At 38.9% G+C, this 72,089-nt stretch overlaps 1 protein-coding gene, 1 long non-coding RNA gene, 1 other non-coding gene and 1 pseudogene across 14 annotated transcripts; 2 read left to right on the top strand and 2 right to left on the bottom strand.

Annotated features, from left to right (window-relative positions):
- The first annotated feature begins 14,757 nt into the window (after positions 1 to 14,757).
- On the top strand, positions 14,758 to 20,620 carry LOC121997195. Of its 12 annotated transcripts, none has more exons than XR_006116242.1 (10): positions 14,758 to 15,210; positions 15,318 to 16,364; positions 16,515 to 16,630; positions 17,521 to 17,600; positions 17,733 to 18,582; positions 18,662 to 18,769; positions 18,850 to 18,922; positions 19,001 to 19,108; positions 19,221 to 19,307; positions 20,292 to 20,620. It is a non-coding gene; the product is annotated as an uncharacterized LOC121997195 (long non-coding RNA). The 12 variants fall into 12 exon arrangements; XR_006116248.1 differs by having other exon boundaries at positions 16,515 to 16,608; XR_006116240.1 differs by lacking the exon at positions 16,515 to 16,630 and having other exon boundaries at positions 14,759 to 15,210; positions 17,733 to 17,851; positions 17,994 to 18,582.
- Positions 20,621 to 31,233: 10,613 nt separating this feature from the next.
- On the bottom strand, positions 31,234 to 31,339 carry LOC121998856. Its single transcript, XR_006116646.1, has one exon. It is a non-coding gene; the product is annotated as a small nucleolar RNA R71 (small nucleolar RNA).
- An 18,921-nt stretch (positions 31,340 to 50,260) lies between these two features.
- LOC121994255 (VQ motif-containing protein 4-like) lies at positions 50,261 to 51,186 on the bottom strand. Its single transcript, XM_042548354.1, has one exon. The coding sequence runs from the start codon at positions 51,059 to 51,061 to the stop codon at positions 50,492 to 50,494; it is 570 nt and encodes a 189-aa protein (XP_042404288.1). The 5' UTR covers positions 51,062 to 51,186; the 3' UTR covers positions 50,261 to 50,491.
- A 646-nt stretch (positions 51,187 to 51,832) lies between these two features.
- LOC121998932 lies at positions 51,833 to 52,012 on the top strand (annotated as a pseudogene).
- The last annotated feature ends 20,077 nt before the right edge of the window (positions 52,013 to 72,089 follow it).

The raw sequence follows: 72,089 nt of genomic DNA on the forward strand, positions 1-72,089 counted from the left end.
GTCTGGTAGATCAGGAAATATTGAGAAGACATTACCGGAACACCTCCGACAATCGAGATACTCAAAGAAGGATAAGAAATTGAAATCAAGAGTCCGCTTAGCAACTCTTGTTTTATAACCTGCTTCATTAGGAATCTTATGAAGGTTGTTATAAAACTCAGAGACCAAGTCAAAGTTGATATCCCGTTCTAAATAGACAAGTGAGTCAAGTTTGTAGTAGGAAATAGTTTCAGACACCGTTGGGCAAAACTCGTCCATGAATTTACGATCTACAGACCTACACGGGAGTAATTTGAAGGTTCTTAGTCTAAAGGCTTCCTCAAAATTTTGGTTCGGGAATCTGCCGGAGACAGCTGGTTGAGGACGGGAAGGAGCCTTAGACTTTGACTTAGCTGGTGACTTAGAGGTACCCTCACCCTCACCCACTGGTTTCTTTCTACGGTGTAACAATGTGAACCAATAGGGGAAATAAGTGAGCACCAGAGCCCCCGAAACAACAAAACCACAGTTATGGTGAGAAATGAAACAAATGAAGTACTAACGAGAAATAGAGCTGATTAAGTTACCTTGGAGCCATTTCTCTGGTTTACGGAGAAAGAAAGAAGTGCTGAGGCAGGAGGAAGTCGTCTAGGGTTCGGCGATTAAGGAGAAGAAGAAACGGGAAAAGAGAGTCGGCTAGGGCTTCGTATGTAAAGGGAAAGGAGGGAGTCGGGAGGAGTTAAAACCAGGGATCGAACTATTCCCTGATCGGACGGCTGTTCGATCAGGAGAAATCCTGATCGATCAGATCCACCCGAGTGAATCAGCGACACCTGATCGGTCAGTGGACCGATCAGGAATCATCCTGATCGGTGCCCGGACCGATCAGGGGGCTTCCTTCGTGCGCTAATCGGTCACTGGACCGATCAGATACCAAACAGAGAGTTTGGCTTCGTTCTGGATCGGTCGACAGACCGATCCAGACTTTCCTGATCGGTCGGTGGACCGATCAGTGTTTGATAACCCGATTTCAGTAATTTGATCAGTAACTGAAATACTGAGCCATGAAGTCTGAAGAATCCGGAACTCAAGAATTCAGAACTTCCCTAAGACATACCCTAGAACTTAGGAATCACCAAACACTAATATATTCGAAATATGGTTTCTTATGGCCTGAACTTGTTCATAATCCAAAAGTTTCAGACTCTTATCAAACAAAACCTCACACTAACTCCAACCATATGGAGTTCTGTCTTCTTGGTCCTGAAGAGTTCAAAACATATTTTTGCTAAACTCATCTCTATGATCAGGTTCAAATTTGTCAAAATATAAACAACTTGTCCTAATTTTCAATCAAGGCATGTTAAGTATCAATCAAAAATATCAATCAACAAATCACCCATAGTTAGACACTCTTTAGACAAAGGTCCAACCAAGATTCCTTGATTAGAATATATGAGTAAGATCAAGGAACCAATTACACATGAATTATGTAATGGTGTTCCCCATACTCAATTAATGTCTCTTCAACCTAATTATTCAAGGGATGCATGATACATTTTGAATAATTTGGTTGTTCCTAGCATCTCACCCCATTTCTAGCAAACAAAAATATTTTGTTAAACCTTATAGTTTGTGTGAGATGTTCCCAAGTTGCCCAAATTATTGTCCCAATTACTCTTGTCATTTTACTAGTCCTTATTGATCATGGTGAAGTTCTAATGACCTAAGGAGCCAAACACATTCCCAACTCCCTCCTTAAATGACTAAATTCATTCTCCGGAAGGGGTTTGGTGAAAATATCAGCTAGGTTTGACTTTGACTCAACATATGTGAGTGCAATGTCTCCCCTAGCTACGTGATCTCTTATGAAGTGATGACACACTTCAATGTGTTTGGTCCTCGAATGATGGACTGGATTTTTAGTTAGGTTGATCATGCTAATGTTGTCACATAGCACTTGTACACCCTTATAAGAAAGTCCATAATCCTCTAGGGTGTGTGTCATCCACAACAACTGTGATACACTCTCTCCCATGGCAATATATTCGGCCTCGGTCGTGGAGAGAGCAACACAATGTTGCTTCCGACTTAACCAACTAACTAAAGATGAACCTAAAAATTGGCAGCCCCCACTAGTACTTTTCCGATCCAATTTGCACCCAGCATAATCGGAGTCGGTATAACCTATCAAGTCAAAAGACTCAGTACGTGGGTACCAAAGACCTACTCTAATTGTGCCTTTAAGGTATCTCAGAATTCTTTTAACTGCAATTAAGTGAGATTCCTTGGCACAGACTTGATACCTAGTGCACATGCCCACAGCAAAGAGTATATCCGGTCGACTAGCTGTGAGATATAGAAGACTACCAATCATGCTTCTATATTGCGTTAGATCAATTGGTTTTCCACTCTCATCATTGTCAAGGCGAGTGTTTGTCGCCATAGGAGTGGACACTTCCTTAGAATCACTCATATTGAATTTTCTAAGCATCTCTTGAGTGTATTTTGTCTGATGGACATAAATTCCATCTCGAGTTTGTTTGATTTCAAGTCCGAGGAAGAATGTCAACTCTCCTACTAGACTCATCTCAAACTCACTTTCCATGTGAGAAATGAATTCATTCAAATAGCCCTTGTTATTTGAGCCACAAATTATGTCATCGACATATACTTGGGCTACAAAAATGTTTTCACCATCTCTACGTAGAAATAGTGTTGGGTCTATTTGACCTCTTACAAATCCCTTCTCTAGTAAATAAGTTGACAGCCTTTCGTACCAAGCTCGAGGTGCTTGTTTAAGCCCATAAAGAGCTTTCTTGAGCTTGTATACGTGATTTGGAGCTTCGGTACTCACAAACCCCGGTGGTTGCTCAACATAGACTTCTTCTTCGATGAGACCGTTTAAGAAAGCCGATTTAACGTCCATTTGATAGAGCTTGAAACCTCTATGTGCAGCAAAAGCTAGCATCAGGCGAATGGACTCTAATCGGGCCACGGGAACATATGTCTCATCATAATCAAGACCTTCGACTTGGCTATAGCCTTTGGCTACAAGTCTTGCCTTGTTTCTTACAACTTCACCCTTTTGATTTAATTTATTTTTGAAGACCCATTTGGTTCCAATAATGGTGGTCTTCCTAGGTCTAGGAACTAAATCCCATACTTGGCTCCTTTCAAATTGACCTAATTCGTCTTGCATAGCTATGATCCAATCAGGATCGTGCAATGCTTCATCAACTAGTCTTGGTTCAATCTCTGAGATTAAGGCAACCTCATTGGACTCATTTCTAAAGAATGATATAGTCCTAACCCCTTGTTGGATGTCTCCCACAATCTGGTCTTGGGGATGACTAGAGGCTAACCTAGACTGCCTTGGTGTTGGCGGTGCCTCATGAGTGGTCTCACTCGGCACAGGCAGGACTCAGTATCAGTCTGCCTGAGTTCTTTGTTGCCCTTGCTCATCATCATCAGAGTCAATTTCGACTCTTTCTATGTTTGGATCATTCAAACCTAGCCTTCTAAGTTCGAATTGAATTTCTTCTACATTCCTTGATTGATTATCAGGGATTTCTTCGAAAGCTACATCCGAGGACTCTTCAATCAATTTAGTCCTCTCATTGTAGACTCGATAGGCTTTGCTGGTAAGAGAGTACCCGACCAGTATCCCTTGATCAGCCTTAGCCGTGAACTTCCCAAGATGATCCTTGGTGTTCAAGATAAACACCTTACAACCAAACACCCTAAGATGTTTAATTGTAGGCGGTTTCCCAAACCAAAGTTCATGGGGAGTCTTTCCTAAAAACCTATGTATTAAAACTCGATTTTGCACATAGCAAGCTGTATTCACAGCTTCAGCTCATAGTGAGTACTCATTGAGCATGCTTCGTGCAGCCTTTTGTAGGACTCGGTTCTTTCTCTCCACAACCCCATTTTGCTGTGGGGTCCTTGGAGTAGAGAACTCATGCCTATATCCCTTTTCTTGACAAAACTCTAAAAACCTATGATTTTAAAATTCCCCACCATGATCACTTCTAATGGTTTTAATTGTTGTCGATTTTTCATTTTCAGTTCTTCTACAAAAAGAAATAAAAATATCTATAGTTTGGTCCTTATGTTTCAAGAAGAAAGTCCATATGTATCTAGTAAAATCATCAACGATTACCAAACAATATCTACTTCCATTCAATGATATTACACTACTGCAATCAAATAGATCCATGTGCAATAAATCTAAAGCAGTAGATGTACTTACAGTGCTTTTACCTTTATGAACAACTTTTGTTTGCTTACCCTTTTGACATGCATCACATAGTTTGGTCTTGTGGTACTTGATGCTGGGTAAGTCTCGCACTAATCCTTGGTTGGCCAACTTCCGGATGTTCTTCATGTTTACATGTGCCAACCTTCTATGCCATAGCCAAGACTCTTCTTCTTTCGACATGAAACACTTAATCAAAGCATTAGTAGCACTTTTAAATGATACTTGATAAATATTATCAACCCTTGTGCCTACTAGTACTGTGTCAAGTGTGTCAATGTGTTTAACCAAACATTGACTTGAATGAAATTCAATTGTGTAACCCGTATCACACAATTGACTGACACTTAGGAGATTAATAGTCATCCCCTTGACTAGAAGGACATTCTTGATATGGAGACATTCGGATATATGAATGTCTCCAACTCCTACAACCTTAAGGCTACCATTATTACCAAAAGACACATTACCTCTACTTTTGTTTTGAATGGTTGTAAACAGTGATTTGTCCCCGGTCATGTGCTTGGAGCATCCACTATCAACAAACCAAGTTGATAGATGCTCCCCCTCGACCAATGCCTACAAGACACGGAAGATAGAGGTTTTAGGTACCCAAATCTTGGGACCTAATGCTTCTACAACGAAAGACCTAGGAACCCATGCCGTCATACCTTTCCTAGTTCCATGAGCCCTAGAAACATGTGATCTACTATTTTGAGTTCTAGACATTAGAGAAATGAAACTCGACTCCTTGGGTTGATACCCTAGCCCGACCTTATTGTAGACTGCCCTTTGGGCATTTAGAATCATGTCTAGAGTCTTAGAGCTAGTTGAGAACTTCTCAAGCATTTTCTTGAGTTTCTCAACCTCACCCTTTAAAGCTTTGTTCTCATCCTCAAGGACTTCTAGATGTAGGTCATCGACCTCATCTTCCCTAAGGGTCCTTAAGGTTTTTACTTCTTCTTTTAACAATTTATTTTCTGTTTTTGACTTTTTAAGCAATGTAGATAAGTGAGTGATAGTCTTATAACACTTTTCTATATGAGAAGGGGTTACCTCTTCATCATCCGACGATGATGAAGCCGCGATTGAAGCGTCGCTCGAATCTCCCTCACTTCCAGAGTCCGAAACCTCCCTTGCCATGAGTGATAATTGTCGTGTGCTCTTTTCTATCTTCTCTTCTTCCTCCGATGAGCTTGATGAGGACTCATCCCAAGTGGCCTTGAGAGCCTTCTTATTCTTGACTCTTTCCTCCTTCTTTTTGCCTCGTTCCTCCTTCCTCTTTAATTTCGGACCCTCGCTCCGAATGTGTCCTTTCTTGCTACACTCATAACATATAACATTAGATTTATCAAAATTTTGATCATTAGTTTTACCTTTTCCTTTGTATCTTCGGCTTCTTCTCATAATCCTTCTTACGAAGTTCGTCATCTCACTTGATGATGATCCACTTTCATCATCGGATTCGGAGGAAGAGGTGGATGAGGAAATCTCCTTTTCCTTCTTATTTTCCTTCTTCCTTCTTCCATCCTTGCTCTTTGGTCCTGCAAATAAAGCAATACCCTTCTCTTTTTGACCTTTGTTAGCAAGCTCATGAAGTTCCATCTCACAGAAAAATTCATCTAGTTTAACAATGGAAAGATCCTTGGATACCTTGTAGGCATCTACCATAGATGACCACAAGGCATTCCTGGGAAAAGATTTAAGAGCATACCTTACTAGATCGCGATTCTCCACTCGTTCGTCCACAGAGTGTAGACCGTTGATGATCTCCTTGAATCTCCCATGAAGTTCACTTACCGTTTCATTGTCCTTCATGGTTAGATTTTGGAGTTGATTCAAGAATAGGTCCCTCTTGGCAATCCGAGAATCTCGAGTTCCCTCTTGGAGCTCGATGAGTTTGTTCCATAGGTCTCTTGCACTCGAGAACGGACCTACCTTGACGAGTTGGTCCTTGGCGATTCCACATTGCAAGGTGACCATAGCCTTGGCATCGGCTTGTGCTTTGCGGAGTTGTTCGGTAGATCACCTTGACGAATCGAGTTCCTTACCTTCTTCATCCTTTGGTGGTGTGAAACCTTCCTTGACTGAGAACCACATGGCAATGTCAGTCTTGAGGTAATACTCCATGCGGCCCTTCCAATATTGAAAATCTGCCCCTTCGAAGTAGGGTGGTCGATTTGTGCTAAAGCCTTCCTTCATAGCCATCCTTGTTTGCTCTTTTGGGTGTTAATCCGAATCAAAGAGCCCCTTGCTCTGATACCACTTGTTGGGATCTTAGATGGCTAGAGGGGGGGTGAATAGCCTCTTTGAAAACTTAAACACAATCTTTCTTAAAGAAAAACTTGTTAGCTCAGCGGAAATAGGAAACTAAAACGAAGGAAGAAAAACACACACAGCAGACACAAGGATATACGAGGTTCGGGGATAACTTGCCCCTACTCCTCGGCGTGTCCGTAAGGAGGACGACTCCTTGATCTTTCGGTAGATCACACCCCGGACAAAATCCGGCTAAAGATGTCTCCTTCTCGGTGGAGCAACCTCTCAACAGAGTCTCAGTTGATTATAAAATTAAGCACAAGACTTACAGTGGCTGAGAAGAATAATCAGATGAGCTTACAGCCACGCGGAGAAAAAAACAGAGCAGAGAGCGCACAACGACCTTCTCAGCAAGGAGCTCACAGCTTCACCAACTTGCTTTCTCAAAGGATTGATCGAAAAGAAAACCAGAGAATGCTTGTTCTTTTCTGAGCCTCTCTTCTTCCTTCTTATGTCTCTCTGCTTCACTGGCTCGAATCACCGCCGCCTGCAGAATCGCTGCTGCCAACAAGGCGTAGCCAATCACCTCTCCTCCTCATCTGGTTCTCTGAACCCACGCCAATGGAAATCACTGGCGTCTCTGGATACGAACCAATAAGTAGAGGTCAAACTGAGCACAGCCCAATCAGCCCAATCGCAATCAGATTCGCCAGTGAACGTTGATGCCTCAGATGCATCTGTTGCAGCAAATCACAGTGTAAAGAGCACTTGTCTTCTTCTCTTAATGAAGCTTAATTTGAATTCAACCATGAGAGTGTGACCTGCAACCTGCAAGCTAAAAAGACTCACAGCAGATGGTTAAAAACAGATGGGTGAAAACAAATATGGCAATCAGAAAAAGTGCATGCAAAATAAGTAATACCGTGGGTCGGTCTGCAGACCGATCCACGCTTTCTGGATCATCGCTGATCGGTCTGTCGACCGATCAGGAACTAATCTGATCGGTCCCCAGACCGATCAGATGTCGCTTTTTCCAAATGCGCACAGACCGATCAGTAAAATCACAGTAGACTACTGATCGATTTCTGATCGGTCTGCAGACCGATCAGTAATCGATCAGTAGCCACTGATCGATTCCTGATCGATTCCTGATCGGTCGCCAGACCGATCAGGTGTCCAAGGTTTCAGTCTGCCGACCGATCAGGTGTCCAAGGTTTCACTGGATCGGTCTGCCGACCGATCCAGCTTCTTGACTCAGTCCGGGTCGAGCCCTCTCTGACCTAGTCCGGAGAAACGAGCTCCCTAGCCCTCTCCGACTTCATCTGGTCCTAGAGAACGAGCTACCGAGCCCTCTCTGACTTCGCATGCCAAGCTTCCTTCTTGGACTTCTCAACACCAGATGTCCGATCACCCTTGATCCATCTGGATTTCCCCTTGCCTGGCTTCACTCACCAGGACTTGCGTTCTGCCTGGCTTCACTCATCACGACTTTCCAACTGCCTAACATCCCAGTTAGGACTTTCTCAATCAGGTCAACCACGTTAACCTAGATTAGTAATTAATCTGAGTTAAATATCTGATACAAACTTAAATCAGTGTCAACAGCAAAACAACATCCAGGTCAGACTGTATCAACAACACCTTCTAAGCGCATGGAAGCAGTTCGGACGCTTGGACTCGTTAAACTCGATCTACTCTAGCAACGACCCGCTAACGACACTGAATGACTTATCACATTCCGGGCACTTGAAATTGATTCGGCCGCCTGGAGTCTGTTGATGTGGGCGCTGTCCTGATCCATTTCAGTAATGTCTCCTATTGACGTGGTCACGACATTTGAGCACCTGGATTTGTTCTGAGTGCTTGAAATGCTCAACTTGTAGAGTTGACAATTTTCTTCTTCAATGGTCTGAGTAATTGCATCTTGGAATTGAGCTCACCCCAACTCAATTTCGTTATTTTTCTCGAGCAGACTTCCTTCCGACTTCTCATCCCTCGGGTGCATCCCATGCATCTTTCTCGCTCCACCGACGTACTCTTCTACAGTTACTCGTCTCTCGGATGCACTAAGATCATCGGCTCCTTCCCATGAAATCCTTCATGATCACTTGCATCTTCTGTCATCTTGGATGCTTGTGTGTTTTTATAAGTCCCTATATATTTAGACACACAGATTAAATCTATAAGGTCTAACTTAATCTATGATGAACTCACATTAGAACTATGGCTCAACCACTTGGGGGTACTTACACATACAAAGTGCTTGATAGAATTCAATCAACTAAAATTGTATTTAGTCAACTAATGATTGAATAGAGGTTAAGACTTGCTTTTAGTCAACTTCATGGTTAATTGAAATCCATCAAATACTTCTGCACTAAAAAGCTTGATGATCCTAAACACCTCACATTCGACATCCATAAGCACCAAGTGTTTAGAATGCTTTTTATAATTTGTACATGGTCTTGGGTGTCCAAGGTGAAGTGTTTAGGTATATTAAATGTTTTTGTCCAGAAGTTCTTGATGGTCCTAAACACTTTACCTCAGACATCCAACAACGTTGCAAAAATAACAACGTAAAAAAAATATGAAAAAGTGACTATTGAATTAAACTTGAATACATGCACCTTAATAAATATTTGATGTACATAAATCAAGTAAAATATAAATCTTGTAATTCATATATCTAGATAGAATAAGTTTATGTATCTAATTAATGATGTGCAGTCTAGAGATTTTTATTGAGTAATATAAATAGTCATGTAATGTAAAATTTGCAAGACAAAATATTTTTATAATACAAGTCTTTATACTACAACTTCTCTTCTCTTCCTAAAAAGCTATTTGAGAGTCCACTACCTTCCAATAAAGTGGTATCAGAGCCAATAACATCCAAATCCTTTTCTTTCCAATACCCCCAATTTATGAAACTCAACTATGAGAATTGGTTACTTAAAATAAAGGTTATTCTTAGACCCTAAGGAGTGTGAGATATTGTTAAAAATGATTTTGAAGAGCCTTTTGATGTGACAACTCTACATAAAAAAATCAAAAGATGTTTTGGAGAAAGAAAGAAAGAAAGAAAGATCAATGTGCTCTTACCATCATCCATCAAGGTTTGGATGAAGATAGACATGTTTAGAAAAATAGTCAATGAGACAACATCAAAGAAATCATGGAAGATACTTCACAACTCTATTATAGGAGTGGACAAGGTAAAGAAGGTGCGACTTCAAACTCTAAGAGTTGAGTTTGAATCACTCTTTATAAAGGAGAGTCAATATATCTTCGACTATTTTATAACAGTTGTGACTATTATCAATCAAATGAAGAGATTTGGATAAGCCATGTCTAACATTTGGATAATTGAGAAGGTACTATGCTCTCTTAGCACAAAGTTTAATCATATTGGTGTTGCAATTGAAGAGTCCAAAGATGTTGAACATCATGACCATTGATGAATTAAACAGATCATTGAGGACTCATGAAGAAAGGATGAATTGTGGAAAGCAAGAACAATTAAAACATGTATTACAAGCAATGATCAATTTGAAGACCAAAAGTGATGTTTCTAGTAGATGTCAAGACCAAGGACAAGGCATGGGCCAATGTTCGATACATTAACATGGTAAAGGGAGAGATGAACAACCCTCTCAGTTTGATAAATGAAATTAATATTTACAAGAGGTTATGGAAGAGCAAGAAGAAGAGGTAATTATGTGAGGTATGATAATAGAAGAAATAAATCTCAAATTGAATATTATTCTTGTCACAAGGAAGATGAAGAGACAAATCTAATAGAGAACAAGGAAGATGATACAGAGCAATCTTTGTTTCTTGCACTTAAGGAGGACTCTATTTGAACAGCAAAGACATGATACCTTAATAATGGAGCTAGTAATCATATGACAGGTGATAAAAGTAATTAAATTTGTAGAACTTGATACACACAAGAAAGACTTTGTATGCTTTGGAGACAACACAAAATGAAAATTGAAGGCAAAGATACAATTCTTCTTAAAACAAATAATGGTGATCATAAAGTACTTTGTGATATTTATTTTGTTTCAAAATTGACTAGTAATATCTCAAGTATTGGTCAACTTTTGGAAAGAAATTATAAGATTCATATGAAAGATTGTATGCTTTGGCTATGAGATTAAGATTCTAACCTTGTTGCTAAAGTGTCTATGACTAACAATATGATGATGTTTTTATTAGACTTGAAGAAATGTGGACCTATGTGCTTGGAGATTTGTATCTAGGATCCATCGTGAATTTAGCATATGAGGTTTGGTCATTTGAATTTTGATGAACTCAAAATTTTAGGAGATCATAAGATGGTGAAAGGGATTCTAAAAATTGATCACTCTGATCAATTATGTGAAACATGCTTATTAGGCAAGCATCCAAGAAAGAGCTTTCCAAAGCAATTCATTTTGAGAGCAATCAAATTACTTCAACTTGTCCATGCTGATGTTTGTGGTTCTACTAAGGCTCAATTTCTAGATAAAAGTTGTGCTCTTTATTGATGATTTTAGTAAAAAGACATGAGTTTATTTTTTGAAGCAAAAATTTGAGGGTTTCGGTGCATTCATAAAATTCATAGCTCTTATTAAAAAAGAAAATAGATATTAAATTCAAGCATTAAGAACTAATAGAGGTGGTGAATTTATATTTGATGAATTTAAAAGTTTTTATGAGTTACATGAAATTCGTCGTCTTTTGACAGTTCCTAGATCACCCCAGCAGAATGGAATTGTTGAAAGTAAGAACATGATAATAATTAATAAGACAAGGAGTATGTTAAAGTCTAAAGACATTCCTAAGGAGTTTTAGGCTGAAGCAGTGGCATGTGTTGTGTATCATTCAAATCGAACTATAACAAAGAGCTTGAAGAATGAACACCTCAAGAAACATGGAGTGGGTAGAAACCAACTATGTCACATCTGTGAGTATTTAGATCCATTGCATTTGCACATGTCCTTAAACAAGAAAGATCCAAGTTTGATGACAGAAGCCAGAAACTTATTGTCGTTGATGAAAATTTCAAAGGATACAAATTATACAATCTACATAAAGGAAGAGTTGTGATTAGCAGAGATATAGAATTTAATGAAGATGCATCATGGGATTGGAGCTCTAAGAAAGAATAAGGATCTCATAATTTCCTTTCTTACTTTGATATGGAACAAGAAGTCCAAGAGGAATTTACTCCACCAGTAACTTCACAAGCACCTGAGTTATCAATCACATCGATTGGGATCATCTTCTCGAGAAAAGAAACTAAAATATCAAAGTCTTAATGATATTTATAATGGAACTCATACTATTGATGAAATAAGTTTATTTTGTTTACTTGCAGATATTGAACCTTTGAGTTTTGAAGATGCAAAAGATACTATAAGAAAAAAGTTCATACACAGCACTTAAAAGACAACGTTTCAGTTCCCACATTTGTTGTTCTTTTTACTTTCTAAAGATACTATGCTTCATTTAATTAAAGAGTCTGATATGTTTTCCCCCAATTTTGATGATCCATTTAGTTTTTGTAGCTTAGAGACAATATATCTTGCGAAGTAATCTATGAGAAGCTAGCCACACCGTTTCTTACTGTTTGCTATATGAAGGGGTTGGTAACTTCTTAATTTGTATGATATTCCTTGATTGATTACCTAGATAAGTGATTTGTCTATTTCTATTGCTTTATTTTTAAAAGCTACTAATTTTGGCGACAAGTTAAGTTTATATTAACCATCATCTAGTTTTGTGCTGTTCATCAGTCACAAGTTGTGTCTGTATTAACCATCACCTGGTACTGAACTGTATTATGTTCCTCACTGTTTTAAAAAGTTTTTATTCTTGAAGAGGCACAACCTTTATTTTGCTGGGGACTTAGGGACTTGTAAATTTATTTGAATCCGCCTGTCGATCTGTGGAAATTCAAGTGAAAATATTATTATTACAATTAGCCTTGAAATCAAAGTGTGTCCATGAGCCACCTAGCTCTTGATTACACACTCTATGCCCTTCTTAATCACTCAGAAGAAACATCAAAGAGGTCTTTGAAAAAACAACCCAACAAATAAAATTCAACTCTGACTAGGGATAATGGTCAGTGCTCTCCTGTTCATCTCTGACTAATTTGATTGCTAGGAAATTGAAAGAGTTTCTTTACAGCAATTTCTGGTGGGTAGGCTTTTGACATTTTCATTCATGATTTTTGTAGGTGTACCTTCGCTTGTTGCCTTTCCTTCTAATTGTACAAATACTCGTTGCATTGAAAGGTTTGTAGAGGATGATGAATATTTTATATAACTTGTGTTTATTGGAAACTCTTCCTATATTATTTACTTACAATTTCATTATAGGTATCATGATGAATTCTCAGTTGATTCAATTTTAGATTGGATGACAACCAATATTCTTGGTCTACCTCGCATTCTTTACTATTCAAAGGAGACTCTGGTAATGCATGTGCTCTGGGTAATTTAAATGGCATGGTAAATATTTTTTGTGAGGTCTTAGTTGAAGTTATTAGGTGACCCTTAGCAACGATGCAGTTGCCACGTATTATTACTAACTAGGCTAGGCTTGTGGTCTAGCTGTGGGCATGGGTCTCATGTTTTTGAGAGCTATATTATTGTTTATCCTAGGTGTTTATGCAAACTCTTTAGCTATTTTTATTGTCATATAGGGTGGTGTTATATAACTTGCTTTTTGAACTTTTGTTCATCGCAATATAATATGGTGCTCTTTGTTATCTGTCATTTTCAAGCAAAGTTCATAAGGTATTGACTGCCAACTAATAGAATTGTGGGGACGACTATTTAAAATATTATGTCTAATATATTTTTAATGTTTCTGCAAGCCTTAAAAAAGACGGGCTAACGGGTTGATTTATGTTTCGGAAAAAGAAAATGTTAGGGTAGTGAACTAGTGATATATATTTAATATATTAATTAGTCCTAATTTCCAGTACAGAGTCTACCGGTAGTGGGCATTTTCTCTAATGGTTGCAAACTAAAGAATTTTGGTTACTCCCTGCTCCTTAATTATAATATAATAATTTTTTTCCTCACAGAAAAATATGGAAAATTGAAAGTGGAGTTTTTGTTTTACTAAAATGGGTATTCATATATTTTTGAGAAGATACAATATTATCAAAAAAAATTCATTCTAAAAAACAAGATATGTTGGAACTAATATGCATGTCTAATATGTAGGAGTTTTATTTTTTTTATAGACTTAACATAGATCTAAAGTATGTGGATTATGTTTAATATATTTTCTGTTTGAATTTTATGACACATTTCAGGTTCAATAGTAAGAAGATTAATTAGTTGTACTCTTATGGTAATTTAATTGATATTATTTACGATGGTTTAATTAAGTAATTCATAGTATAAATATAATAAATAACGGTTTTGTAAATAGAAAAAATAATGATTTTTTTATCTTTTTGCTAAAAAGATATATTTTAAAAAAGATAATATTTTTTTATCCATTTAAAAACCATTGTCTTGGCTAAAAAAGACAACATTTTTTTAAACATTGCAAAAGTGATATCTTTATAAAAATGATAACATTTTTTATGTGTTGTCTTTAAGAGGACATTTAATAACAACAGTATTTTTTTAACGACACTTTTTCAACTATATAGATAACACATAAAAAATGTTGTCTTTCAGTTATTTTTTTATAGTGAGAAGATGAGAAATTGAGAGGAGTCATGGATGAAGAAATTCAAGTCATTGTAAATAATGATACTTGGGAGTTAGTATCTATTTCAAAAGACCAAAAAAGTCTATTGGAGTCAAATGGGTGTACGATAAAAAGAGGAATGCCAATGGAGAAGTATAAAGTTGTGAACTTGAGTATGTTGCAACTACCTTTTGCACTTGTCAAGCTATATGGTTGAGAAGATTGTTAAATGAAATTTATTTAGAACAGGAAGATGTTATAAGGATCATGCACTACAACAAATATGTTAAAAGACAACACTATAAAAACAACGATTTTCGAATGAACCGTTGTTAATTTGATAAAAAAACAACGGTTTTGTCAAAAATCGTTGTCTTTGAGCTTTAAAAAAAAACAAAAGGCAACAGTTTTGTAAAAGTCATTGTCGTTAAGCGAATTGTTTTCTAATCAACAACGCATTTTACAACGATTTTTTAAAACCGTTGTTGTTTAGCACATTTTTTAGAGGATACCAGACACGGTGAAATTTTTTGGCACGTGTTTTCCCTCCCCTTAGTCTTCGGGAACCCTAGCCTACGATGTCTTTCTCCTCTTCTCATCACGCGATCTCTCCACGTTCCCTCTCCTCACAAAATCTCCTCTTCCCGATCTCCTCACACAATCTCCTCCACTCACACGTTTTTGCCTTCCACCCCTTTGCACGAACCCCTCTCCTCAAAACTCCTCTCTGCCTAAACCTCTCTCGCTGAACATCTCCGACGAAACCCCTCTCCTGGAACTTCTCCTTCGAACTCCTCTCAAACTAACCCTCTCGTGGCTCATCCTTTTCTCCTGTCGACTCGTCTCTCACTCTCTTGGCGGTTTCCTCGGCGATCAAGTGAGAGGCGGCATGGGATTCTTTAGGAGACTCACTCGACTGCCCAGCCCAACTAGGTTCGGCTTCAGTTCCACATCCAAGCAGGTCACTGAGGGCGTCGACGCTTCCAAGCAGATCGTCATCGTCACCGGTTTGTCCATCCCTAGGATTTGGAGAATCACTCTTTGAAAATCTGTTCTTGCTTAAACGAGCTTGGCTTTTTTCGAACTCTAGCTTGATTCGTGTTTTGATGCACAGATCTGATTTGTTTCCGACTTGATTTTGGTGCCTAATTCATCCAAACTCCCACTCTTTCCTCGCTGCTCGTTTGGTGATGGCTCCTTTTTATATTGAAAAAACTTTTAAAATGTTAATTCTTATTTTAATTTACTAATGTTGTTTGCTGATCGCTATACTAATATTATGTCAATGAATGAGAATCTCTCTTCTAGATTTTGCTGATCGCCTACACCAAAATTCTAGATTCTTGCATTCATTTCAAATTGCTCGAAGACGGCAAAGAGATCCATCGCCAGATCATTAGTCACAAGTATTTCGCCGGAAACTATTCTCTTCTCGAAAAGATTGTTCAGATGTACATATCATGCGGCTAGATTGAGTCTGCCCATCTCGCGTTCGACGAGTTACTGCAACCAAGTGTCTTCTTGTGGAACGCCATGATCAGGGCTTATGCTTGGAATGGGCCCTTTGGTCGTGCCGTTGAGCTATACCAGAGAATGCTCGATACAGGAATCGAGCTGAACAAGTTCACATTTCCGTTTGTCTTGAAGGCTTGTTCAGCTCTGGAGGCGCTTGCGGATGGAATTCTGATACACGAGCACGCCAAGAAGGCAGGGCTGGAACTAGATGTGTTTGTGTCTACTGCTTTGCTCGACATGTATTTGAAATGTGGCTGGTTAGAGGATGCACACGAGGTGTTCTGCAGAATGCCCCAAAAAGATGTTGTTGCATGGAACGCTTTGGTCTCTGGTTACGCACTGAATGGGAGGTACCAAGAAGCAGTTCGTTGTCTTCTTCAAATGCAACGGACAGGAAACATATCGAACCCTTCCACAATAGTGGCCCTCCTACCTATCGTCGGCCAAGCGAAGGCCCTGATACAAGGAAAAAGTATCCATGCAGTCTGTATCAGAAGACGCGTCGATAAAGGCGATGTTCTGGTTAATACTGCATTGCTGGACATGTATGGAAAATTCGAGTGCTTGGTTCGTGCTCGTAGAATATTCGACAGCATGAGCTTCAGGAACGAGGTGGCAGGATGGCGGAGGCATTGCAAATTTTCAGGTACTTGGTACTTGCATCATATGTGATACAAGTTTCTTTCAGCTAAAAAAAGGAAAATTACACATATATATATATTTTTAAAACTAAGGTAAATAGTTGCTGAATCATTGGATCTAAGCATATAAGAATTTTCATGCAAACCCCAAGCAGAAGTAGTGGGATTGGAGCTGAAACTGCAAGGGTTATGGCCCTCAGAGGAACACATGTCATCATTGGAGCAAGGAACATGGAAGCTGCCAATGTGGTAAAGGAGAATATCCAACAGAGTATTCCATCTACCAAATTTGATGTCTAAAAGCTTGAACTTAGCTCACAAAAGTCTGCCCGAGCCTGTAACGACCCGGCCCTCTTGGCTCATTTGGCGGTTCATTTGGCGACCTCTCATGTCGTCGACCGTCGGCCCTTATGTCGTCGGCCCATTTGGCGACCTCTAATGTCATCGACCGACGACCCTTGGCCATGCCGTTACTCACTAAGACTTTCCACCCCTGGTCAGTGGATTTTTGCCTCCCCTAAGATTCGAACTCTAAACCTCCAGGCTTAAGTATTAGAGTTTATGAATCCTGGTAACCAAGCCTGGAGGTTTAGAGTTCGAATCTTAGGGGAGGCAAAAATCCACTGACCAGGGGTGGAAAGTCTTAGTGAGTAACGGCATGGCCAAGGGTCGTCGGTCGACGACATTAGAGGTCGCCAAATGGACCGACGACATAAGGGCCGACGGTCGACGACATAAGGGCCAAATGGACCGACGACATGAGATGATCTCACTTGGTTACCAGGATTCATAAACTCTAATACTTAAGCTTGGAGATTTAGAGTTCGAATCCTGGGGGAGGCAAAAATCTACTAACCAGGGGTGGAAAGTCCTAGTGAGTAACGGCACAGCCAAGGGTCATCGGTCGACGATATTAGAGGTCGTCAAATGGGCCGACGACATAAGGACCGACGGTCGATGACATGAGAGGTCGTTAAATGGGCCGTCAAATGGGCCAAGAGGGTCGGGTCGTTACAGAGCCTTCGCAGACAGATTCATTGAAAGGAATCTAACCCTCAATGTCTTGATGTATTCACATGCTTCTCATGTTCAAATGTTGCATGCTTGTCACTTCCTTCTTCTTCTTTTTCCCCAATTTTTACATCTTTAATTTGTCATCAGAAACAATGCTGGCGTGATGAACTGTCCTTATAAACTCTCAGAAGATGGTATAGAGATGCAATTTGCTACAAATCATCTGGGTATATCTCTTACTTAATAAATCAATTTCATTCCCTAATACTCTGCAATAGTTTTATTGGATTTTTTTTTGACCAAATTATCTTTAATTCTCTAAATTCCTTTTGTTCATTTTAAATTCCTTTTGACTCCAGGTCACTTTTTTGTTGACAAATCTTCTACTTGAGAAAATGAAAAATACAGCAAAGGAGTCAAGAATCGAAGGGCGTATTGTGAATCTATTATCTGTAGCTCACATTGGGATTTGAAAATGGTAATAGAAAAGATTGTAAGCAAGTTCATTATGTGTCTTCCCTACTAAATCTATTATGCCTTTATGGTTTTTATTATGCCTCTGTCCTTTATTGTCGCAACAATAATTTATTATTACATTTATGTACACTACATCATTGCAGAAAAAAATCAATTATTGTACAACAAAATTTGGATCTTTAAACATGAATCTGCATCCTCAAAGGAAAAGAAGTGTTGTCCAAAGAAATAACTCAATTATTTCATCAAGTGTGCCAAGGTCATTGCATCTACTGTACTGTTATTGTAAGCATGCTCTAAATGATGAAACAAATATATCAATGATTTGTGAGCATGGTTTCTTTGACGATGATTATGAAATCCTTGTGCACCTTGAAGATATCATTCCTTTTTATCATTTGGATCTTATAACTACAAATTGTATAGTAATTTACATGTGGTAAGTCTTCTTATTCTATTTGTTTATCATATAAATTGTATAAACTTTATTAATTTAGCATTGTAACATTCTTCATTTTGAAATGGTAGACATCTTTATAAAAAGCTAAAAACATATAACAATGTCCACAAAATTAGATTTGTAAATCCACAGATTATCCCATATGTGTCATGGGTGACTCGACTGGACAAAAATAGCAAAATCGAGCACTTGAATAAAAGAGCTGGTGTTTTGGCAGATAAGCTGAATCAAGCATCAAGAAATCAACTAATTTTAGTGTCACATGATGTTCGGTAAGTAAGACTTATAATATCAGTTTTAATTTATTATTTCGAGAAATATGCATGCAATAATTATGTGATTTGTGCATAGTTATCATTGGATTCTCACTGTCATTGATCCATATAAGGAGATAGTTTTTTTGTTGGATTCGCTTAGTCATCGCATTCGTGACGAGAACTGGAAATACGTAGTGGATATGTGAGTATATATTTTAATTTTATTAAGCATTTTTTTAATCAGTAAAACTCTCATATGTCCATTCTTATTGATGTATAAAGGAGCATAAGATTATTTAATTCAAACAAGGAAAAAAAAAAAGGGAAAAAACATGTTACATGGAAAGTAATAAAGGTATGCATGTCTACTTATGATTAAATTATAAACAATTAAACATGTATATTAGACATTTACAATTTATTTTTAACATAGGGTCCTTGCCAACCAGATTCGAAACAGTGTGGTTTTTATCTGATGAGATATATGAGAGATATTATTGAAGAAGTGGAAACTATCGAGAGAGATTCACTTCGATCAATAGTAATATTTGACATTCAATTCTCAATCTTCTTAAATATTTGTGTGTTTATCATTTTGCACTTATCATCTTTTGATTATTTTTTACTAATCTAATCTATGTATTTGATCACAGTTCATCAAAACGTAGTACTCTATAGAAGAAATTGATGAAGTGCGTTCCGAGTGGGCAGAATGCATACAAGACTATATTTATGACTAGGTATGTAAAATCATACAATGACTTGATTTATTCGGAAAGTATTTGCATATAATGCAAATTACGCAATCTGATCCTAACAGATATGCCCCTGGAAACATCATAATTATTAAAACTTTAGTGTGTAGGACATCCAGGTAGAACATCTCTATTTTATTATTATTCTTATTCTGGAATGCATGAAGTGATTTCCAACATCTTAAGATTTTGAGATGTTCAAACATATATATCATTTGCTGGTAAACACATTTCTGTAGAACTAACACACTTGTCAAATTATCAGTTAATTTAGTTTGTAGTGATTGTAAGTTTAGGTGGTAGTGATTATCAGTTTAGAAAATCATATTCTAGATTGCATAAATTGATTAACAGTTTAGATGATTTAATGGATTAGTTTGTTCTTGCTTTTTTATAGAAATAATGTTGAAACTAGTTTCGTATACTGCTTTGTGGTTTTTATGCAAACTGCACATCTTCAAGCTTTGAGATCTTACTAGAGTGTTGTTGCTGTAATGTTGAGACATGTACATGACTTCCTCTATGATTCCCTCTTTCTGTTGCTGTTGTTAGCTATTCGATCTAGTTGCTTTCACATAATACATGGTTTAAGATATAATGTTAAGTTTATATATTCATCAACTTTTTTCATGCTCACTTACTTGACTACTCATGAAAATGTGAAGCGACAACGTTTCTCATGCTTATTTGGCCATTCTTTTACTTCAACATTTCAGAAGGTCCAGATTTATGTACGCACTTCACAATTTGGTTTCTACTGTACAAAAGATGCAAAGCTGCAAGAAGTTTATAATTATTTATACATGTTGATAAGTTTTATACTTTTGGGGCTTGTTTGTTTCATTTATCAATTTAGTTTGTAGTGGTTTATTAGATTTATCCGTTTCAATTATCAGTTTGCAATGATTATCAGTTTATACATGCATGTTTCTAGTTTTTTCTATGGCTTTAACTATATTTTATTTTCAGAAAAGGGAGAAAGCTGGGTTTGCAAGCTAAGTCTATGAAATTCTGTATGCAGAAAAAGGACCAGTACGTGAAGATTGTTGCACATCCTGATCACTTGATCTATTCAGAAAAGGACAAGTTAATTTGCATGGTTGTTGTCTGATAAACTTAATTTTGTGGTCTCATCTTTTGTGATGGTCATGAACTTGTGGTAATGTTGAGATAGCTTGTAGTAATTGTAGAAGTTTTAAACTTAAGTGAATGTACATATATGTTGTACCAGTTTTTGGTTGAGACAAGATGTATAAAAGATAACTTAATGTATATATGTTGACAACAGTTTTTGCTAATGTATATATATATATGTTGTACAGTTTGTATGTAAAAATATTATGTTGACAACAATTTTTGTGAATGTATATACGGTTTTGTGAATGTATATAGACAATAATTTTTTAACCGTTGTGAAAAGTATGCAAAGGATCAATGGTTTTTAAACTTAATTTGGAAGAAAGACAACAGTACTGTATTTGTTGTCAAAAGCATATCTGCGTGCGATCCAAATTATTGCAAAACTGGCAATTACAACGATTTTATATGTTGCAGAACTGTTGTCTTTGATATTAAAAAGACAACGCTTTAAATCCGTTACATGACTGTTGTCTAATGTGGTCAAAGACAACGATTTTAAACCGTTGTCTTTTACTGTACATTTAATAATACTGCCAATTACAACGGTTTAAAGAGCCTACGACAACGGTTTTTAACCGTTGTCTTCTAATATTTTTGTTGTAGTGATGATTGATGATAAGTCAACTCAAAATTTGACAGAGAATCCTGTGTTTCATGAATGCAACAAATAGATTGACACAAGATATCATTTTATTCGAGAATATATTGCAAAGAAAGAAGTTGAACTGGAGTACGTAAAAACTATAAATTAAGTTATTGAAGTTACTTAAATTTGATGATTTTCAAAGATTGAGATTCAAGCTTAAAGTGCAGAAGATTCAAAATTAAAGGGGGAGTGTTAGAAGTCAAATTAAACTGAAATACATGTAACATAATACATGTTTGATGTATATGAATTAAATGAAATATGAATTGTGTAATTTATGTATCTAGATAAAATAAATTTATGTATTAATGATGTACGGTCTAAAAATTTCCATTGAGTAATCTAAATAGTCATATAATATAAAATCACATGACAAATTATTTTTATAATACCTCCACAACTCCTCTTCCTAAAAAGTTATTTGAGAGTCCACCACTACCTTCCAACACTTAGATCTTGATCTTGAGATATGGTGTAGATGCAATCAGTGATGCCCTATGTGTTTGGGAAGTCAGGAGATTGAGACTTTGAGTATTAGATTGGGAGAGTGGAAGAGTTGTCCGAGAAATCAAGAAGGGGTTGGTGTTTTGAGCAAAAACTAGGTAAGGTAGGGGGAAGGACTACAATTTTGAGTGGAAGACCTATGTAATCTAAGAGAGAGAGAAAATGGAACTAAGAGAGTGACACTAGCAGTGAGAGCGGGACCAGGAGTGGTTGCTTCAAGCAAAGGGGTCCACAACTACACTATGAGTGGGATGGAAGGATAGAGTAGGATTTTCTAGTCGAAGTGTAGGAGTGGAAGTGGTGGTGCAACTTTGGAAGAAAAAAACAGTGAGAGATCAAGAGTCTAAGAGAGGTTTTTTTTTTTTTTTGGTAATCAAGATGTTCAATTTTTACGATCCAATTAATTTTAGAAGCGATCGATTGGATCCTACGAAGGATTCCTATCGAACACTAGGATAAATCTGATAAATACAATTGAATTCAGATGGAATACCCATAATCAAGAATTTTCAAAAATCCACAGGCGTGGATGCGCTATGCGAGATTAGAACCTCCGTGAGCTAGGAGTCCCCATCCCAACTTTACCAACATAAGAGAGGGGGTTTAGGTTCCACAGAAGATGGTTCCAAAGTTATGGCTCGTTAGGTCAGTAGAGTAGGGATGTAAATGAACCAAACAGTTCGCGAGCTATTCGGAGCTCGATTCGGGAAAAAGCTCGTTCGAGTTCGTTCGTTTATCTTATCGAGCCAAGCTCGAGCTCGATTTCGATTTCGAGCTTGACAATTTTATCAAGCCGAGCTCGAGCTTAAGGATATTCAGCTCGTGAGCTCGCGAACATGTTCGTTTATAGGTTCGTGAGCTAAAAAAATAAGCCTTAAACCGAGTCAAGAAACGAGCTCTAAAATGAGCTCTAAAACGAGCTTTAAAATGAACTTTAAAATGAGCCAAAAAATGAATTCTAAAACGAGCCAAAAACGAACTCTAAACGAGCCCGAAAATGAGCTCGAGCTCGCTTAACGAGTTAGGCTCGTTAACTTTGATAATCGAGCTAATAACGAGTCGAGCTCGAACTGTTCGCGAGCTTAATAATTCTAAAACGAGCCGAACTCAAGCCTTGTGATAAAAGCTCGATTCGAGCTCGAGCCGAGCTCGAGCCCGAATATAACTTAAACGAGCCGAGCTCGAGCCTAATATTGTTCGGCTCAGTTCGACTCGTTTACATCCCTACAGTAGAGAAAGGATTTGGTCGAAAAGAAACCAAGTAGATTAGAAAAAAAAAATGATATTTTAAAAAATCTACAAAAGCAAGTTTGCTGTTAGGTAAATTTTAAAGTATCTTATACGTTTCATATGAGGCAAAACCGGCCTTGGGCCGGCCCATGCCCTAGGCCCAAAAATATAAAGGGCCCCATTCCTCTATATATGCACATACGTTTTTTTTCTTTTTAAAATCAATTTTTTCTCCTTTCCTTGCTGAATCCTTCGCCAAGATGCCGAAGCCCTAGCTCTCTCGCCGACTCACCCTCGCAATTCTCCTCACCAAGAGCTCCCTCGAAGCGATGACTACAAGCCGAGAATCAGCTCTTCGGCTTTGTGCCTTTGTCCCGAGCTCTATTGTGGAGTTGAAAAGGTTAGTTAGACACTCAAGCAGTTAGGCTCGACCTCAGTAAGAACCACCTTTCCGGTGAGATTCCAAGTGGGGTCATTGATCTTCCGGCCCTTAGCGCATTGGACCTATTGGTGAACGATTTTTCTGGTGAAACCCCGCCTCCCTCAAGCCTCCCTCACTTTCCAGTGAGATTCCAAGTGGGGTTGATGATTTTTCCCGTTGTGCCCTCCCTTGCCGTGACGAAACTCCTTTGTCGGTAAATGCTCGTGCTTTTCATTTTCTTTGTTAATCATGCTTTTGTTGTGTTTCTGCACACTGTATTTTTCATATACATATAATGAGTTTGACCCAAAATAGAAGTGCATGCTAACTGTTTCTGCTCTTTAGTGACCATGACTATTGTTTCTACTTAAATTGAATTCTTTCACCTTGTTGTTATTGTTGTTTTGAAGAAGCATTGTTGTTATTGTTGTTTTGAAGAGGCAGATCGACAGTGGTGCTCAGTTGCGATCCCATGATTACGAACCGTTTTCTTTCAGTTATAATCGTTTATATTGAGTTTTAATTTTTCTTATAAGTGAAGTATATAAGTAATATTTATTGGTGTGGGAAGCATCTGACGACAATCGAACCTAAGTTTTGATAATGACAAAGGTTCAAAATTAAGGTAATTTGTTGTCTAACATGTTTGAATGAATTTGCAAGAAAGTCCTAAGTGTACTTAGGCAAAAGTCCTAGCTATGGTTAGGCAGGTTGAAAATCCTAAGGGGTGGTAACCCTAGGTCCTAGGGGGTAGTAACCCTAGGCAGGAAGTCTTTGTGAGTCGAGGGCTTCGGGCAAAAGTCCTAGACTCGGGAACTCTAGGTGGAAAGTCCTGGTGTCACAAACCAGGTGGAAGACTGGACAGGTCATGGAGTGGGCGTCCAACAGAAAGTCCTGGAGCCTAGGGCGCTGAGCAAAAGTCTAGTCAGTCTAAAGGATAGGTTTGGCAACAGATAAATTCTCCTGAGTGGAGTAGGTGAGGATGCATTCCCCGGTGAGGGAACAGTAGGCGTCAGTTCGACCTAGGATTTCCGGATGAGAAATTTGAAGTCAGAATCGGACAGTCCGGAGACTATCAAATACTTTATTTATCATGTCTAAATTGTACTAACTTTGTTTTGTAGGGTATGTTAGTTTCTGGAACTAACGTATTTTGCAGGAAGCGAATTGGACACATTTGCCTCGGATGAACAGTACCCGAGGCACCCTCCATAGAGCTTGGAGGCGCCTCGGGGTCACTTGTAGAGACGACCTCACTTGTAGAGACAACCTGCATGGAGGGTGCCCTCAGGCGAATAAGTAATGACCAGTACGGAGCTCATCCACATTGCGGTTTTGGTGAGATTGAGGGCGCCCTCCATGGTGTTGGAGGCGCCCTCCACGGGTTACTTAAGCCTAGTTCGAGCATGAGCCAAAGAACAACGAAAATTGACAATTCTTCTTTCGTGTGTTGCTCAAAGATGGATTCTACAAAGCTGTAACTCAACTCCGACGACCTGAAGCTTCAAACTCTCTATTTTTCATTGTCGGTATAACTTCCATTTTGCTCTATATTGTAAATCAAAATTGTATACTTCCGAGCTTATAGTGATTGCCCAAAGTAACGCTCAACGAGCGTGGGCCTTGGAGTAGGAGTCACCCCAGGCTCCGAACCAAGTAAAACCCTTGGTGTTCATGTGTTTGCAATTGTTTTATTTATTTCCACTACATATTTTACTCGATAGTTTTTCGAAATGAAAGTGAAAGCCACGAGCGATATTCACCCCTCCCCCTCCCCTCCCTCTAGCGCTTTCGATCCTACAATTGGTATGAGAGCGGGGTCGCTTCGAATTGGTGAAACCACCATTCAAGAAGCTTTTTGTGGTAATTTTTTTTATTTTTCAGAGTCGATCAGAATCGATATAATTGCCGCCTTCCGATCTATTTTAATTGTAATCAAAATTTTTGCTCAAAGCTAGTGCAACACCACTCGAGTTCGTGTTTTTATTTTTTTTTTAATTTCGCACTACTAATCCAAGACCAAGTCTTGGAATAAAGTTTCTTGTTTTTGTTTGTACGAGATTTTCTTCCTCGATGGCCCATCAAGAAGGCTACCGCATAGCACGCACGCCGCTTTTCTACAGCGAGGACTTTAGTTACTGGAAAAGCTGGATGGAATACCACCTCAAGACGCAAGTCGAGATGTGTATAATTATCCAAACCGGACTCGAGCTTCCACGAAACGACACTGGAAAACTAGTCTGATGCGTGAACTGGGACACCATCTTAATGAAGAAGATTGAAGCTGACGCCAAAGCAACCTGCATGATACAATGTGAGCTGACAAAAGAAGAGCTGAACAGAGTTGGCCCTTTCTCAAGCGCGAAAGAACTATGAGAAAAACTGATCGAGCTGCACAAAGGCACCTTCGATACAAAAGTAAGTAAGCGCGATTTAATTTTGAATAAATTATATAACATGAAAATGTAAGAAGGTGAGATGGCCAGTCAACTTCACGCATGGATTCAAGATCTACTGAACGGACTCCACGCGATCGGACAGAAGGTGGAGAATCGGGATGTAATAAGGTACGCACTCAACACTTTTCCGAGAAATATATTTTGGGCATCAATGGTAGACGCCTAAAAGGTATCTAAGGATTTGTCTTTAATAAAACTAGATGAGTTATTTTCTGAATTTGAATTGCATGAACAGACTAATACACGTTCGGCTGAGAAAGGTATTGCGTTGATTGCAGATACAAGCAAGGTAAAGGAGGATAGAAAGAAACATCAGATTGAACTCGAATCTGAAGAAGAACCGGACTCAGACGATGACGAGGAGGAAATAGCAGCCGAACTCGTCAACCTAGTACGCAAACTCTACAAAAAGAAGAAGAGATTCACAAAGAAGGACATTAAAAAGGTGATTCAATCAAAGAAAGTACAAACAAGTCCAAAGGTGAAATTCGATGTAACTTGCTATGGCTGCATTCAAAAGGGGCATGTCAAAGTCAACTGTCCAAACCAAAAGGAAGCAAAGAAGTAAAGGAAGAAGAAAGCACTGCAAGAAACTTGGGATGAGTCATCGTCAGAAGATTCCGACGAAGAGCTCGGGCAGATGAGCTTCCTTGCACTGACATCCCAGGAACAAATCGACAAATTGGAGACCGAGAGCGAATCAAAAACAGAGTCCGAGAGAAGCCATGGATCAGTATTCATTTCCAAAAGGCCTAAACTCACTGTAAGTATTTCTCAAGTAAATAAACTTTATAATTTAGTCAATTACGTTATGCGTAAATTAGCTAAATCCAATGTCCAGGTCAAATCACTTCAAAAGGAGGTAACAACCCTTAAATAAGTGACTATCCTTAGCTCCTTGACTAACCTTATTCAGACTGGAACCTCAATTCAAGTCCAAAAGCTTGAGGAAGAGAATTCTAGCCTGAAAAATCAAGTCAAGGAACTAAAGGATACGTTGGAACGGTTCACCTTGGGTTCCAAGAATCTTAATCTGATTCCTGGAAAACAACGAGATGTTTACAACCGATCCGGACTTGGATTTAAGGCTAAAAGGAAATACAAGTCTTATTTATCCCTTGTAAATAGGGCAAATTGAAAAACAGTCCAAGCATGGGTCTCCAAGTCAAACTTGGTTAATCAAGTTGGACTTGGACAATATTGGGTCCCCAAGGATTAAGTCCACTACCTTGATAGACCTTATCGAGACTATGATCCAAGGGGAGCCAATAGAAAGACGATTTTTATTAATAAATAGATTTGTTTGATGATTGTCTTTACTGCTTTTATTATACATACTTAGGCTAGATAAGGACCTAGACATGATTTACACTTAACTAATTAGACCTAGCGGTTTCAAAAAGAAAAATTAAATATCCAATTTCTTTGAAAGGCTTTGTTTAGAAGTGGTGGATGATCTCATACCCAAAAAGGCCTAGTACCTTGCCACAGCTTAGAAGCCAATCTTTGAAATAAATATTTAATTTACTAATTGAAAAACTTGAGTCTAACTCAAATGTAAATTAATCCTTAGATAATAACCTAAATTAAAGATTAAATTAACCATCTCACAAAAACCTATAAGGTTCCCTTATTGATAATTTAAAAAAGGGTGAGATGGACTTAGGTAAAATTTGGATCACTCAATTAACCTAATCAATTAATAAATCTAATTAATCTAATTAATAAAACTGATTAAATTGATCTCAATTAATTAAACTAAACAATTTATAAATTGACCTAATTAATATTTAACCAAATCAATTAATTAAATTAAATAATGTATAAATCGACCTAATTAATATTTAACATAATCAATTAATTAACCTAATTTATCAAATTAATAACCAAATCAATTAATTAAAACTAATCAATTTATAAATTTACCTAATTAATTAACCAAATAAATCTAATTAATTCAATTTAATAAATCCCTAATTAACTCAAATTAATCTATCCAATCGTTAACTTCTTTAATTCCAAATTAACTTAACTTAATCAAATCAACACAAACTTAAACTTAACTCAACTAATCCTAATTAAAACTAACGCAAACTCTAATTTAAAACCTAAAACTAAACTTAAATAAATAATAATAATAATAATAATAATAATAATAATAATAATAAATTAATAAAAAAATGGAAAAAAAATTGTAGGGCGCCTCCTTAAGGCGCCTCCAAATGAAAGGAGGTGCCCTAGGGAGCGACGGGAATTGTTCGGCCAAAAGGTATGGAGGGCGCCTCCCACCGATAGGAGGCACCCCCCATAACGCATTGAGGGTGCCCTCAACACTGATTTTTTCAGTGAACAGAGACTCTTCTATTCATGTTTTTCACGATTCTAGTCACGCCGAGGCACCCTCTCAGCCCGAGTTTCTCCCCTTCAACCCCACTAACATCTCAAGATGCCTCCTAAATATACCCCATTTCATTATATTTGTCTGTATGTATTTTCTGTGCAATTTTTTATATATATGTGCATGTATAAAAATAGAAAAAGACAGATCATAGACTCTGCTTCCAGTAGTACCCCATCCACCGATGCTAGGGTTCCTATTGAGCGACATAGGCTAGAGTTCATTAGGCATACCTTTTCCCCATTAAAGTGTAGATATTAAAGCAAATCCTTTTTTTACTGAATATTGTACTACTATTACCCATATGATTGAGCATTACCAGCTAGATAAGCTGGTTTGCTACAGCCATGCAGTTAACCATGACTTTTGTGCTCAGTTTTATAACAACCTAGATAGAGTAGATAGTCTGACTTACTCCACCAGAGTTGGTGGAAAGGATTTTCAGTTTTCTCCCACCCTCTTATGCACTAGTCTAGGACTTAGGCCATCCACATGTTCATTTTTGTGTTACCCTAGTAGGGACCTGCCATTTGGTGAGCTCTATGATGTGCGTAGATTGTATACACTTGTTAGCATGTTTTGACGCACATTCACATACTTTGAGCATGCTTGATCTATGCATTTTCGAACTTCCAGCTTTCCTTTTTAGCATATTTACTCTATTTGTTCAGAGATCTGCTTTTGTGCATTTTTTGTACGCATGAGTCGAATTTGGTGAAGGATGCGTGTTCGAGGCCAAATCTGCTAGCAAAGCGATGGAGGAAGTCATGATACCTGAACCCCACACGACCCTGCCATGGGGGTTTGCCTAGGTCGTGTGGAGATGAAAGGTCATGTAGCTACAGCAGAGAAGGAAGATGGCTCGGCCGTGTGAACCTCACACGGTCGTGCCAAGCTTTGGAGCCCAATGAAGCCTAGGTCGTGTACACCACACGGCCATGCCAGTTTTCTAGAGACCAGAGAAACCTCGTTCGTGTATGCTACATGGTCGTGTGAGGTTTCCAGTGAGTAAGAGAGTTCTGGCCGTGTGCACCACACGGTCATGCCAGGTTTCCAGAGGCGAAGGTAGTACAGGCCGTGTAGATCTACACAGCCGTGCAAGGGGGGCATTGATAGAGGCAAGTTATGGTCGTGTACCTCACACGGTCGTGTGAGGTTAGCAGAGAAGAGAATGGAGCAGGTCGTGTGAACCTCACACGGCCGTGCTTCGGGGTCGTGTGGCGCCCAAACCCCTCTTCTATATAAGGCTTCCTTCATGAATTGAAAGGGGATCTTCTCCCCTTTGGGAGAAAGGAAGATTTGGGCGATTCCTTCCATTCTTGGGTGGATTTCTGGGCAATCTAAGGGAAGATCTTCACCGATTTGACTCCAAAAACGTGGATTGGATCTGAAGACCATCTTCATCATAGATAAGCCTTCTTTCTTTCCTTTTCTTGGATTGGAATCATGAATGCTTGTAATCTTTATGTTTTTGGATTTCTTTCTTCGATTTATGGAGTAGATATCTTGTTCTAGGATGGAGGGAGTATTTGTAAGGATTTCTTGATGTAAATTCTTGTGGATATGTCAATTTTCTATTTCTATGAGTTTGTCCTGTTTTGTATCTCTTTGATCTTGTGTGGAATGTTGTGATTGTGCCTAATTACCATGCTTGATTGAGAGTTTGGATATCTTGTGGATCTTGTAGAGGTCATTCTTCATTCGATTTTTCGAGGGATCTTTGTGATAGGAACATGTCCGTGTAAGGACGTTTGAGGGATTATCTTGAAGGGGAAATTAGATATTTCAAGAGGGTATGATAGATTTATGCATTAATCTTTATATCTTGATGGGTTGAGGAGCGATGGATTCTTATGTTGATTTTCCGAGGGACGCATGTGACAGGCAAGCCTCTTGTAAGGACAACATAGATTCATTCCTAATTGATCAATCTAGGTATAGATTTCAGTCCTAAGTCGGTTCTCTATTGCAAGAGAGAACCGACAACCCTCTACCAATGATGGACAATTGAGAAAAAGGATTTGGTAGATCATTTACATTGAACAACCTTACAAAGAAACCAAAACTCCTAGAATATCCCTTATCATTGCCTTTATTCTTGTTGTCTATTCTTTCATTCTTTTGTTTACTTTTCATAGTTACACTTAGACTTTGTCAATTCATTGATTTGTTGTCTAGCTAATTCGCATTGAGATATTCTTAGTGCTTATTCCAGTCCCTGTGGATACGATAATCTTTTATATTACTTGCGATATTTCCGTACACTTGCGGAGGTTAACAAGTTTTTGGCACCGTTGTCGGGGACTGCGCTATAACTTTAGGGATTATCAATTGAGTTAGACTAGACATAACTTTTCTTTTCATTTGCATAGTTGTAACTAACTTTTAGAATTCTATTTTCATAAGTTTTTCCTTTCTTGTATAACATTCTTGTCAATTCCTTTTGTTGCAATTCTAATTCTAATTCTAACTTTGCATTCTTGATTTCTAGCACTTTAATCTAACTTTTCTCTGTTTTCTCTTTTGATCTAGTTTCTTTCTTCTTTTCTCTTGTAAACATATCTTGCAATCTTTAGCATATGAATTATTCTAGACATTTTTTCTTTTTTCTTTTATCTTTTCTTTCGTATTTTCATTATGCACTTTCTTTCTTGTAATTTAAATTCTTCATTTTCTTTCTTGTTTTTCATATTGCATTTTATCTCTTGTTTTTTATTCTTGAACATCCATGAGCACTAATATGTCAAGCAGGCCCATGAGAAATTTTTCTACACCTTTTTCTGCAAAATTTTTATCTCCCATTGTGCAACCTCAAATTGAAGCAGAGAGTTTTCAACTAGATCCAGAGTTAATTTTTATAATACAAGGACACAAATTTGGAGGAGAAGTATCAGAAATTCCTTATCTACATCTTGAAATATTTTTAGAGATTTGTGACATGGTGAAATGTGAAGGAGTGTCAGCAGATACAGTTCGATTGATGGCATTTCCTTTCAGTATCAAGGATAAAGCAAGGACTTGGTTATATTCTCTCTATCCTCAAAGTATCACAAGTTGGGAATAATTGGAGAAGCAATTTCAGAATCAATTTTCCCCTCCAAGCAGAACAGTGTATATGAGGAATTGCATAACAAATTTTGCTTAGGCATACGGAGAATCATTATTTGACGCATGGGATAGATTTAAGAGTCTTCAAAGACAGTGCCCTCATCATGATTTTGAAAAATGGTTGATTTTGCACATATTCTATGGGGGGATTTCTTTCTCAGACAAGAGTTTATTGGATTCGTCGGCTGGAGGTTCTTTTATGGACAAAAGTGTAGATGAAGCATATATGTTAATTGATCAAGTGACATTGAACCTCCAAGAATGGTCGAATATAAGTTAGATGAAATCTCCCTCAAACATTCAAGGAGTGCAAGCCATAAATGCTATAGAGTATGTCAAACAAATTGTAACTCAACCATCTATCAGTTTTGAAAATCACAAGTCACAGAACGGGGAGTTCAAACATTTGGGGGCAAAGATTGAAAGTATTGTTTCAAATTGGTTTAAAGAAGATCCCCCTCCTTCGCAGACAAGATCTAGTGAAAAGTGTGATGATGTTGGGTTGAGAATTGGAAAAAATCATGAAGAACTTCTGAAGAAGGACATGTTTAGAATTGAGGAGAAGAATAATAGAAGATCACAAGAACTCAATTCCATTTCTCCAGGAAGTTCCCAAAGGCCACAAGTACCCTTCCCTCAACGATTGATCACACCAACACTAGATAAGCAAGTTAGACCTCCTCTAAAAGCTCAAAGGAAATTTGGGAAAAAGGAAGTACCTTTTCCAGGACCTTCACTAAGGGTTCCTTTTCCACAAAAGTTAGTGGGGGACAATGAAAATAAAGACTTTGGCAAATCCTGTGACACTAATATAGTTGAGTGCAGATTTTTGAATGTATATGAAGATGAGGACTCTTCATATGAGGATTTTATTGATAATGCAGTGGTAAATAAGTTTTTAGATCTACCTCCAAATTTTATAGGGTGTTATAGTGATATTGAATTTTTAGATGATAAATGTGATGTGGTAGATCAACTTAAAACTACAAGTGAAGTTATTGATGTTAGAGTGTATACTAAAAGCCTAGCTTTTGGTATAAAATATTTATCTAGAAATAAGAATCACATTGGTCAAATGTCTACATTTATGATAAATGTAGTTGCTCAATTAATTTATATTGTAGATAACATGGTGTGTGGTGTCACATACAGAAGATCATGTTATCTGTTCCTTATAAATTATAAACAGTAGCTCACGACCAAGATGGAAAGGAACAAACCATTGGAAGGTCGTAGTGTAATTAGGTATTAGTTTATCTTAACTATATAATTACACTAGTACACTTAGAGTGTATTGAGTAGGACCATTTGAGGTCGTTCCTTTTATACTGACTTTATAAAGGAACAAAGACCTCAGTTATTATGAAAGTGTGTGCTCTTAATCCTAATATAATAACAAGCACATATATTTGATATTTATTTCTTTAATTTATCAATGGGTGAGATTTAGTTCGATAAATCAATAAGCCCGATAAGTTGAGAAATGATATCACTTATAGTGTGTGTTGTTGATTATAGAAGGAAACTGTGTCCTAGTGATCTAGGTTGAGAATGTCCCCAAGAGGAGCTCATAAGGATTGTCATGTTAAACCCTTTAGTCCGACATGGCGATGAAGTTGAGTGGTACTACTCTTGGAGCTAGATATTAATTAAGTGAGTTGTCAGTAAACTTAATTAGTGGACATTTGTTATCTTAAACACGGAGACTAACACACTCATAATAAGAAGGAGCCCAAATGTAATTTGGGATTGGTGCGGTAATTGATAATAGTTCTTTAGTGGAATGAATTATTATCGATGAAATTAAGTTGTGTGTTGCGAGCACGGGATGCTTAATTTTATCGGAGACCAAAACCAATTCCTCCTCTGGTCCCTATCGTAGCCTCTTATTTATAGTACTATACCCACCTATACCCACCTTCTATACTCACCAATAGGGGGCCGAGTTAATTTAGCTTGGCCGGCCTTACTCGTAGGCCCTAGCTTGATCCCAAGCTAGTGGGGGCCGGCCAAATTAAATTAAAAAAGAATTTTAATTTTTATTATGTGGAAGAAATAATTTATTAAAGAGAATTAAAATTAAAATATCTCTCTTAATAAAGATCTACAAAAGATTAAAGAAAGAGATTAGATCTCTTTCCTTATTTGTAGATTGGTGAGATATTTTATTTTCTCTTTAAAATTATCCACATGTTGATAAAATTAAAATTATAGAAATTTTTTTTTATCAAACATGAAGAGATTTTTAAAGAGAAATTTTAATTTTTAAAATTTCTGAAAATAAATTAGGAAGTTTTAATTGTTGATTAAAACTTGTCTAATTTACCTCTTTTGATGTGACCGTCCATTAGAGATTAATTGGGGACATTTTATTTTATTTTTCTCAATTAAATCATGTCAAGGGAATTAAGGAAATTTTATTGTAATTAAATTTCCTAATTTGCCTAGGCCAAGGAATATAAAAGAATGGGTGAGGGTGCCTTCATGAGATACAACCTCTATTATTTTCTCTCCCTCTTTTATTCCTTGGAGTGGCCGGCCATCCTCTTCCTCTCTTCCTCTTTGTGGTGGCTGAAACTCTCAAAGGCTTGGAGCTCTTGTGGCGGCCGGATACTACTTGGAGAAGAAGAAGAAGAAGGAGGAGAGAAAGCTAGCATCTCTTGGAGCTTGGTTGGTGTTTGGTTCTTCATCCTTGGTTAAGCTTTTTGTGGCCGAACCTAGCTAGGAGGAGAAGAAGGTGGTTGGTGGTTTCTCATCTCGGAAGATTGTTACCCACACAACGTCCGAGGTTAGAAGAGAAATACGGTAGAAGATCAAGAGGTCTTTCTAAAAGGTATAACTAGTAATTTTTCTTTCCGCATCATACTAGTTATTTTTGGAAATAATACCAAATACAAGAGGCTTACGATTCTAGAATTTTGAATATGTTTTTCGATGTTGTGTTCTTTTGTTTTTTCTTTTCCTTGTGATTTGATTGTTCTTTCGATTAACCTAAAGTTTTTTTAGGAAATTAAATATTAGCTTTCTATAAAAGGTTTTGTCTAGTCGGTGGTGGTTGCTCCCATATCCAAGAAGGTCATGTGCCTCGCCACGTCAGTACTGGGAACCGATTATGGAAATTAATATTTAATGGAATTAATAACTTAAGGTGATTTGATTAAGTTCTGCAGGAGATCCAAGTCAAAACTTAAAAGAACAAATAGATTAAGTTTTGGATCAAACGTGTTAAGTTCTGCAGGCAAAATTTAATTTAAAAGAACACATGGTAGCTAGGAAAGGTTCGGACCTTTGTACAAAATTTTATGCAGTGGAACCTCTAGGTTTTCAGAGTAGAACCAACAATTGGTATTAGAGCTAGGGTTTTGCCTCGTGTATTTGGTATTAGTTTAATTATCACATGTCATACATAATTTAGGCGGGATAATAGTAGGATGTGCTAACTTTGTGGATCGCAGGATCCAACTATTATGGCTTTTAGTTATTATGTGTGTGATTGGACCCTTGGACATGTCAGGGCATTTATATGTGTGTGCATGATTGTATTATAAAATACAGCATGTATTTAGTTTTATTAGGATTTATTTTTGATCTAGATACATGTACATTCCTTTTATGGAATATAGGATCAAAATGTAAAATTCTATTTATGTCATGGATCGAATCTTGCAAGCGTGGAACCTTCTAAGGAGCAAGATGGATGCAACATCAAGACCAGATGGCGGTGGCCAAATATGGCACAGCTTGGGATGACAACACACGGAGGACAACTATAGAAAAAGCCATAATAGTTGAAAATTAGATTTTCTATTTATTTCTTTTATATTGTTTTGTGTGTGCATATTGGTTTACATATTTAGTAGGCTAGCATAGTTAAAATTCCTCATTTATAAATAACTAAGTGGGAGAGGGATTTTAAGTAAATCCCGATCTCCATTCTTGGTTTGTAAGTGATGCAAACAAGCTTGCGTTGGCTCGAGTGCCTTCTTCCATAGCGGATGAGCTTGTTTGTGGATCACTAGAGCAGACTTCCATTTTGGATGACTATAGGAAGTTAATTAAGAGTGTGATCTTCCCCAACGGAAGGGGCATAATCTTATTAATGGACTTAGTGTCAGTAATGGTATACACTTAGACACATTTAATAGTATCCTCCCAATGAGTCACTACTATCACTTGTGTGACAAAGGAAACCAACTATTGATTTGTCATAAAACTAGATTGCAATATAATAAAATTAATAAACCCCTCTTATAAATGTTTGAATTTGTATACGCCACACTAACGTGGCATACAAGATTCATGGTGTTTGAGGTAATTTTATTTGTCAAAAGTTATATTGACAAGATAGTCAATGGGTAAAACCCTCCTCTTACAAATGATGAATTTGTATATGTCACACTAACGTGGCATGCAAAATTCACGGTGTTTGAGGTGTTGGTGAATTTAAATAATATTGTTTGAGGAATCAATGTTATTTTAAATTCAAAGAGTTTTGACCAAATATTTGATCAAAGACAGATCAACTATTAATTTTTTTCGTCATAAAGTAAAGTTGGCGAAATAATAAAATTAATGAATAAAATCTCCTCTTCGATTTTGTATACACAAAATTCATGGAGATTTTAAGGAGTTGATCTTGACCAAATATTTTTATGATTCTTAGGATGTTTGTCAATCCCTAGTAGTCATACTATAGAAAAAGACTTAGTAGTCCCAATTGTAATGATTGGAAATAGGACTTGGACATTAAGGTAGACTGTCTTCTTAGAACTAAGAACAAATTAGGTGTATTTAATTCATTAGTTGAAACATGTCTAGTGGTGTTATCTACCAGAACCTGGAGTGTAGATACAAGATGCCATTAATCATGTCTGCAATTCATTGCAGGGTTCCAGGAAACCCGACAACTAAATGAAAGGTAAATCACTGTCCACATGGGCACTACTGTAAAAGTGGTAGATGTTGCAGTGGGAGATGTTTATCTTTTGATAAGAATAAAATATGGATTTTAAGTAATTGTCTTTACGTACCAAGTTTAGAAAGAACCTGATTTCAGTTTCTAAACTATTATAGATATTGTGTCTATTTTAATAACAAAGTTGTTATCAAGAAAAATAGGGAAGTTATCTATTCTGGTACGTTGGTTGGCAATTTATAAATCCAATAATTCTCACGATGCAACAAATGGAAATTAGTAACACATCTTCTAACTTTAAGAGAAAGTAACCTTCGAAAATGAACCAATTATATCTTTGGCTTCTAAGGTTAGGTTATATTAACTTGAGTAGGATTCATTGGTAGCTGATGAACTTTTGGGTTCATTAGTAGTGGAAATCTTTCCAACCTACGAGTCTTACTTGGAAGAAAAAATAACCAAGAAGCTTTTAAGTCTAAGGGGTATGGAGTCAAAGATATGTTGAAATTGGTTCATTCTGATTTGTGTGATCCTGTGACTATCCAGACAAGAGGTAGTATTGAATATTTCGTCTATTTTATAGACAACTATTCAAGATACAAATAAATTTACTTAATGTACCGCAAGACTAAGTACTTTGATTAGTTCAAAGAGTACAAGGCTGATGCAGAGAAATGTTAAAGTAAAAGTACTATGGTAAGATCGTAGTGGCAAGTACCTTTTGGGAGAATTTAGGAGTCACTTATCAGAAGTAGGGATTCAATCCCAACTAACTGCACCTGGTATACCCCAACAGAATGGTGTAGAAAAAGGAAGGTATAGGATTCTTATGAAAATAAGTAGATTGATGAGTTATTTAGAATATTACCAAAATCATTTTAAGGATATACTCTGGAAACGGAAATGAATATAATACCTTCTAAAGACAGAACTCTCTACTCATATAGAATTGCTGAATAGGCGTAAGCCTATTTCGAAGCATATTCGGATTCGGGTAGTCCAGCACATATGCAGAAGAGAGACAATGATAAGTTGGACAGGAATTCACTTGTTTGTGGGTTATCCTAGAGAAATGAAAGTAGGTTTATAGTCTTAAAAATCAGAAGGTCATTGTTAGCATCAATGACCGATTTTTAGAAAAGGACTATGTAATAAACCATGTGCTCATAAGAAAATTTGTTCTTAAGGAAATAATAAAAGACATGTCTAATCTAGTACCAACTGTACAAGATGAGATACCACAAGAAAACTGCATCACGTATCACAAATGATACACAATTGCAGATAGTGCCTCATCGTAGTGGGAGGGTTGTTAGGCAACCTAAAAAGATTCATGTTTTGGGAGAGTTTTTGGACTCGATCCCTGGAGGACATGAACCTGATCTCCGGACATATGACGAAGCACTCCAAGATAAAGATGCAGCATCTTGGCAAAGAGTAATGAATAAAAGAATTAGAATATATGTATTCTAATAAAATCTGGAAGCTTGTAGAACCACCAAATGGTGTAAAAGCCTTTGGGTGTAAAAAGGTCTATATTAGGAAAAGAGGGATAGACAGGAAGGTAGAAACTTTCAAAGCAAGGCTTGATGAAAAAGGAAATTTTTTCACTGGTAGCCATGCTTAAGTTTATCCGGATTCTTTTATCTATTTGGCAAGTGGATGTCAAGATAGTATTCCTTAATGGAAGTCTTGAAGAAAGCATCCATATAAAGCAGCCAGAAGGGTTCATTGCAAAGGGCTAAGAGCATCTTGTGTGCAAGCTCAATCAGTCTATGGACTGAGGCAAAGCTTCAAGGTCTTGGAACATCCGGTTTATCAAAGTAATCCAGATCTATGGATTTAGTAACCGGATAAGTCATGTGTATACAAAAGATGTGATGGAAACGTGGTGGTATTTCTTGTACTATACTTAGATAACATTTTTGGTAGTTAGAAACAATATCAAAATGTTGTCAGAAGTAAGGGTATGGTTGTCCATGTTGGGGTTGCAAGGTTGCAAACATAGTCCCTATTGAAAACACATGGAAAAGATCATGGGTTTATAAGAGAAAGATATCTCCATTGGCATGAGGCCTTTTGGGTAGAGCCTAAGAGCAAAACCATGAGGGCTTAGGCCCAAAGTGGACAATATCATGTCATTGTGGAGATATCTAAATTCTTTTCGATCCTACAATTGGTATCAGAGCCCGGACTGCCAGAAGGTTTAACCGCCGACTGTGCACAAGAGCTATGGTCTGATTGAACCATGTGAGTACAATATTGACCTCGAACAAAGAAAGTGGGGGCTCCTATGTTGGGATCAAGAGGACCGAGAGGCAGGAAGTCCTAGTAGGTCGGGTGGACCGAGGGGCAGGAAGTCCTAGTTGCGGCTAGGCAAGAAAGTCCTAATAGGTTGGGTAGACCGAGGGGCAGGAAGTCCTAGTAGGTCGGGTAGACCGAGGGGCAGGAAGACCTGGTGGGTCAAGGATCGGACGTGGGAGGCCCATGGTCCTTTGTTTGGGGGGGGATTGTTGGGGTTGCAAGGTTGCAAACATAGTCCCATATTGAAAACACATGGAAAAGATCATGGGTTTATAAGAGAAAGATATCTCCATTGGCATGAGACCTTTTGGGTAGAGCCTAAGAGTAAAACCATGAGGGCTTAGGCCCAAAGTGGACAATATCATGTCTTTGTGGAGATATCTAAATTCTTTTCGATCCTACAGTCCAAACAATTCAATATAAAGGACTTGGGAGAATGTATATATTCTTGAGATCAAAGTAATAAGGGATCGCAAGAAAAGAATATTTTACTTATCCCAAACTTCATACATCGGAAAAATCCTTGCTCGTTTTAAGCATACAAAACTCCAAGAAAGGTTTCTTACCTTTTCAGGATGGAGTAACTTTATCTAAAGATATGTCTCTGTAGACATCAAAGGAGATAAAGGAAATAAAGGCAGTTCTTTATGCTACGGCTGTTGGAAGCCTAATGTATGCTATGTACGAGATCAGAAATCTGTTTTGCCAAGGGCATAGTTAGCAGATATCAAAGTAACCCTGGACAAGGACAGTGGACTATAGTAAAGCATATATTGTAGTACCTTAGAGGCACTAGAGATTATATGCTAGCTTACAAGGCAGTTAATTTAGTCCTTGTGGGTTGCATGGATTTTGACTTCCAATCGGATAGGGACAATAATAAGTCAACCTCGGGATTTTGTGTTTACTTTAGGAGGTAAAGTCATAACTATGGAAGAGTGATAAGCATAGGTGTTTTTTGGACTCTACCATAGAAGCTTAGTATATGGCAAGCCTCTAAGGTAGCCATAAAAGCTGAATGATTCAATAACCTCAAGATAGACTTAAATATGATTTCTGGTTTGTCCAAAGATTATTACAATTTATTGTAATAATGTTGGTGCAGTAGCAAACTCGAAGAAACCATAAGTCTATAAGGCAAGTAAACACAATAGAGTGCAAGTACCACCCAATACGAGAAATCGTATAAACGAGAAGTTGTTGCCGCCTAGATTGCATCAGGTGATGACGTATAGATCCTTTCACTAAGGTCCTTAAGGCAAGAGCTTTTGATGGGCATGTTGAAGGGATGGGCATGACAGTATTTATGGCACTTAGTCTTTTAGTATAAGTGGGAGATTGTTAGAGTGTATACTAAAAGCCTAGCTTTTGGTATAAAATATTTATCTAGAAATAAGAATCACATTGGTCAAATGTCTACATTTATGATAAATGTAGTTGCTCAATTAATTTATATTGTAGATAACATGGTGTGTGGTGTCACATACAGAAGATCATGTTATCGGTTCCTTATAAATTATAAACAGTAGCTCACGACCAAGATGGAAAGGAACAAACCATTGGAAAGTCGTAGTGTAATTAGGTATTAGTTTATCTTAACTATATAATTACACTAGTACACTTAGAGTGTATTGAGTAGGACCATTTGAGGTCGTTCCTTTTATACTGACTTTATAAAGGAACAAAGACCTCAGTTATTATGGAAGTGTGTGCTCTTAATCCTAATATAATAACAAGCACATATATTTGATATTTATTTCTTTAATTTATCAATGGGTGAGATTTATTTCGATAAATCAATAAGCCCGATAAGTTGGGAAATGATATCACTTATAGTGTGTGTTGTTGATTATAGAAGGAAACTGTGTCCTAGTGATCTAGGTTGAGAATGTCCCCAAGAGGAGCTCATAAGGATTGTCATGTTAAACCCTGCAGGTGGACTTAGTTCGACATGACGATGAAGTTGAGTGGTACTACTCTTGGAGCTAGATATTAATTAAGTGAGTTGTCAGTAACTTACTTAATTAGTGGACATTTGTTATCTTAAACACAGGGAGACTAACACACTCATAATAAGAAGGAGCCCAAAATGTAATTTGGGATTGGTGCGGTAATTCAATAATAGTTCTTTAGTGGAATGAATTATTATTGATGAAATTAAGTTGTGTGTTCGGGGCGAACGCGGGATGCTTAATTTTATCGGGAGACCAAAACCAATTCCTCCTCTCGGTCCCTATCGTAGCCTCTTATTTATAGAGTACTATACTCACCTATACCCACCTTCTATACCCATGATAAGGGGGCTGGCCAAGCTAGGGTCGGCCTAGGTATAAATTGGGGTGGCCGGCCCTAGCTTGATCCCAAGCTAGTGGGGGCCGGCCAAATTAAATTAAAAAGAAATTTTAATTTTAATTTTTATTATGTGGAAGAAATAATTTATTAAAGAGAATTAAAATTAAAATATCTCTCTTATTAAAGACCTACAAAAGATTAAAGAAAGAGATTAGATCTTTTTCCTTATTTGTAAATTGGTGAGATATTTTATTTTCTCTTTAAAATTATCCACATGTTGATAAAATTAAAATTATAGAAATTTCTTTTTATCAACCATGAAGAGATTTTTAAAGAGAAATCTTAATTTTTAAAATTTCCGAAAACAAATTAGGAAGTTTTAATTGTTGATTAAAACTTGTCTAATTTACCTCTTTTGATGTGGCCGACCATTAGAGATTAATTGGGGAAATTTTATTTTATTTTTCTCAATTAAATCATGTCAAGGGAATTAAGGAAATTTTATTGTAATTAAATTTCCTAATTTGCCTAGGCCAAGGAATATAAAAGAAGGGGTGAGGGTGCCTTCATGAGATACAACCTCTATTATTTTCTCTCCCTCTTTTGTTCCTTGGAGTGGCCGGTCATCCTCTTCCTCTCTTCCTCTTTGTGGTGGCCGAAACTCTCAAAGGGCGGCCGGATACTACTTGGAGAAGAAGAAGAAGAAGAAGGAGAGAAAGCTAGCATCTCTTGGAGCTTGGTTGGTGTTTGGTTCTTCATCCTTGGTTAAGCTTTTTGTGGCCGAACCTAGCTAGGAGGAGAAGAAGGTGGTTGGTGGTTTCTCATCTCGGAAGATCGTTGCCCACACAACGTCCGAGGTTAGAAGAGGAATACGGTAGAAGATCAAGATGTCTTTCTAAAATGTATAACTAGTAATTTTTCTTTCCGCATCATACTAGTTACTTTTGGAAATAATACCAAATACAAGAGGCTTACGATTCTAGAATTTCGAATATATTTTTCGATGTTGTGTTCTTTTTTTTTTTCTTTTCCTTGTGATTTGATTGTTCTTTTCGGTTAACCTAAAGTTATTTTAGGAAAGTAAATATTAGCTTTCTATAAAAGATTTTGTCTAGTCGGTGGTGGTTGCTCCCATATCCAAGAAGGCCATGTGTCTCGCCACGTCAGTACTGGGAACCGATTATGGAAATTAATATTTAATGGAATTAATAACTTAAGGTGATTTGGGTCGAACGTGTTAAGTTCCGCAGGAGATCCAAGTCAAAACCTAAAAGAACAAATAGATTAAGTTTTGGATCAAACGTGTTAAGTTCCGTAGGCGATCCGAAATTTAATTTAAAAGAACACATGGTAGCTAGGAAAAAGTTCAGACCTTTGTACAAAATTTTTGTACAGTGGAACCTCTAGGTTTTCCTAGTAGCAACCAACAATTGATCCTCTTGTTATTGATTCTCCTATTGAGGATATAGATGTTGGTTTATTTTTTGATGTATGTGTTGATGATGATGTTTTGGAAGAATGTGTAGGGAGCTGTATTGTGGAAGCAGCATCTCAAGGATCACAACCTTTGTCCACACAACCCTTAGAGGTTGTAATAAGTGATCATGTTATGGAACAATGTGTAGGGACTTATACATAGTTAGCAGAGTCTCAAGAATCACCATCTTTGATATCATCAACATCTGAGCCTGAGCCAGAACCATCATTTGATTCAGAGGAAATCACATCCACATATTTAGAAATATCAGGTATTTCTCAGCAAAGCAAGGTTAGTACTTCTTGTGATCTTTTGGAAAATTTTATAAAGATACCTATCATTGACTTTGTTGGATGTGATTCAGTTTTTATTTCTTATTCTGCTTATCTTAATATGGTTATGGCTCTATCTTATCTAATATGTTTGTGGGAGATTTGTACTTTCTTTGCATGTAAATATTTCACTTGGGCTAATGATTGGAAGCTCAATCTGAACCGTCTTCGACCACCTGAAAAAACTTTTAAGAAGACGAAGATGGAGAGAGTTATACTTTACTTTGTAGCTCCATTGATGAAAGCTCTCTCCATAACAAAAACCCTGGTAGGAGGGTTCTAAAATATCTTACCCCTCCAAGAGCGAGATTTAGATGAATCTAATGAGGTGGTCGAGCTAATGACCTTAAACAAGCGTTTCTTGGGAGGCAACTCAAGTTCATTTTCTTTGTTTTCATTCTTGTTTTTAGTTCTTTCTAGTTTCATTTATTTATAATAAACATGTACCCTCTACTTAATTTTTCTTGTCTATCTTATTTTTGTATATTTCAAAGTTGTGGAGGACTATGAGCATTGGATAGAGGAGTATCTTTAAAAACATGAATGTGAACCATTTGGAGCTCATCATTTGGTAACTTCTCTTACTTTTAATCTCCTCCACATTGTTTTTAGTTTTCATTGGGACAATGAAAAGTTTAAGTCTGGGGGGATGCATTAAATGCATTTAAATTGCTTTGTTTGTTTTTTTGTTTTTGCTTATGTCTTGCATTTTGTTTTGATTTCCTGTGGCATTCATCTTGAGAACATCAAACTTCATTTATATGATTTCTTGTCTTTAAGTTAAAATGTTAGCTTGTTCATTAACTAGATTCATGATGTTGTAAATGATGCTAGTAGTATGCTTAATGTACCTCTTTTCTCTATCTTGGGTAGCATGATATAAGCTAAGTATCATATGGAATGAGTTTTAGTTTTAGCTTGACCTTAAGAATCTTATCTTCACTTCACTATATTTGATGCTTGAATGGTTGATATCATTGAAATAGTCATGATTCATCTTGTTTGTTTAGTACTTGGTTTCCATGGTGATTTCTCAAACTTCATTTTGGTTACTAGATGAGGCTCAAATCATGTAAGTTCATTTGGAAAAATCAAAATATCCCAACATTTGTGCCAAAAGTACATTTGTGAATAAGATTTGCACAATGCAAATACTTATGATGAAAAAAAAAGTGTGAAAAAATAGAAAAAAAAAATGAATAAAGGATATAAAAAATAGTTGTCGTGAGTGGAATCTAGTAAGTCACCCCTTTGAGACCGAGTTAGGTTACTGGGGAAATGACTGCTTAGCTTCTCTTGAGATTGAGCATGCCTTTGAGACCTTGGGTTGATTGAGAAATATGAACCAAGTGTGTGACAAGTAAGTGTCTATCACTGGTTACTTGTCTATCAACGGAAACACTAGGAATTCAAACTTGATGACGACTTTACTAGGACATAAATTGAAACTTGAAGAATTTTGAGTTGTTTTTGCACTGTGCGCAGGGTATTTATGCTTGAGCCAAACTTAATATGTTTTCATGATCATGCTTACTAATGAAACTTTTTGATAGAGTTAGGAGAATGTATTAGGGATATGAGAGCATTGTAGAGCATATGAATTTAGATTGCAGCATTTTGCTTGTGGACAAGCAAAGGTTTAAGTCTGGGGGTGTGATGTGAGTAGATTGTATACACTTGTTAGCATGCTTTGACACACATTCACATACTTTGAGCATGCTTGATCTATGCATTTTCGTACTTCCAACTTTCCTTTTTAGTATATTTACTCTCTTTGTTCGGAGATCTTCTTTTGTGCATTTTTTTGTACGCAGGAGTCGAATTTGGTGAAGGATGTGTGTTCGAGGTCAAATATGCTAGCAAAGCGATGGAGGAAGCCATGATACCTAAACCCCACACGACCCTGCCATGGGGGTTTGCCCAAGCCGTGTGGAGATGAGAGGTCATGTAGCTGCAGCAGAGAAGGAAGATGGCTTGGTCGTGTGAACCTCACACGGTCGTGCCAATCTTTGGAGCCCAATGAAGCCTAGGCCATGTACACCACACTGCCATGCCAGTTTTCCAGAGACCAGAGAAGCCTTGGTCGTGTGTGCTATACGACTGTGTGAGGTTTCCAGTGAGTAAGAGAGTTCTGGCCGTGTGCACCACACGGCCGTGCCAGGTTTCCAGAGGCGAAGGCAGTACAGGCCGTGTAGATCTACACGGCCGTGCAAGGGGGCATTGGTAGAGGTAAGTTATGGCCGTGTACCTCACACGGTCGTGTGAGGTTAGCAGAGAAGAGAATGGAGCAGGCCGTGTGAACCTCACACAGTCGTGCTTCGGGGCCGTGTGGCGCCCAAACCCCTCTTCTATATAAGGCTTCCTTCATGAATTGAAAGGGGATCTTTTCCCCTTTGGGAGAAAGGAAGATTTGGGCGATTCCTTCCATTCTTGGGTGGATTTCTGGGCGATCTAAGGGAAGATCTTCACCGATTTGACTCCGAAAATGTGGATTGGATCTGAAGACCATCTTCATCATAGATAAGCCTTCTTTCTTTCCTTTTCTTGGATTTGAATCATGAATGCTTGTAATCTTTATGTTTTCGGATTTCTTTCTTCGATTTATGGAGTAGATATCTTGTTCTAGGATGGAGGGAGAATTTGTAAGGATTTCTTGATGTAAACTCTTGTGGAAATGCCAATTTCCTATTTCTATGATTTTGTATATCTTTGATCTTGTGTGGAATGTTGTGATTGTGCCTAATTACCATGCTTGATTGAGAGTTTGGATATCTTGTGGATCTTATAGAGGTAATTCTTCATTCGATTTTTTGAGGGATCTTCGTGACGAGAACATGCCCGTGTAAGGATGTTTGAGGGATTATCTTGAAGGAAAAATTAGGTATTTCAAGAGGATAGGATAGATTTATGCATTAATCTTTATATCTTGATGGGTTGAGGAGCGATGGATTCTTATGTTGATTTTTCAAGGGACGCACGTGACAGACAAGCCCGTGTAAGGACAACATAGATTCATTCCTAATCGATCAATCTAGGTATGGATTTCAGTCCTAGGTCGGTTATCTATTGCAAGAGAGAACCGACAACCCTCTACAAATGATGGGCAATTGAGAAAAATGATTTGGTAGATCATTTACATTGAACAACCTTACAAAGAAACCAAAATTCCTAGAATATCCCTTATCATTGCATTTATTCTTGTTGCCTATTCTTTCATTCTTTTGTTTACTTTTCATAGTTACACTTAGACTTTGTCAATTCATTGATTTGTTGTCTAGTTAATTCGCATTGAGATATTCTTAGTGCTTATTCCAGTCCCTGTGGATACGATAATCTTTTATATTACTTGTGATATTTCCGTACACTTGCAGAGGTTAACACTCTACTCCCATATTACCTTAGATACTATCTATATGTATCTTTTTGGGAAGGAGATATCATCTGTAGTGACTGACTTCAGGTCACTCTCTCTTAGGGTCCAGGACCATATCATGTATCGGGTCCTAATTGCTTACATTTTGCCGATCACGTCTCAGAACGTTCCAATGATGCGATCCTCTCATTCCTTCTTTTTGTATGCCCTCAGTCAATGTTTAGATATAGATATACAATTACATATGTTTCATAACATCATACGTGCATCCGATCTTGTCACTAGACTTGAGGTCCATATGCTCTATTATCATGTCTTGACATATATGTTTTTGACCTTAGAGATAGATACGACCCAGGGGAGGGTTACTTCCCTTAGTCCTTATGATGAGTTCAATCAACGTCAGTTATCCTTAGTGCATATAGACATTACCGCTCAGGGGATCCTAGCCTGGAGAGGTGGGCCACAACCAGCTGCTCCAGCAGGAGATGAGTTTTATGTCCCAGCCGAGGGAGATGAGAGGTTAGATCTTACGGAGGCAGAGATCTTTGGGAATCCTCCTTCTCCAGCACTGCCCTTGACCTCGACCCATCCCTCAACTTCACTGTCCGTCGAGGATCGACTGACTCGTCTCGAGGAGTCCTCTACACAGTTACAGCGGTCCGTCTCAGATGGGTTCAGCGCTCTCCGGGGGGAGATGACTACTCTCTGGGATGACATGACTTCCAGACTTGAGCAGATTCTTCAGACTCTGCGTGCCCCTGAGCAACCACTACCACCACCTACTGACGATAATCTGACTTGATCAGACTATATGCATTCCTATGCATTGTATATGATTGACATGCTATCTATAGACAGTTTGGTTTGTTTGATGAACATGCTTAGCAGAATAGAGTCTACTTTCAAAATTAGTTTTTCTTTAATTGCTATTTCAAAGTTATAATCTTGGTTTTAAAATTCTAAGAAAAATATTTTTCAAAATTCCATTTTTATTAGTATTTACTCCTAGGTACCTACTTACCTACCCACCATCTTAGCCTAAGTACCTACCCCCTAGAAAGCATGTACTCCTAGATTTCAGCCAGAGCATCTTAAAAGTACACTAGGATTATCTTACTTGTGTATGAAAGACACTTAGAATGATGTGACATGTATAGGGTACTACTTGACTTCAGAATGCTTATGTCTGTGCATCAACATAAGTCTAGGTATTAAATATCAAATTCATATTAATCAAATTAAGTTGCTCATGCTTAGTCAAACTAACTAAAACACTTATTTAATTTGACAAACCAAGTGAAAGTTGTTACCTCATGGTAAACAACTAGTAACTAAATGTTAGACATTTGTTTGAAAGTAGATATTTTGTTACTCATGCTTGGACTCTAGGACTTTATTTTATTTTTTTTGTTACAAAATTGACTGACATTAATCAAGGGGAGTAAAAGAAAGATTTTTGAATTAAGCCAAGTTCATGTTTTTATTTCAAACAAAAGCTTTTTTTTTTGTTAGGCTTTACTTAAAATTATTTTAAAACTTGGTCATTTTTAAACTTGGTGTTAAAATGGAATTATTTTTCGTGTTTAAAACAAAGTATTATTAAATTTAGTGTTTATTCAAAATTAAAATTATTTTTTTCAACTTATTATTGAATTAATATCTATCTTTGAAGTAAAATTAATTTTTAAACTTAGTGTTTATCAAAAGTTTTTTTTAATACTTAATTAAGCTGACGCTTTTATCAGAACTTTTATTTAAGATGAGTATTTTTAAAGCTAAGTGTTTAATCAACTCTTTTTAAAGCTTGTACTTACCTATGTTTAAAATCCTTTAAAGCTAAGTTATTTTCAATATTTAATTAAAATCTCTTTCAAATTTTTGCTTCTTCTTGCAAAACTATATTTAAATAAAAGCTACCTTTCAGGGGGAGCTAATTATCTTTTCTCTTACACTCTTTCTCTATTATTTTTGAAGTGGTACTTTTGATATATGGCAAAGGAAGAGAGGAAAGTGAAAATTAAGTAGCAAAGTGATTAAGGGGGAGATACAACAAACAAATTGTTATGCTATGTTGCATTTATGTTATGTTCTTGCTATGTTTTTATGTTATGCTGCATTTATGTTATGATCTTGCTATGTTGCATTTATGCCATGATTTTATGTTTGTATTTAACTTTGAATTTTATTGTCATAATAAAAAAGGGAGAGATTGTTGGTGCGGGGAGCATCCGACGATCAAACCTAAATTTTGATAATGGCAAAGGGTTCAAAGTTAAGGTAATTTATTGTTTAACATGTTTGAATGAATTTGCAGGAAAGCCCTAAATGTACTTAGGAAAAAGTCCTAGCTGCGGTTAGGCAGGTTGAAAACCCTAAGGAGGGTAACCCTAGGTCCTAGGGGGTGGTAACCCTAGGCGAGAAGTCTTGGCGGGTCGAGGGTTTCGGGCAAAAGTCCTAGAGTCGGGAACTCTAGGTGGAAAGTCCTGGTGTCGCGAACCAGGTGGAAGACTGGATGGGTCGTGGAGTGGACATCCAACAGAAAGTCTTGGAGCCTCGGGCACTGAGCAAAAGTCCAGTCGGTCTAGAGGACCGATCTAGCAACAGGTAAATTATCTTGAGTGGAGTAGGTGAGGGCGCGTTCTCCGGTGAGGGAACAGTAGGTATCGGCTAGACTTAGCGTTTCTGGACGAGAAATCCAAACTCAGAACTGGACAGTCCGGAGACTGTCAAATATTTTATTTATTATGTCTATATTGTGCTAACTTTGTTTTGCAAGGTATAGTTAGTTTCTGGGACTAACATATTTTGCAAGAAGCAAATTGGACACATTTGCCTCGGATGAACAGTACCCGAGGCATCCTCCATGGAGTTTGGAGGTGCCTCAGGGTCACCTGCAGAGACAGCCTCGCAGCAAGGAGCGAGGGCACCCTCCATGAGGTTGGAGGTGCCCTCAGGCGGATAAGCAACGACCAGTTCGGAGCTCATCCACGCTGCGGTTTCGACGGGATTGAGGGCACCCTCCATGGTGTTGGAGGCGCCCTCCACAGGCTACTTAAGCCCAGTTCGAGCAGGAGCCAAAGAACAACAAAAACTGACAATCCTTCTTCCGTGTGCGGCTCAAAGATCGATTCTACAAAGTTGTAACTCGACACCAACGACCTGAAGCTTCAAACTCTCTATTTTTTATTGTCAGTATAACTTTCATTTTTCTTTATATAGTAAATCAAAATTGTATATTTCCGAGCTTATAGTGATTGTCTAAAGTAAACGCTCAATGAGCGTGGACCTTGGAGTAGCAGTCGCCCTAAGCTTCGAACCAAGTAAAACTCTTGGTGTTCGTGTGTTTGTAATTGTTTTATTTATTTTCGTCGCATATTTTGCTCGATAGTTTGTTTTCCAAAACGAAAGTGAAAGCCATGAGCGCTATTCACCCCCTTCTCCTCTAGCGCTTTCGATCCTACAATATTATCTTCTTTTAGATAAAAAGATTTTAATTCTTAAACACTGTTCATTATATTGTTTAAGTTACTTAAACTCAAAGTAAATATATTTGTGGCAGGTCTTCTTGGTGTTCTCTTCGTTCTTTCAGTTTCCTATGTTGATGCTCAAATAAGGATTACGGAGGTAAGCTGATTAAGGTACACTTTTTTTATTATTATTATTTTCTAGTTTGGTGTCAAAATTTTATGTTACATTACTTTACTTATCTCTTTATATTTTTCTTCACATCAGTATTCTTTTACTAAGAATATTGTTCTTTCTAAATACCTCTTACATTCTAAATGAAATTGATTATAAATATAATTATTATTCATGAATAATTTAATAGTGTAAATGGAAAAAGAATTTATATTCATGATTTTAGAATTGATGCTTCATTTATAATTTTATATTAGAATTATAGAAATTTATATATAAATAAAAAAGGAACACCATTGTAAGATTAAAAATCTTCTTACAACTAAAACGTGCAATTATACCAGCAAACGAAACATGTATTTAAATTTTTACATATATTTTCTTTTAATTATTGAAAGAACAATATTAAATCTATCACAAATAGGGTGAATGCAATCTCGAAAGAAGCAATGCTTGAATGATAAAATTGAAACAATGCTTGAATGATAAAATTATAACATAATTTATAATTTCATATCGGGCCTTTAAATAATAAGGAACGTCTCTTATACGAGGAATGACACGTTGTTTGCTTTTATGTTACACATTCCATGTACTTCTAGTGTATTTTTGTCGCTTTCTAATCCTTAAACCCGGTTTAGGGTCTAAATTTTAAATTTTAAATTTAAAAAAAATATATACTAAGGTGGGCATCATATCAAAATCTACCAAATAAATATATCGTAATTTTAAATACACTATTTGGTAAAATACCATTTAAACTAAAGTATCAGTATATTCCTCTTGTTTTGAATAAGAATATAAATGTTTTCTTCAATTATTCAATTAATACGATTGATTTATTGTTCCGATACGATAGGATACGATACATCACAACTAACAATTAAATCCAAAATTCTGCTCGTTTTACACCGAAGCAACCAAAGCATCACGAAGAACCACCGGCGGACGACGTCCTCGGAGAGGTGACAGGGAACAGCGGAAGCAGCCTTGGTGATTCCGCGGCGCTCCTCGGCGACGAGTGCAGGTAGAATCCCTTCTCCGGGATGCCCCACTCCTCCTCCTCCTCCTCGGCCGTCGTCCGCTGAAAGGGGTCCAATGTCAGCGGCGTGATGGGGCTTATCAGAGCCATCGAAGGGAAGTCCAGCACACTCGGCGACAGGATCGCCGGCGACGACGGCTTCTTCGAGTGCGACGGCGGTCGGATCATTTTGAGGTTCTTGAGGCTCCTACGGCGCTCGTTGAGTTTGAAATACGTCTTCTTGGGGCCTAGCAGGGCCTTGCTCCCCTCCACCGTCGTGGTGCCGTGGCCGGTGAGCATCTGGACGACCTGCCTGAAGGAATCAGTGTCAGCCTCGACGAAGGTAGTCCGGCAGCCATCGGCATCCATGGATTTCGTGCTCTCCTTCGGTCGAATTCCACCATTGTTGACGCTGACGCAGCTGCTGCCGGCGGTGAGGCGAGGAGAGCTGGACCAACTGGCGACACCCGACTCCATGAGTCTACTCTGCTCCCGTCAAAATGGTGAACTGGAGAAGATTAATAGAAAAAGATAAAAAGCCGGAGACTCCATGGATTTGGTCCTGAAACTCCTATTATGTAATTAGTCAACTGAAACACACATAGATTTTGTCTTCATTGCTTGAGTCAACGGTAGTTGTTAGATGACACCTTAAACTGCCTTAGGGAACCTTTGGCCCTGTTTGACTCGGCGCATGAAAATTTAGCAGAAATGTTTTGTTTTATTTTAATTTACTTTAATCTTTCTGAATGTATATATTAATCATCTGCCGTGTTTGACTTTGAAAGATTCATGGAAACAAAATTTGAACGTTTCAGTAACGATTCAATTGGAACGAGCTTGCCAGTGTGTCTTCCCTGACTCTTCCTATTCTGTCAGCTTCATATCATTTATGTTGCTGAATGCATCAAACTCGTTCAATATATATATAAAAAAAAAACTAAACAAGACAGATTGATTTTTTTTGTATTTTTTAAAATCAATAATAAAATTTGTATAACTGCTATATTTTAATTTAAAATTTATTAAAATAATAATATTACGAAGTGAAACTAAAAATTAAATTAACTTAATATCTTTTCATAAACTTATGATAAATTTAAAATTTATTAGAAAAAAAATTTTCTGATTATTTTTTATATAAAAAATATGTATTACTATGATTTTTTTAGTTTCATATCTTAAAATGAACAATACTACGAATGGAGAATCTTCTATAAATATTTTGAGCCGACGACGTTAGAAAATATACCATTCTCAATATTTTAGCTAAGATCAAGTATAGTATCTGTTTTTATCAGTTTAATATCTGATATAAAAAAATTAAATTAGTTTTTTATAAGGGAGAGTCTGTTATAGTAACTTGCTGTTAGAGTTCTCGAGAATCGCCCTTGCGTTGCACTACTACATGAGCTTGACGCACTCTTAGCAAGTTTAATTTATGGATCTGAGGTACTAATTCCTGTGTATTCATACATTATATTATTGAGAGACTGTTGGTGCAATCGTCCTCAGGTCAAGATTGACCAGTTTGACTAATCTCGAGTGGACTCGAGCTTGAGTTTCAATGTTTGGACAATATGTGAACAGAAGTCAAATAGGTCAAGGTTGACCGGATATTTGATGATATGTTACAAAGAAGTCAAGTAGGTCATGGAGGACCAACTACTTGATTGGGAAGTCCTAACTTAAGGTTAGGTAAGACAAAATCCTAATTCGAGAGCTAGACAAGGGTAATGTCATAATTGGAGGTTAGACTTGGAAAAGTTCTAACTCAAGGGTTAGGCATGGGTAAAATTATAACTGCAATTAGCCAAAGGAAAGTTTAAGTGAATCAAGGAGAACCGCATGTTGGTAAAGGAAAGTCTAAGTGGGTACAGGAGGACCACACGTTGACAAGAGAAAAGTCCTAACTATAGTTAAGAAAGAAAAAAATCCAAGTGGATCAAGAAGGACCGTACTTGGTGATCGGAAGTCCAATGAAAAGTGTTGGTGTTGTAAGTACCAGCTAATCGAACTTAATTTTGATAATGACAAAGAGTTCAAAGTTAAGTTGCATTGTGATCTAACAAGTTTACTTGAGTGTACAGGAAAAATCTAGTTGAGACTAGGCAATAAAGTCTTGGTCAAGCGATTGGGCATGAAGTCTTGGTCAAGTGGACTGGGTAGAAGTCTTGACAGATGGAGGACGTCAGGCGGAAGTCCTGGGGGTCATAAGCACCAAGCAGAAGTCTAGGTAGGTCGAGGATTGGATGTTTAACAAAAGTCCCAAGGGTCAAGGTCAGATGCTGAGTAAAAGTCCAAATACGTGTTTGACAAAAGGTAACTCTCCTAAGAGAAGTCGGTGAGGATGCATTCTCCGTTAAGGGAATAGTAGGCATCGGTTCGATCTACGGATTCACGCAAAAATTGAAAGTCAAAATCGAACGGTTCTGAGACTGTCAAACTAAGTTAAAATGCTATATTTTATCTTTTGTGCTAACTTTGTGGTGCAGAACATTGAAGCTAGAAGTTGGCCAGAAAAGGGACTTCCAAGCGCTCGGGAGCGGTCCAGGCACTAGGATATTGAAGCTGTAAGTACTCTATGTTGGTTTTAATATGATCAACCAAATTAAGTTATGCTCTGTGATTTTGATGTCTTGTATCTGAATATGTAGGGACTTAGGAACGCAAGAGGTTGAGAGAAATATGTAACAGACGAGAAGGATGACACGGGAATCGAGTCGATGGGATCGGTGTATTCGAGGGACGAGAAGCTGCAGAAGAGTACATCGACAGAGCAAGAAGGATGCACGTAGCGCTTCCGAGGGATGAGAAGTCAGAGTGAAAGGCTCGGACCACCAAGGCGCCTTCAAAGGAATGTCGCAGTGGGTCACTCTTTAGGTCTACGTCTGCATCAGTCCGAGCGCCCGAACATGGTCCAGGCACTCGGACATGAAAAAAAGTGTCACGCCCCCAGAAGAGTCCCTGTCCGAGAAAATTTCGGCAGCATCTCCCTTGTACGGCGGACAATCAAAATTTTCTACAAGCACTAAATACTCAGCCACAGGCGGCTGGAATAATAACAGTAAATAAAGTCAATCACCACGCAGTTTATATATGTATTCAGCCTCTGGCTGTCACAACCACGCAGTTAATAAAATAAACAACATAGTAATACTCTGACTCGAAATCAACCCTACTCAACTACACTCGTAAAGCCCAAAAATCCGATTTTTCTTACCTCTTCTGCCGTCCAGGCAGGCATGTAGTAGAGTAAATCCAAATCATACTAAAAGTCCATCCAACGGAAAGATTCCATACAATATCCATATGTAAGTCCAAAACAAAACTAAAATAAAGTCTGATAGCGAAAAGCTAAAATGAAACAACTCAAAAACCATCAGCGGAGTAGCACTACGTGCAGTGGGGACTAGCGACTGGAACTCCCTCCTGACAAAGATCAACCTGAAAATAACAACAATGGAGCGGGGTGAGTCCAACACTCAGTGCAGTTGATATGCAAAGTAAAGAAACAACACCTAACACTAATCATGCGTACCTCCGATAAGAAAGATAAGAATGCATTTGAAATAAACAGGAGAATACTGACTAACCAGTCCCGAGTATAAGGTCAAAACAGTCCGAGGGATAAGGAAACTGCATGCATGTCAAACATAGGTATCCAAACAATATACAGCATATAAAGCAGGAAACACAAACACAAGCAATAAATGCATCATGCATATGATGCCAATGATGCGTCTGGTCACCCCGACGCTAGTCGATCATCTCATACAAAAGTGAGGCCGAGTGGGTAGGGTCAGTGACAACCGTGCACTCTGTCGTCACTACTCCCGATGAGTGATCGAGTGGACGGGATCCTGTCGAGTACACCTATCCTCCTACCCCATACCATAGATGGGGGCGCAATGCTCTCAACTCCGGTACTCAAAGACGGGAGGAATCCCTGCCGGATAACACGTTGTGTCACACTACCCATGAGCGGACCAACGGTGCCTAACAGAGTCCCTGCTGCAACACACTCAGCCTGAATCGACCACTAACCCATGAGTGGTGGTGTGTGCAGATCCATGTAACTGGCGATGTGCGCAACAATAATGGAGCGGACTATCGCACAGCATGCAATCATGCAAATGATGCATGGCAATAACCATATAAACATCCTGACCTAATCCATATATATAGAAAAGTGCACCCTAGGTTAACGAATCATATCGAATCAAAGGTACACAGAAGGTATAAAAACCTAGGTCCTGAACATGGTCAAGCATGGCATATCACTACCCCTATAAGCATGTATAACTAGGTAAAATATACCTGAGATGCAAAACTAATCAATCAATCAAGCATGTAAGATTTGGGTAGTGATTAACCGAAACAGATAAGAAACACAATTAATGCAACATGTTAATTTAATTACTAAGCATATCAAATGACATAAGTCAAAAGTACCCGCCTCCGAAAATAGAAAGGTCCAATCTGACTCCGAGATACTCGTCTCGCGTCAAGGTTCTGTAATATTAAACATACATTTTTATTTAGCTACAAATTAAACGAATAGCTAAATAAAAATCCTTAAGAATAATTTAGGGAAAAACCCTAAACCATAATCTCGACCTTCCTAAATTAAATCCAACAATTAACTAGGATTAATTTTTCTTTAACCCTAATCATAACATTAGATTAAAACTCTAAAATTAATCCAATCTACCAATTCCCAACATAAACCTAATCAATCTACACAAAGCTCAAAACCCTAAACCTTACCTCAATCCACAGCCTTGATTGTTGATCCCCACACAGTTTGTTGCTGCTGGAATAGGACTGCCGGCTACTGAAATTCAAGGTAAACAACTGCTGGACAAAATAATAACAATACCACAATGATCAGCCCCACAAATTCAGCACAAACATTCTAATCAAAAATCCAAATACCCCCAAATTTCCAGAATAACCTAAGCACCTTACCTTACTTTTCAACAGGGATATTGCTGCCGGAGAAAGGTAGTCGCTGGATGGTGATCACCTGACCCAAGAAAAGGCCTAGAACAACACCTTGCAGATTTTTCCTACTGATCGGACATCAAACATGAGATCAAAATGGAGATCACAATGCAACAACAACCTATTCATCTTACCTTGCTGTCACACTGCCGAACCACTTCTGCTCTGAGAAGGAAGCAAGGTTCGGAGGTAGGGCACAGGAGGCGTGACCACAGTGAGGAAGAAAATTGTGGAGGCAGTAGCGAGATGGAAGAAAGACTCGCCACTAAATGCTAGTGAACCGGCGCTAGGGCAGCAAAAGGTGGTCGGCGTCGGCAGAGGAGAGAATTGGTCGGCTCTGTGAGTTGCAGCCAGCGGTGGCGTCGGGCTGGCTAGGGCAGAGGAAAACAGGGTGTCGGCTTCACCGAGAAGAGGAGATGAAGAGGGGGTAGCCGAGAGGTTGTACGCTTGAGGTGAAGTAATCGCCGCCGGCGGTTAGGGCAAGGAGGAAGAAGGAATGCGGCGTCGGGATGGCTCGGCAAGGGAAGAAACGGCGACAAAAGCAAAGGAAAAAGAAATAAGAAAATAAAAGGAAAAAGATATATAAATATAAACTTTTCCTCGCTTAATTCGGGTAGCTTAAACAAGCTTTTCCGGGCCCAGTTTTTTTATCCCCGTGAACTTATCCGTACGAGCTCCGAAAAATTCCCGAAAAATGTCCAAAAATTCCGAAAAATTCCCTTATTCATATTCTCATATTTCCGGTATTTTACATTCTCCCCCACTTATAAAAATTTGGTCCCCAAATTTCGTTATCTACCATCAGCAAGTACTAACAACAGACAGGAAGTATAAATGCTGAACGGTAAACTGAAATACATACCTCAAGTAAAAAGATGGGGATATCGAGCTCGGATAGTGTCCTCGAGCTCCCAAGTAGCCTCCTCGTCTGAATGATGCTGCCATCCGACTTTAACCAGCCGGATAGTCTTGTTCCGCAACTGACGCTCTTTCCGGTCGAGTATCCTGAACTGGAACTGGAATATCAGCCAGTACATGCGTCGGGTCGGGTACATATCTCCTCAGCATGGATACATGAAATACATCGTGCACGCCTGACAGGGACGGTGGTAGTGCCAGTCGGTAAGCTACTGCTCCGATCCTCTCCAAGATCTCGAAGGGACCAATGTACCGCGGAGCTAGCTTACCTCTGAGGCCAAATCTCTTCACCCCTTTCGTGGGTGAAACTCGTAGAAATACATGGTCGCCAACAGAGAACTCTAGTGGTTGCGTCTCCGATCAAGATAACTCTTCGGCGATCCTGCGCCTCGACATCCTCCGTCCGATAGTACGGACCAACTCTGCATCCTGCTGAACTCTATGAGGTCCCAACAACTGGGCCTCTCCAACCTCATCCCAGAGGACGGGTGTCCGACAAGGTCTACCATACAACGCCTCAAACGGTGCCATCTGGATAGCCGAATGAAAGCTGTTGTTGTAGGCAAACTCTACTAACGGCAGATGGTCCTCCCAACTGCCTCCGAAATCCATAACACATGACCTCAGCAGATCCTCTAAAGTCTGGATGGTCCGCTCTGACTGTCCATCTGTCTATAGATGGAAGGCTGAACTGAAACGGAGCTGTGTGCCCAAGGCCTGCTGCAGACTCTGCCAGAAACGAGACGTGAACCGTGGATCTCTATCCGAAATGATACTCAACGGAACACCATGTAGTCTGATAATCTCTCGGCCATACAGATTTGCCAATCGATCCAAGGAATCAGTCCTCCGAATCACTAAAAAGTGCGCGGATTTGGTTAATCGATCAACGATTACCCAAATCGCGTCATGGCCTCGTCGTGTCCTCGGCAACCCTACCACAAAGTCCATGGTAATGTGACCCCACTTCCACTCAGGAATAGGAATCCGCTGAAGTAATCCTGCAGGTCTCTGGTGCTCAGCCTTCACCTGCTGACAAACAAGACATCTAGCTACGAAATCCGTGATGTCTTTCTTGATGTCGTTCCACCAATAGGAACGCTTCAAGTCTCAATACATACGGGTCCCGCCTGGATGGATCGCAAATCGAGAACGGTGTGCCTCCTGAAGTAGCTCCTGTAAGACCGAATGAGACCGAGGTACGCATAATCTGCCTCGGAAGAATATAATACCCTCCTCGTCTCGTGTAAACTCGGTCTGCTTCCTTGCCAATAAACTGCAAATGCTGATCACTGGCCTGTGCCTCTCGGATCCTCGTCCTGATCGACGACTGAGCAACCATGGTAACAAGAATACCCTGCTCTGTCGGTCCCTGCTCCTCAAGATCTAACTCCGAGAAACTCTGAATCAAGTCCGTGACTGAAGTCCGGTGGCAAGCCAAAGTCCCTCTGGACTTCCTGCTGAGTGCATCTGCAACCACATTAGCTTTCCCCGGGTGGTAGCTAATGGTACAATCGTAGTCCTTCAGGAACTCCATCCATCTCCTCTGTCGGAGATTAAGCTCCTTCTGAGTGAAAATGTATTTGAGACTCTTATGATCAGTGAGAATCTCAAATGTGATACCGTATAAATGATGACGCCAAAGCTTCAGAGCAAAGATGATGGCAGCTAACTCCAAATCATGAACTGGGTAGTTCTTCTCATGCTCCTTCAACTGACGAGAAGCATAAGAGACTACTCTGCCGTGCTGCATCAGCACCCAAACCCTGTAGAGACGCGTCGGTGTAAAGTACAAATCCATCCTCTCCAGAAGGTAAAACCAAAACTGGAGCCGACACTAATCTCCGCTTCAGCTCCTGAAAGCTGATCTCGCAATCCTCGGACCATATGAACTTCACGCCTTTCCGGGTAAGACGTGTCAGTGGCATAGCAATACGCGAGAAGCCCTCGACAAAACGTCGGTAATATCCGGCCAATCCCAGAAAACTGCGGATCTCCTGAACTGACTTCGGCTGCTCCCAACTGGTGACAGCCTCGATCTTCTGAGGATCAACTGAAATACCTCTGCTAGAAACCACGTGTCCCAGAAAACCGACTGAGGATAGCCAGAATGCTGAACTTCGCGTACAGCTGATGTCGTCGAAGAATCTCCAAGACTGTGCGAAGATGCTGTGCATGCTCCTCCTCGGAACGAGAGTAGACCAATATGTCATCAATGAAAACGATAACAAACTGATCCAGATACTCCAGAAAGATGCGGTTCATCAAATCCATAAACACCGCTGGAGCATTGGTAAGCCCAAATGGCATTACCAAAAACTCATAATGACCGTATCTGGTACGGAAAGCTGTCTTCTGGATATCTGAGTCTCTGACCCTCAATTGATGATATCCGGATCGCAGATCAATCTTAGAATACACTGATGTACCTCTGAGCTGATCAAACAAATCCTCAATCTGTGGTAATGGATATTTATTTCGATGGTAACTGCATTCAATAGTCAATACACAACCTCATAGTACTATCCTTTTCTTGACACTGGAGAACCCCATGGTGAAACACTAGGGCGAATAAATCCCTTGCTCCAGTTGAACCTTCAACTCGTTCAACTCTTTTGGTGCCATACGATCGTAGCTTTCGATGTCGATGAGGTTCCCGGAATCAACTCAATAGCGAACTTCACCGGCCTTCTAGGAGGCAAACCTGGCAGCTCCTCGGAAATACATCTGGGTATTCCCGGACAACAGAACGTCGGAGAGCTGCGAACTACTCATGTCCTCGGTCTTGATCAACGACAACAGAAAACCATGACAGCAGTGACAGTGCGCCTGAATCGCCGAAATAATCGAGATCTCGTCTCTAATGCCGGTGAAACTCCACGAGGGTTGGTTCGGAGGCCGGAAGGTGACCACCCTCGTCGGCAATCAACGGTAGCATGATACACCGACAGCAATCCATGCCAAGAATGACATCAAACTCGACCATCTCCAATACTAGAAGATCTACAGTAAGTATCATGTTGCCAAAGTCTAACGGGCAACCTCCGATCTCTGGGTGACGTCTAAAGTATCACCGACGGTAGGGAGGCAGTCAATCGCCGCAACCTAACATGGGTAATCTACCAATCTCCGTATAAAGTGCGGGATATAAAAGAGTCGCGAACTACGAGATCAATCAAAATATCAGCAATAAATGCATAAATGGAAATCGTTCGCGGAAAACGGATCCGTCGGCCCGATGAGCCTCTCTGGTAATAGCATGAACACGACCGGTCTGGCGGAGGAGGAGGTGGTAATCTTTGCCCGGTGGTGAGGACTATGTGCGATAAGGCGAGAGGATGGTGGCGTCTTGTCGTTGAGGCCGAGATCGTCACGCCCGAGTCGGATAATAAGGTCCGAGCAAAACTGGGGTGCTATGGAGTACTCTGTCCAAGCATGCCAAATCTTTCTGCGGAGGAGCTACTCCTGTGTTGTGAAGATTGGGCTTCGCCCTCCTCGATATGCCCAGTGACTAACTGTCCCTCGACTGACCCTCCGGAGCCGTGTCTTGAGCCTTGGTGACAATCTCGGCTCAGGTGCCTGGCGGTTGCAATAAAAGCAAGCATCCCGAAGAGCAAGGGGTGAGGTGATCTCGGATCCACATACAAACAATGAGTATCAGGAAGGTGGTTGCTTCTCTGAGAAAACCGGGGCGTCTGAAGAAGACCGTCCGATTTACGAGGGCCTACGTGACACCCAGTACCACGACCGACCGTGACTACTCGAGGCTCACTGTCTGCCGGACACCCCTAAAGTCGACCCAGTATGCTTTCTTTTCTGTCAGGATATCTTGTCTGCCGAGCTAACTCTATCATCAAAGCTCGATTCAATGCATCGAGTAAGATGAAATCCCTAATCCGCAAGGTATGCATGCGAGATAGCCATCCAATCCTGTATAAAGCGCATCATGCGAGTTCGTCCTCATGACTAACTCGGACAAAAGCGAGCCGAGGAGGAATTACATATTATACTCGGTCCTTTGGCGGTTATTACGCCTCGGACTCATAAAATCACGAGACATCGATAGGGCAGGTGGAAAAGCGGCTCTCAAAATCCTCTCTGAACTTGGTCCATATGACGTTGCGCTCACCAATAATAGAACGATGGTAACCCACCAGGTCGCCCCGTAAATGGTAAGCGTCGGCACTGCTTTCTCCCACTCGGAGCAAGCCATATAGAAGAAAGTTCGCTCCATAGTCTCTATCCATGACAGAGCCATACTCGGATCGAGATCCCGGAAAAGAGTGAAACGAGTCTTCATCGACTCGGCCGGTCTTTGGAATCCTAGCTCGTCTGACAATATCGATGGTGTCGGGATGCGAGGCTGGCGGGCTCGGGCGATACTACGGTGGTACATGGAATATCTGGAGGAGGAACTCCGGTCTTCTTTGTATATCTGGAGCATATCTGGTGGTGCTGGGGACAAAAGTGGTGGCGGTGGAGGTACTGAGGTAATGGTACGGATATGGTGCATTCTTGCTATTGTAGGCAGGGGCACAAAGTGCCCGGTGTCGGGTACTGTGGTCCAAGTGGTGGTGGCCTTGATACGTCGTGAGGTCGGATGTCGAGTACACCAATGGTACCCATGATGGTGCTGTAAGCAGGGGTAGGCGTGGATACTGGTCGGTGTGGCCAAGTAGGTATCTCTCAGAGCTATCGGGTTTGAGGCCGATCGCCCGTGCATCTGAGTGCATCACGGTGCGGGCTCACTAATAGTGGGCATCTCGGCATATCCAGAGATCCTGGTGGTCCTAAGGACCAGGTCAACATAATGATCGTATCATAGTCTCATTAAATTAAATTACAGATATCAATACCAATATAACCAACATAAAATAACAGCATACCTATTTGCCGTCTGGAGATGTTCCGTCGCTGTCCAGTCCCCAATTTGACCTCAAAATTCCGAACGTACATATCACCGGAAATCCAAATAAATCCGCAACGGAAATCCGAAATATAACCATATCGAAAATCCGATAATGCCCAGTTTGACTCGCAAACCTGGCTAACCCAAATATCCAGAATACCAATAACAGGTATCCGATAAATCTCCAGAACACCAAAAGCAGGTATCATAACCTGCTCTGATACCAAATAAATTGGTATCAGATAAATCCCGAAAATCCAAAAATACGAAACAAAAGATCGTATAACTGTGCTCTGATACCACTAAATTGTCACGCCCCGGAAGAGTCCTGTCCGAAAAAATTTCTCCCCTGTACGGCGGACAATCAAAATTTTCTACAAGCACTAAATACTCAGCCACAGGCGGCTGGAATAATAACAGTAAATAAAGTCAATCACCACGCAGTTTATATATGTATTCAGCCTCTGGCTGTCACAACCACGCAGTTAATAAAATAAACAACATAGTAATACTCTGACTCGAAATCAACCCTACTCAACTACACTCGTAAAGCCCAAAAATCCATTTTTTCTTACCTCTTCTGCCGTCCAGGCAGGCATGTAGTAGAGTAAATCCAAATCATACTAAAAGTCCATCCAACGGAAAGATTTCATACAATATCCATATGTAAGTCCAAAACAAAACTAAAATAAAGTCTGATAGCGAAAAGCTAAAATGAAACAACTCAAAAACCAGCAGCGGAGTAGCACTACGTGCAGTGGGGACTAGCGACTGGAACTCCCTCCTGACAGCATCAACCTGAAAATAACAACAATGGAGGCGGGGTGAGTCCAACACTCAGCAGGTACAGTTGATATGCAAAGTAAAGAAACAACACCTAACACTAATCATGCGTACAGTCTCCTGATAAGAAAGATAAGAATGCATTTGAAATAAACAGGAGAATACTGTACTAACCAGGTCCTGAGTATAAGGTCAAAACAGTCCGAGGGATAAGGAAATCCTGTATGCATGTCAAACATAGGTATCCAAACAATATGCAGCATATAAATGCAGCAAACACAAACACAAGCAATAAATGCATCATGCATATGATGCCAATGATGCGTCCTGGTCACCCCTGACGCTAGTCGATCATCTCATACAAAAGTGAGGCCGAGTGGGTAGGGCTGTGACAACCGTGCACTCTGTCGTCACTACTCCTGATGAGTGACCGAGTGGACGGGATGCTGTCGGAGTACACCTATCCTCCTACCCCAAATCATAAATGGGGGAGCGCAATGCTCTCAACTCCCGGTACACGATGACGGGGAGGAATCCCTGCCGGATAACACGTTGTGTCACACTACCCATGAGCGGACCAACGGTGCCTAACAGAGTCCCTGCTGCAACACACTCAGCCTGAATCGACCACTAACCCATGAGTGGTGGTGTGTGCAGATCCATGTAACTGGCGATGTGCTCAACAATAATGGAGCGGACTATCGCACAGCATGCAATCATGCAAATGATGCATGGCAATAACCATATAAACATCCTGACCTAATCCATATATATAGAAAAGTGCACCCTAGGTTAACGAATCATATCGAATCAAAGGTACACAGAAGGTATAAAAACCTAGGTCCTGAACATGGTCAAGCATGGCATATCACTACCCCTATAAGCATGTATAACTAGGTAAAATATACCTGAGATGCAAAACTAATCAATCAATCAAGCATGTAAGATTTGGGTAGTGATTAACCGAAACAGATAAGAAACACAATTAATGCAACATGTTAATTTAATTACTAAGCATATCAAATGACATAAGTCAAAAGTACCCGCCTCCGAAAATAGAAAGGTCCAATCTGACTCCGAGATACTCGTCTCGCGTCAAGGTTCTGTAATATTAAACATACATTTTTATTTAGCTACAAATTAAACGAATAGCTAAATAAAAATCCTTAAGAATAATTTAGGGAAAAACCCTAAACCATAATCTCGACCTTCCTAAATTAAATCCAACAATTAACTAGGATTAATTTTTCTTTAACCCTAATCATAACATTAGATTAAAACTCTAAAATTAATCCAATCTACCAATTCCCAACATAAACCTAATCAATCTACACAAAGCTCAAAACCCTAAACCTTACCTCAATCCACAGCCTTGATTGTTGATCCCCACACAGTTTGTTGCTGCTGGAATAGGACTGCCGGCTACTGAAATTCAAGGTAAACAACTGCTGGACAAAATAATAACAATACCACAGTGATCAGCCCCACAAATCCAGCACAAACATTCTAATCAAAAATCCAAATACCCCCAAATTTCCAGAATAACCTAAGCACCTTACCTTACTTTTCAACAGGGATATTGCTGCCGGAGAAAGGTAGTCGCTGGATGGTGATCACCTGACCCAAGAAAAGGCCTAGAACAACACCTTGCAGATTTTTCCTACTGATCGGACATCAAACATGAGATCAAAATGGAGATCACAATGCAACAACAACCTATTCATCTTACCATGCTGTCACACTGCCGAACCACTTCTGCTCTGAGAAGGAAGCAAGGTTCGGAGGTAGGGCACAGGAGGCGTGACCACAGTGAGGAAGAAAAATGTGGAGGCAGTAGCGAGATGGAAGAAAGACTCGCCACTAAATGCTAGTGAACCGGCGCTAGGGCAGCAAAAGGTGGTCGGCGTCGGCAGAGGAGAGAATTGGTCGGCTCTGTGAGTTGCAGCCAGCGGTGGCGTCGGGCTGGCTAGGGCAGAGGAAAATAGGGTGTCGGCTTCACCGAGAAGAGGAGATGAAGAGGGGGTAGCCGAGAGGTTGTACGCTTGAGGTGAAGTAACCGCCGCCGGCGGTTAGGGCAAGGAGGAAGAAGGAATGCGGCGTCGGGATGGCTCGGCAAGGGAAGAAACGGCGACAAAAGCAAAGGAAAAAGAAATAAGAAAATAAAAGGAAAAAGATATATAAATATAAACTTTTCCTCGCTTAATTCGGGTAGCTTAAACAAGCTTTTCCGGGCCCAGTTTTTTTATCCCCGTGAACTTATCCGTACGAGCTCCGAAAAATTCCCGAAAAATGTCCAAAAATTCCGAAAAATTCCCTTATTCATATTCGCATATTTCCGGTATTTTACAAAAAGTCTATCTTCACACTGTTATATAAGCGTTACGAGCAGATAAGTTTGCCACGCTGGGGGCACCCGGAGAAGGTCCAGGTGCCCGGAGCTACCACATTAACAAACTACTAGTTTTGACCAGTGGGCTATAAATAGAGCTCTGGTCTTCTTCATTATGACAACACTTATTGTAATTGAGTTTCCATTCTGTTCTTTGTTTATCTGAGCTGTCAATGTTTTATACGAGGCTTCTCCACCTTTAACTTGTGTCAAAGGAGTCGACATATAGAGCTTCTTTTGCCTTGGATTAGTAATCTCTCCTATTGCAAACCAAATAACTCCGGTAGTCTCGTACTTTGTTTTAAATATTCCTTTTCTTTATTTAAAGTGTTTGTCTAATTTAAAAGTTGAAAGCTTTGAGAAGGGTACATTTTTTTAAACAATTCACCCCCTCTTGCCGATCGCACCGGGATCAACAAGTGGTATCAGAGTGTGGACACTTAAGAAAGACTAACCGCCGACCGAAGCAAAGAAATCAATGGTTGGACTAAGCCTTAACCCGCCAAAGTTTGAGGGGGAGTTCGTATATTGGAAATGTCGAATGGAGGTATTTTTAAGAATAGATTTTGAATTTTTTTTAATAATAAAGTATGATTTTATAGTTCCCAAGTATCAACAAGAAAAAGAGAAAGAAGAAAACCTTTGAACGAAGAAGGAACAAAGTGACTTCGTAGCCAACAGCGGAGTGGAATACCACTTGCTAAGTGTATTACCGCCTCAAAAAGTCAATCGCATTAGAAGCTACATCTCGGCCAAAGAACTCTGGGAGAAATTCTTGGAGCTCCATGAAGGCGCATCCGAAACGAAGCTTCCACGACGGGATATCCTTCGGAGTAAGCTAACAAACTTTCGCTTAGAAAAAGCTGAGATAATGGTTCAACTACACAAAGATTAAGGAGCTGATAACTACACTGATCAATCTTGGTGAAACAGTAACCAAGTAGGACTCGATCCGCTACCCACTCGACGTCTTTTCCAGAACTCCAGAGTGGACTTCAATAATAGACACCTACTATATATCTAAGGACTTGAAGGTAAATATCTTAGAAGAACTTTTTTTGACTTTAGAATTACATAAATCTAGATGTCCAAGTACAAGAAAAGAGTCAAGTCAGAACCTGGCACTAAGAGCCAATGAGAAGAACAAGCCATAGTCGAACTCAGATCTTGATGCAAACCAAGAAGCGTATATGGTAAGAAAATTTTAAAAAAAATTTAAATCTAATAAGTTTAAAGAAATGCAGATTAGGAAAAATCCAAGAAGCAAAAGAAAGGTTCGCTGCTACAATTGTCAGAAAGAAGGGTATATAAAGGATGACTACCTAGAGCTCAAGAAGGAGAAAGACAAAGGGTCAAGGCGAACCAAGGACAAGAATCTCAAGGTCACTTGGGATGAAAGTTCTTCATCCGAATTAGATATAGAAGCCTATGTTAGACTAGCACTGATGGTTAATCATGAAGAACCAAGCAACTCAGAAGCTAGCATCGATGAAGGATGAGCCATATCAGATGAATCTAGTGATGCAAGGGAGAATCAAGTTTCAGATTCGACATAATAAATGAGGTATGTGTCTTATCTCCTGATTAATTATATTTTGGAATAAAGTTCATGTCAAAGTTAATGTGTAAATTGAAAACAAAAATTGAAAAAAAAATTAGAAATAAAAATAATCTTAGTAAAATCATATTTATTAGAGGATTTTGATAAATTAAAAATTAAAAATTCTAAGTTAAAATAAAAATTAGGTCAATTGGAAAAGGATAATGCAGATTCACACAAACATAGAAATTTTCAGGGATTAAATTAGTATTATAGATTTTATAAGGGCTAAATAAGAAAAAGTAACAAGAAAATATATACCAAGGAAATTTTTGATTAATCCAGTATGTGTGAACCTATATTGGGTTCCAAAATCATACTTAGGTTAAATTTTCATGTGTTAATTTTAATTTACCTTAATATTTTATTTGAATATTTAAATTTGTCAAAATTTTTAAATAAATTGTTTCATATCCTTTATGTTTGAGATTAATTAGATCTTAATTTTTTTTCGTGAAATTTTTTTCACTACTCATCAATAGGAAATATTTTGAAAATTTTTGACCGTTAATCAATTTTCTATGATTTTTTTTTACCAAAATATCAATTTTAATATTAAATTTTTTTAAAATATATTATTCAAAAATTTAATTTTTCTACAATATACTTTCTATTTTACATACTTAGAAAAAGTTATACATTTTTTTAAGCTCGAAATCTATTTTTAACATCTTTTTTAGAAAATTATATCTCTCTGAATAAAATAAATTATTACTGCTTATATTAATTTTGGTTATTTATGAAAATTTTATCACTATTTTTTTATAAGTATTTTTAACCATGAAAATTTTTTTAGAAATTTTCAACAATTAAAAATAATTTTAAAATTATTTCTTCTAAAATTAATTTTTTAAATTGTAAAAATTTAGATTTTTGAAAAATAATTCTCAAAATTTTTCTGTGTTAGTAATTGTATTTGCAACCCTTAGAACTTATCTCAAAGTTTATTATTTAATATTTTTATCTTTATTTTTAACGTGATCAAAGGGAGAAATAAATGATAGATTAAGTCTAGGGGAGGATTTATTTACATTGCATCCAAATTTATTTATTGCATTTAATTTATGCATAGCTATTTTCTTTACTATCTTGGTTTAAACCCTAACTTAACTTGAGTGATCACATTAAAAAGGGAGAGATTGTAAGTACCTCGTGTTTATTTTGATGTGATTAACCAAGTTAAGTGAGACTCTGCGGTTTTGATATCTTACGCCTAAGTGTGTAGGAACTTAGGAATGTAAGAAGTCGAGTGGAAGATGCGACGAATGAGAAGGATGACACGGGAATTGAGTGGACTGTCTTGGTGCATCCAATGGATGAGAAGCTGCAGAAGGGTACACCGGTGAGAGAGAAGGACACGCGCAACGCTTTCGAGGGACGAGAAATCGGAGTGGAAGACTGCTCGAGGAGAAGGTCGGAGTTGGGTTCGGGTGAGCTTTACTTTGGAAGGCCAAAGGATCACCCCAAGCGATCGGAGAAGGAGCCAGCGACCAGAGAAGGCACCTGACTTTGGGCGTCCAGACTAGCTGGTCCGGGTGCTCGGACCACCAAAGCGCCTCACAGGCGCCCTCGAAGGAACGTCGTAGTGGATCACTCTTCGAGTCCACGTCAGCACCAGTCTAGGCGCCCAGACATGGTCCAAGCGCTCGGACATGAAAAAAGTCTATCTTTGCACCGTTATGTAGCCATTGCGAGCAGATAAGTTTGCCACGCTAGGGGCGCCCGGAGCTGCCACGTCAGCAACCGACTAGTTTTGACTAGTGGGCTATAAATAGAGCTTTGGTCTTCTTCATTATGACAACACTTACTGTAATCGAGTTTTCATTTTGTTCTTTGTTTATCTGAGTTGTCAACGTCCTGTACGAGACTTCTTCGCCTCCAACTTGTGTTGAAGAAGGAGTTGACATGTATAGCTTTATTTGCCAGGGATTAGCAGCCTCCCCGGTTGCAAACCAAATAACCTTGATAGTCTCATACTTTGTTTTAATGATTTCTTTTCTTTATTCAAAGTGTTTGTCTAATTTAAAAGATGAAAGCTTTGAGAAAGGTACATTTTTTTCAGGTAATTCACCCCCTCTTGTCGGCTACACCGGGACCAACACAAGATCTCAGAGTGGGTCCAGGTGCCCAGAGTTAATCAAGGTACCTGGAGTGTTAGGACCGAAAAGTAGCTAGAGGGGGGGGGGGGTGAATAGCTCTTCGCGTGCTCGTCGTCGGCGTTGCTCGTTTCTTCAGAGATATACAGCGGAAATACAAGAAACAAAAGCATACCGCTAACAAATGGATTTTACTTGGTATCCACCTCACAAGAGGTGACTAGTCCAAGGATCCACGCACGCACGCACCCTCTGTTAGGATCTCTTCGTACGGCTAGAGAGGGGGGGGGTGTGAATAGCCGACCCCAATTGCTCGCGTTTCTTTCTATGATTAGGTTAGTGCAGCGGAAATACAACGTAGAAAGAAAACAGGAGAAAAGAGACAAACCATATAACGAGGTTCGGAGATGAACTCCTACTCCTCGGCGTGTCCGTGAGGTGGACGAAGCCTACCAATCCGTCGGTGGATGAGTCCCCGGAAACCCGGCTAATAGATACTCCTTGTGGGTGGAGAAACCTCGCCACAATAACTCGCAACAGCAAGATAGAATACAAGGAATACAAGAAGTAAATACAATGAATGTAACAATACAAGCTTGCCTTCTTGTCGTCGACTGAAGTCCTGGAAGCAACAACTTCACGGACGAATGCCAACAAGCAGCTCAGCCGAAAGAAGCTCACGCGGGGCTTCGGGAGTGAGCTCAACAAAGCTCAGTCGAAGCTGAAACTTCAGCAGCAGAACAGAAGTTCTAAAGAGGAAAAAGTAACTAGGAGATTCTCCTTTTCCGGAAGGGGAAATCAGAAGTTCTAATTTCAGTGGCTGGATCGGTCCGGGGACCGATCCAGGGAAGATCTGATCGGTCTGCGGACCGATCCAGAGTATTGTGGATCGGTCTGCAGACCGATCCAGAGTATTGTGGATCGGTCTGCAGACCGATCCAGTGAGTTCCAGTAGCACGAGTGCGATCTGGGCTTCTCTTCTCTGCTCGTGTTGATCTTCGCCGATCGGTCTCCGGACCGATCAGATAACCATCAGTAGCATACTGATCGGTCACTGATCGGTCACCAGACCGATCAGATGAGCCATGTATCATTGGATCGGTCTGCAGCCCGATCCAAACTTCTCAGCCCTAAACCTAAGGCTTCCACACCAACATCCAGTCAACCTTGACTTGTTGGTACATCATGCCTAGCATCCGGTCACTCCCTTGACCTGCTAGCACTCCCCGCTAAGTGTCCGGTCAATCCCTTTGACCCACTTAGACTTTTCCACACCAGATGTCCGATCATCCCTAATCCATCTGGATTTTCCTCTTCGTGCCAAGTATCCGATCACTCCCTTGACCTACTTGGACTTTCCAGTGCCAAGTCTCCATACTTGGAATTTTCCAGTGCCAAGTCTCCATACTTGGACTTTTCCCGTGCCAAGTCTCCATACTTGGACTTTTCGCGTGCCAAGCTCCCTGCTTGGACTTTTCCAGTGCCAAGTCTCCATACTTGGACTTTTCCAGTGCCAAGCTCCCTGCTTGGACTTTTCCGTTGCCAAGTCTCCATACTTGGACTTTTTCCCGAATCAGGTCAACCAGGTCAACCTTGACCTACGGTTGCACCAATAATCTCCCAAACATCTATTCTTGTCCCATATCAAGAATACAACTCTTCCACGAGTGTCAAACATCAAAATACAACTCAACTAGGTCAACCTTAACCTAAGGTTGTGCCAACAATCTTCCTAAGTCAAACATCAAAATACAACTCGAGTCAGGTCAACTCGAGTCAGGTCAACCAGGTCAACCTTGACCTAAGGTTGCACCAACAATCTCCCCCTTTTTGATGTTTGACAAAACCCATAATCAAGTTAGGTTAACCCGATAACCTAACTTAGGTTTTCCAACCATCTTCCAATGTCCAATGTTCTTTCCTTGAACATTCTCTGAACATTCTCCCCTTAGGTTAACCCGATAACCTAACTTGGGTTCTCCAATAATTCTCCCCCTTTTTGACACACATCAAAAAGAATTTCAATGTTCTTTTCTTGAACATTCCTTGACATTCTTTCCCTAGCTTAGGTTAACCCGATAACCTAACTTGGGTTCTCCAATAATTCTCCAATGAACACTCTCCCCTTTTTGACACACATCAAAAAGGAAAAAAAAAAAGGGTATCAAGGTCAAGAGTTTCTTCCTAATGAAAGTCCCATACATTTCATTGAAACTCTTAATTTCCCCCTTGATACTAAACTCAACAATCAGCTTAGTGATAATCCCATATCACTAATCCTCAAAAGTCTTAAGGAGTAAAAACTCCCCCTAACAGTCAACTCCCCCTTGACAATTAGGTAAAACTCCCCCTAAAGGTTAACTTCCCCTTGACCATTGCACCAACAATGTCTTTGTGAGTTCCAAACCTTTAGAAATCTACAAAACCCAACTTCCAGCTGAAATTTCAGACCAACAGCTGAAAATCGAGCGAAGCGCTCGATCGGTCCCAGACCGATCGAAACCCATGGATCGGTCCCCGGACCGATCGGGGCCTTCACCGATCGCACCAAGCTCTCGGTTCTTCTTGGATCGGTCTGCAGGACCGATCCATGCTTGGATCGGTCCACGCACCGATCAGGACTTCTGGATCGGTCCCCGGACCGATCCAGACTCTGATAGCAGTTTCGAAATTTCCTTCCGAAATTCAGAAACTCCTAGAAAATTCAGAAAATTCGAAAAATTGTGAAATTTTGAGGATACATTCCTCATAACATATACTATCATGGAAAAATAGTTTTCTATGAAAATAACTTCCATTTTTCAATCTTGATACAAAGTTCAAAAACTTTGAAATAGTTCAAGTTTAACTCAACTTTGTATCACAATGTTCAATGATGAATGCTATCACTAGGAAAGCTTCATCAAGGTTTTTCAAATCAATTTTAAAATGCTTTTAAAACCATTTGAATTTAGGACCATAATCTTAGGGCTAAATGTACATGACTTGTACACAAGCTTTCCCTATGATCCTTAATTTCTTGAATTAGGGTCATCTAGGTACAAGGACAATGCACCTTGATCCTAACTCATGATCCTAATATCTCACACACATCTAAGGTGTATCAAACCACATTCAAGTCAATTTGATGTGAGATATGGGTTAAGATCAACTTAGGCTAAGTTCTCATGCATTTTCTAAACACCAATTTGATCTCGATATCAAATTATATGTTTGTCCTCAAATCAATTTCATTGATTATAATGCAAGAGATGATGACATGACATATAATGATATCATAAGTAAAAACATGTGCCAATGTCATGATGTCATGGCATAAAGTTTGAAAACTTAAATAAAGCATGACATATAAACTAGCCTAAGCATTATCATGACATTTCAAATGATAATAAAATAAATATGATGTCATGGCATGGAATATGGCAACCAATCATGGCAAGTTAGCACAAATAAAATACCTAAATTCCCTATCTAAGTATCCTTAGCCTTAGCTAACTTAAAATCTAACCCTAGATTGTCCATATATTCCTAAGAGAAAACCAAAATCCCAATTATGGTATTTCTCTTAAATTGTGCCAAATAATATTAAAATCGATATTTTTCAAATATGGCACAATTTACTCTTCAAGGAATAAATAATAATTCTTTTTCATTTTCAAAGGTTATCAAAACCTTAAAAATGCTCCTTGAGTGTCAATTTCCTCAAAGTTGGGTTAACTACCCTTCTAATTGGAGTTGACACTCTCTAACCCATCTATGGGATAGAGAAGATGCTCCTAGGAACCCAATATCTATGTGAGCTC

The sequence above is a fragment of the Zingiber officinale genome, chromosome 6A (assembly GCF_018446385.1).
Source record: "Zingiber officinale cultivar Zhangliang chromosome 6A, Zo_v1.1, whole genome shotgun sequence".
Lineage (NCBI taxonomy): Eukaryota > Viridiplantae > Streptophyta > Magnoliopsida > Zingiberales > Zingiberaceae > Zingiber > Zingiber officinale.

Bases quoted from the DNA above. Each gene is read 5' to 3' on its own strand.
- LOC121994255 (XM_042548354.1), bottom strand. From the start codon at position 51,061: ATGGAGTCGGGTGTCGCCAGTTGGTCCAGCTCTCCTCGCCTCACCGCC.